This window comes from Cyclopterus lumpus, chromosome 14 (assembly GCF_009769545.1).
Source record: "Cyclopterus lumpus isolate fCycLum1 chromosome 14, fCycLum1.pri, whole genome shotgun sequence".
Taxonomy (NCBI): domain Eukaryota; kingdom Metazoa; phylum Chordata; class Actinopteri; order Perciformes; family Cyclopteridae; genus Cyclopterus; species Cyclopterus lumpus.
Genome location: NC_046979.1, coordinates 5,958,816 through 6,030,622, shown reverse-complemented (window position 1 = coordinate 6,030,622; position 71,807 = coordinate 5,958,816). Strand labels below are relative to the sequence as shown.

Here is a 71,807-nt window from a genome sequence, read left to right as displayed (position 1 = left end):
GGTAACAGGGCTTTAGGAAACTGGACCATTTTTCTTCTTCTCTTTCTATCCCAAGTCTGTTGTGATGGTTCTCGTCCCGTCAAAGGGTCCTAATTACATTACAACACCGGCTTTTTCTTCATTGGCTAATTGTGCTGTCAGATTGAAGGTTATAGTAGAAGGTGAATCATTTGTTCCCTCTCTCCTAATAAATTCCAGAGTCCACTTTATGCCACCTGCGCATGCACCAGTGCACTTTGGCAGCGGTTCAAAGTGTCTGGAATTCATTCGGAGTCCTGGGGAAAAAAAAGAAGCCCAACAACTAACGATGCAGCGCATCATTTCAGATGCGAGCGGACAGATCACCGCCTGCAGTTGTTTTTGTCTGCGTGATTCTGATGAAAACAGAAGCGGAGAGCAGAGACGACAAAGGAGAGGAGAGGAGTTATCAGGAGAGGAGAGGAGAGGAGGTATCAGGAGAGGAGAGGAGAGGAGGTATCAGGAGAGGAGAGGAGAGGAGGTATCAGGAGAGGAGAGGAGAGGAGTTATCAGGAGAGGAGAGGAGAGGAGGTATCAGGAGAGGAGAGAAGGTATCAGGAGAGGAGAGGAGTTACCATGAGAGGAGAGGAGGTACCAGGAGAGGAGAGGAGTTATCAGGAGAGGAGAGGAGGTATCAGGAGAGGAGAGGAGTTATCAGGAGAGGAGAGGAGGTACCAGGAGAGGAGAGGAGGTATCAGGAGAGGAGAGGAGTTATCAGGAGAGAAGAGGAGGTACCAGGAGAGGAGAGGAGGTATCAGGAGAGGAGAGGAGTTATCAGGAGAGAAGAGGAGGTACCAGGAGAGGAGAGGAGGTATCAGGAGAGGAGAGGAGTTATCAGGAGAGGAGAGGAGAGGAGGTATCAGGAGAGGAGAGGAGTTATCAGGAGAGGAGAGGAGGTATCAGGAGAGGAGAGGAGAGGAGGTATCAGGAGAGGAGAGGAGTTATCAGGAGAGGAGAGGAGGTATCAGGAGAGGAGAGGAGTTATCAGGAGAGGAGAAGAGTTATCAGGAGAGGAGAGGAGAGGAGGTATCAGGAGAGGAGAGGAGTTATCAGGAGAGGAGAAGAGAGGAGGTATCAGGAGAGGAGAGGAGTTATCAGGAGAGGAGGTATCTTCCAAAACGACGCCAGCTGGTATTTTCTAAAACAAATATATCCCCAGGGTTATATTTAAGAGTTATTTAGTTGACACCCTCACAGAGGCACTGTCCGTAATATTATTTTAGGGTTTTCAATTTTGAAAGAAAATCTGGGAAATATATCTTGCATATCAAAAAAGTGAAAAATGACGTTAACAAATATAAAATCGTCCCAAAACGTCATCACTGATTGATGATCATGTCTTGTTCTTAGAGGAGATCTGAGGAGACATCGGCAGCACACGTCTTCCCGAGTATAACCTAACAATATCACCATTAATCTAAGTCGGCTGTTGATGCTGTTAATTCTTAAACTTATTTGACCCCCGTCCCCTCTCAGTGACAAGAGAGTACCAGTTTGTCATGTGAGTGAAAAAGTGATGAAATGATTATTTAAATAATTAATAGAGAGTTCAAACCTTGCTTACTTTCTTAACTCCACACACACTCGGCCAGCCACGAACCTGAAGTGGGCGTGAATATCGGAAAGTTATTGTTCAAATTGTGGAGGATGCAGTTCCCCAATACATTGGCTCATGCTTATTGTTTCTTGCTTTGTTGACGGGAATAAGTGCAACTTCCTGTTTTCCATGAATAGAAGTTTCTCCAACGTCCATTTGAGAAAAATACACATAAATCCACTCAAAAGTTCATCCAATTTCCACCTTTTTCGTGTGTGGATTCAAAAATGAATCCCGTTCACCTGTCTGCACATCCATGGTAACGCTGCAAATGGGAACAGCCGCCGACAAAAAGGTGTGTTTTCATGGTTTATTTATATCTCATGTGGCAGCTCAGACATGGAGTGACTTTACTGTGAGCCTGTAAGCAATGGGAGTGATGGCCAAGGAAACAGCCAACCCGGGGAGACGAAAAAAAAAGCTCTTTCCACTTTATCTTCTACCTTTCCCGCAGTTTACATGAAATGTTATCAATGTCATGCACCTCTCTGCCCCCCCCCCCCCCCCCATCCCTGCTGTAAACATGTAAGCCCGTCTGTTGCTCTTTGTGGATCAGATTTAGTTTTCTTCTCCTTCGTAAGAATGTGCAGGGAAACACTGCGAGGTGCCAACCTTTCTGCACCGTTGCCTCCGAGGCATATTCCTGCACATTTATCATACTTGCCGGATAAAGTGACTCGGATTTAGATCTCCCTCTCTCCCCCCCCCCCCCCCCCCCCCAACCCACTTTCCTCTTTCCTCCTCTGAGCTTTTCGCACAGAAATGGCTTATTCTCATCTGCCCCAAAAGTGATGCATTTATCTCGAGGTGGCCAAGCTTTCTGCTCGACGCGTTGCTTCTCGTCAGCTGTTTCCTCTTTGCCCACGCCGACTCCATCTGACCTGCTTATCCAGCACAATGCATAGACGCTGCAGCCCGTGAGAAAAAACTGCTCCTGGCCTGAAATCCATCACGCCGCCTGGGCTCCTTATCACGTGGAGAGGAGGATAGAAAAGAAACGCGGGGGGGGGGGGGGGGGGGGGGACTGTTTTGTTGATATTCTTCTCAAGGTTTCCTGCCATTTTACTTTCCTAATGCATTTATTTTGTACGTGCCATTTTTACGGCCTGTTCACACAGAGACACAGCACTCAGGAGAAATGATTTTGAAGCTCCAATGTTTTATACATTTACTTTTTTTTTAAGTTATTTGCAATGCGAGGTGGGCGAAAGGTCAAATATTTAAACTTTTCGGGACACACACTGTAGATCAGCTAGTGAGTAGAGAAGAGCTCCAAGATCGGTATTCCACATCCACGTTTTTCCTGGGGGCGAGTCACAAGTCAAGTTCATTCTGTTTATGAATCTCAAATGACAGATTTGCTCCAAGGGAATTCACACGTGCAGCATACCACTCGCTCTATCCTCAGACCTTCAATACGGATTAGGATAACACACACACACACACACATATATATATATATATATATATATATATATATATGTAACGTTATGAACACACAGGTGTTAAAATAAAGGTGTATGTTGGTTACACGTCTGCACTGTAAAAAGAAAACGGAAACCCTCAGACACACAAGTGATTTCCTTTATGTGCCTACTTTCTGTCTCATTTAGTCTCAAACGTGTGTGTGTGCGTGTGCGTGTGAGTGTGTGTGTGTGCGTGGGTGTGTGCGTGGGTGTGTGCGTGCGTGTTTGTGCGTGGGTGTGTGCGCAGTAGGATTCTGTGGTGTTCATCTCTTTGCATGACTCGTCTCATAAATCACACACAGCAGGACACGATATTTTGCCCAGCTACACTCACACACACACACACACACACACACACTCATACTTACACTAACCTCTATATGTGAGGACTGTCAATGGCATAATGTATCACCCAACATTCACCCTAAAACACATTTTTGAAGGCCCTATTACACGCACAATAACAAGAGCGATGCACTCCAGGTCTTGGCTCGCATGAACTGTGTGGGCGTCTCCAGTCGATGTGTGTGCGCCAGTGTGTTTTTTGTAAGTGTGTGTGTGTGCACAGGAATATAGATCAGAGGTTGTGGTGATTAATAATTGCAGCTCAACAAACTAAAGACCATCTTGCGATGGGATCACGCTAACCGCAGCAGGGTGTGTGTGTGTGTGTGTGTCTGTGTGTGTGTGTGTGTGTGTGTGTGTGCGTGTCTCTGTGTGTGCGTGCCGGAGACACCTACTGTGGCAGGAAATACCACAGAAGCAGTTTTTATTGCGCCGCCAGGTGTTTATACGTCTCTCTGTGGACAGATATATCTTCGACGTGACAGCATTACCATTGTGAAAAGTACACAGGCATCGAAGCTTTACGGCCCTGTAGATCAAAATGAAGGCTGCGCCCAAATTTGCCGTCACGGCCAACAGACTTGTCAACGAACAATTTCTCGGCGTCAACAATATGGCGCAGGGTGGGTTCGTTGAGTTAGTTGAAAGCCCGCTGAAGTGGGCTTCCATGCACGGGCACTGACCAAGCGGCGGTATCAGGGCAAGTGGGCGGTCTCTCGTTAAAAAAAAAAAGTCCTTGTGTTTCAAAATGTCCAAAATATGCCCGAAAGAGTTTTGCTGTTTTTTTTGTTAGTTTTTTTCATATCCTGAGAGGAATGTATTCAGCTGTATTTAGATGATTAAAATGATAAATAAACCTCTCGCTAACTCAAAGGCTTTAAAACACAAAGATAATAGGACAACATACACACACACACACACACAGCATGGATAATGAGTCTGTTGATGGACATGCACTAATAACAGATGCTTGTAGACACAAACAAATAGATGCTCGCTCCGTGTGCTTGGCTGCACTACTTTCTCTCCTTCTTTATCTCGTTCTTTTTTTTAAACACACACACACACACACACACACACACAGACACACACAAACACATGGATTCCTGCCTATTCTCTCTCACAGTCATGTAGGGTCCTAGCAGCCCAGATCAGATTTCAGAGTCAGCCGAGTGTGATGATACAGGCGAGCTGTGTGTGTGTGTGTGTGCGTGTGTGTGCGTGTGTGTGTGTGGCAATATGGCGGCAGAACACGTATCTCCACCTGGGATGGGAAGCATTAGCTGTTTAACGGACTCTAACTACTCAGTTTGAGTCCAAGAAGGTTTATTTTTTTACAAAGAGTGAAAACATATCCTCCATGTCATGTTTTACATGGAACAGAAAGAATGTTCTTGATTGAAATGATGACGAGAACACATCCTGTGTTGCGAGAGCAGCCAGATACCGATGAAAGAATGAGATATGTTCTTCTTTGAAAGGAAATCACGGCATTTTTGTTTTTTTTACGAAATTATCACGGCTGACTTCAGGGAGGAGGTCGGGTCAAATAAACACCGACTTTCACACGATAGGGTGGAGCTAAGTACAACCAAATGCTGAATGAGACGTGCCAAAAATGTTACGATTAATGAGCTGAAAACACACTGTGAAAGGGTTTGAGTAGCGACCTGTCAATGGCCAAATTAGCCCCGCCCTAAAGCATACCTTGATTTATGATCTATGTGACTCTAAATGGGACTATAATTGACTAAATGAATATCATGCTGAATTGAAGAAGACTTGAATCTAGAGATTGAGACCATAAACTCGTGTTTAATAATAGTGAGAGGTAGAGTCATTTTCTCATGGACTTCTATACAACCTGACTTGTTTTTGCAGTCAGAGGAGTTGCCTCTTAGTTTAAAAGACACTAAGAGGCAACTTTTTTATAAATTGAGTGTTTTTTTTTTATCAATTACATTTTAGATCACTGCCCTCTAAAAATGTTCCACCGAGACAAAAGGACACATGTCACTCATCTTTTCTTCTCTGGCTTTTAAAGACAAAGCCCAGTAGTCGTTTCAGAGTGTGCGCTTTTTTTTGTGGCGGAAAATGACAGCTGTCAAATGTCGCCATTAGAGCCGAGCGGGTGCTCGTCGGGCACACCGAGACACGGCTCAAGGTCTCGGGGACGAAACTAGGGTTTCAGCTCCGAGTTTCATTGACAGATGACTCCATTTACTTTCAATCCATATAGATTCAACTGAGCTTGTTCACATCCTGTTGCAGATGTTCATCCGAGTGGGTGCTCTTTTTTTTTGTGGAATAGCTAGCTCTTTGACTGCAAACATGTGTGGAAGTGGAGAGGATGATACACCTAATTGAAATGCTCTGTAAAATTACTACAGGCTGCAACCTTTTTTACTTTAGCCTGTTAATAGTTGATCAAGTTCAGATTTGAGGAATACAAACCAAACCACCGTGTCCACTATTTGGTTCTGTAGCAATAATCAGATAGCATGTGTATTAGTAAGTATTTGTTTTCAGTTAGATTTAGATTTCTCCCCAATAAAAGTCTATGCAGGTGAAGACTGAGTCTGTAACCATAACTTTCCAAAAGCGTGATTCAAGAGGCCCTGTAACGTGATTTTCTTTCAATAAATTTGTCTCCAAAAGACATTGAAGACAAATGTGAGCAAAACGATGCTCCGATTTGATCTAAAAGCCCTTACTCTAGAAAAGGTTTGTAGAGCATCTTGTGTTCTTTAAAATATGATCTACCATAGTACCCTCTCTCTCTCTCTCTCTCTCTCTCCCTGCACAGGCTGCTAATCACCAGCGGCAGACGATGATCTCAGAGGTCGACTCCCACCATAAACCTAATGTGCACGAGAGCAATCAGTGCAGAATGCACATTAATGATTACATAACAAGTACACAAACCCACATGCTCAGAATGAATGGCATGGTGTAGTGGCGGTCTCCTGCCACCAAGTGTCGTGTTAGAGTCAAACAGTGAGATAATATTCAGAGAGAGGAAGAGACAGAGAGAACTGGATTTACTGAGGCTGACACACAAATACAGACACAGTGTAAGAGGTGTTTTACATACATGTCAATTCCCAATAATATATATATATATATATGTAATGTTTTTCTTGTGTTGCAAATGAGCTACGACTGCATTTTGTCGTGCAAAATGACAACAAATTATGCCTGAATCCTGAAAGTGAAAGAGGGCTGAAAACCTCTGATAGACCCGCATTGTCGAAACAAATGGCTTTTATCTCCGCTTTTGGTCTCCTCCAACTCTACTGCTAAATGCTGCGCTCTGTTCACCAGCCGAGCAGACAACTCGTTCTTTGTAAACAGCTGCCGGCTGTGGCCAGAAAACAGCACGACGGCAGCGCAGAGAGTGAACCAAAAAAAAAACGGAAAAAGTTACAATAAAACATAAAAAGCCGGATAAACAATGAGCTAAAAGTCACTGTGAAGCTGCAGCGTGGTGTTAATTCTTCGCGTTCATCACTACGAGCGACCCCTTTCACGCTGTTTTTTATCGATTGTCGTTTTCCTACATTCTTCCCAAAGATATCGTTTCAGCCGGAGTGTCACGCTTGTCAGGTGTAGCTTTGTTAAACGACGAAATGCTCACCAACATGATGAGATTTATTTTAAAAATCCTCTCTCTCTCTCTCTCTCTCTCTCTCTCTCTCTCCTCATACAGTGGGGTTTTGTTCGTCACAATATTGATTCTTTAATGTTTAGTTGATGGAGTGCTTTGTGTTCCGTCAGCATTTTCACCAACTGCTGACGGTGTGCTGCCAGTTATTTCCACCTGCTTCGGGGCTGCACACTCGGGTGTTTTTCTGCAACATATCTCTCTCTCTCTCTCTCTCTTTCTCTCTCTCTCTCGGAAGATTCGTCCCAAGTCAGAAGTCAGAAAAGTTTAACAAAAAGGTCGCAGGAGCCGCAGGACGGAGAGAGAGTGGCTGCATTCGAAGTTGACAATGAATGACACGGTGAAATGAGTTTTGACATTCTTTTCTGAGAAGTAGGACATGATGTGAAGTTCCCTCAACGGCCTAATGGCCACGACTGGTTATCTCGATGTATATTTCCATAGCACTGGAAACCATGAACAGACTGAACACTGCAGCCTTTTCCCTTTCAGATACAAAATGATCTGTTTTTTTTGCAAAAATGTATGAAATCTGCCATTACAAGCCTCCTGGAATAGTATTTTTTATCAGGGGATGTTTACTGTAATTAGGCCCGAGAGTGTTTACAGTAATTATACACCACCATCAGCCTATATTCTTCCAGAAAGCATAATTAGCTGCTTCTGACACATTTGGGCAATCATCAAAACACTGCATGCCTTTCATACAGAAGGCAAGAAATGAAAGGCAAAGTTTAACGTTTTTCATAGCAGGTGTATAATGAAAACATCCATCTAATATTTACATTTGTCTCCAGTTAACTAGTATTTAACTGTGTTAAAAGGGAATTATGACATACCAATTAGTAAACAAGTACTCATTATCATTAGTTTCCTGCATCATATATGGCGAAGAGGTCCTATGCACATATTGTCAATGGAATAATTCAATTAACCATAAGTGCATAGAGCATATCATCTGTAAAGTAATACATTGATATAAGAAATCATTTGGAGCTGTATTGATAAAACCAGACAAAGGCTAACTGAGGTACAGCTGATGCTGATTCGTGTTTTTTTATGTATGTAGTCATAAACCAAAGTATTGCAAATGTAAAAAATTAACCTGATGATGGGGCTGGATGACAAGTCAGCAGTTTGGTTTAAGAAGTTATTCAAATTGTTCCTGTTGGAGATATAAATGTCTGGACCCAATTTCATGGTAATTTATCCAAGAGTTTTAGAAATTTAAGCAGCAGGATGTCAACAAAACGTCCCCCAAACTAAAAGAAAAAAAGTAATGATCTGCCATAATCCTGTTGTGGTTTGGTTAGCTTTAGGCAACAGAACTACTTGGATGAGAATCAGGAAAAGGTTGAAGGATATTAAAAAGAAACTTACTTCGACAGTCGGCAGAAAACAACCAACGCGGTCGTTTTTTTTCACGTCTCACACAGGTAGGAACCTCATGGCAACTGAATCGCGTCATACTTTAAAAAAAAAAAAATGTTGGCTTGTTTAATCAAAAATATTGTAGCGACGTAAACTGGGGGAGAGTCGGTCACAGTTCCTGTGAACACAGTAACACTCGAGACCTGAACCGCGGTATGTCCGATCACCGGGTGAGCGTTTACCTTTGTGTCAGTCCTCGTTGGTTTAGCCTCTAAAAGAACATCCGCTGTGAACAAGGCTTGAGAACATAGAGAGAGACAGAGCTGCATGGTCAGGGGTTCATTTCTCCGTCTGCGAAAGAACAGAATGACATGATCTAATAGGACAATATGTTGGAGAGATGCCCGGTTGCAGTTAGCTTAATGTGTTGGTTATTAGGCCGCGTACAGTACACGTGGGCTTACGCCCTTAGCAGAGAGATCCCCCTGCTGTCTAGAACGTTTCTTTCGTTCTGTATGTACATCCACAGGACACACTATATGCACCACGGACACACATAGAGAACAACACAAAACTAGGTCTAAGACCACATCTGAGAGCCTTTATCAGGTTTGGGCTGAAAGCAACCCACTTTTATACACACACACACACACACACACACACACACTCAGCTCTCGGAGCACGACTTCTTCACTTTTTGCTCTGAAGGGTTTGTCTGCCGCTCTAATCATTTGGTTCCACTGAGTTTCTTTTAACGCAGCGTTAGCCTACATACAGTATGTCTAATTCTTCAGCCTTTAGCACATTGGCCTCATTTCACTGTGGGTTGAAAATTGATTTTTGTGGCAAAAAAAATGTAGCTCAACAGTTCATGCTTTCAAACCTGTTATTATTTTTTTTTAAACGCATGAAGTAGGACAGTAAACACTGCCGGCTGCTCCAATAAAACATGTTGTTGGTGGTAGTAGTGGTAGTAGTAGTGGTGGTAGTAGTGGTGGTAGTGGTGGTAGTAGTGGTAGTAGTAGTGGTGGTAGTAGTGGTGGTAGTGGTAGTAGTGGTGGTAGTGGTGGTAGTGGTGGTGGTAGTGGTGGTAGTAGTGGTAGTAGTAGTGGTGGTAGTAGTGGTGGTAGTGGTAGTAGTAGTGGTGGTAGTAGTGGTGGTAGTGGTAGTGGCGGTAGTAGTAGTAGTGGTGGTTGTGGTCGTGGTGGTAGTAGTGGTAGTAGTGGTAGTAGTAGTGGTGGTAGTAGTGGTAGTGGTGGTAGTAGTGGTGGTAGTAGTGGTAGTAGTGGTGGTAGTAGTGGTGGTAGTAGTGGTGGTAGTGGTAGTAGTGGTGGTAGTAGTGGTGGTAGTGGTTGTGGTCGTGGTGGTAGTAGTGGTGGTAGTAGTGGTGGTAGTAGTGGTGGTAGTAGTGGTAGTAGTGGTGGTAGTAGTGGTGGTAGTAGTGGTAGTAGTGGTGGTAGTAGTGGTGGTAGTGGTGGTAGTAGTAGTAGTGGTGGTAGTGGTTGTGGTGGTAGTAGTAGTGGTGGTAGTAGTGGTAGTAGTGGTAGTAGTGGTGGTAGTAGTAGTGGTAGTAGTAGTGGTGGTAGTGGTAGTAGTGGTGGTAGTAGTAGTGGTCGTGGTGGTAGTAGTGGTGGTAGTAGTGGTAGTAGTGGTGGTGGTAGTGGTAGTAGTGGTGGTAGTAGTAGTGGTCGTGGTGGTAGTAGTGGTGGTAGTGGTGGTAGTAGTGGTGGTAGTAGTGGTAGTGGTGGTTGTGGTGGTAGTAGTAGTGGTGGTAGTGGTAGTAGTGGTGGTAGTAGTGGTAGTAGTGGTGGTAGTAGTGGTGGTAGTAGTGGTGGTAGTGGTAGTAGTGGTGGTAGTAGTGGTGGTAGTGGTTGTGGTCGTGGTGGTAGTAGTGGTGGTAGTAGTGGTGGTAGTAGTGGTGGTAGTAGTGGTAGTAGTGGTGGTAGTAGTGGTGGTAGTAGTGGTAGTAGTAGTGGTCGTGGTGGTAGTAGTGGTGGTAGTAGTGGTAGTAGTGGTAGTAGTGGTGGTGGTAGTAGTGGTGGTAGTAGTGGTAGTAGTGGTGGTGGTAGTGGTGGTAGTAGTGGTAGTAGTGGTGGTAGTAGTGGTGGTATTAGTGGTAGTAGTGGTGGTAGTAGTGGTGGTAGTAATAGTGGTGGTAGTGGTAGTAGTGGTGGTGGTAGTAGTGGTGGTAGTAGTGGTAGTAGTGGTCGTGGTAGTAATCGTGGTAGTAGTGGTGGTAGTAATAGTGGTGGTAGTGGTAGTAGTGGTGGTGGTAGTAGTGGTGGTAGTAGTGGTAGTAGTAGTGGTAGTAGTGGTAGTAGTGGTAGTAGTGGTAGTAGTAGTGGTAGTAGTAGTGGTAGTAGTGGTAGTAGTGGTGGTAGTGGTGGTAGTGGTGGTAGTAGTGGTGGTGGTAGTAGTGGTGGTCGTAGTGGTGGTAGTAGTGGTGGTAGTGGTGGTAGTAGTGGTGGTAGTAGTAGTGGTGGTAGTGGTCGTGGTGGTAGTGGTGGTAGTAGTGGTGGTAGTAGTAGTGGTGGTAGTAGTGGTAGTAGTGGTGGTGGTGGTAGTAGTGGTGGTAGTAGTAGTGGTGGTAGTGGTCGTGGTGGTAGTAGTGGTGGTAGTGGTGGTAGTAGTGGTGGTAGTAGTAGTGGTGGTAGTAGTGGTAGTAGTGGTGGTAGTGGTGGTAGTAGTGGTGGTAGTGGTCGTGGTGGTAGTAGTGGTGGTAGTGGTGGTAGTAGTGGTGGTAGTAGTAGTGGTGGTAGTAGTGGTAGTAGTGGTGGTAGTGGTGGTAGTAGTGGTGGTAGTAGTAGTGGTGGTAGTAGTGGTAGTAGTGGTGGTAGTGGTGGTAGTAGTGGTGGTAGTAGTGGTGGTGGTAGTAGTGGTAGTAGTGGTGGTAGTAGTAGTGGTGGTAGTAGTGGTAGTAGTGGTAGTAGTGGTGGTAGTAGTGGTAGTGGTAGTAGTAGTAGTAGTGGTAGTAGTGGTGGTGGTAGTGGTAGTAGTGGTGGTGGTAGTAGTGGTAGTAGTGGTGGTGGTGGTAGTGGTAGTAGTGGTGGTGGTAGTGGTAGTAGTGGTGGTAGTAGTAGTGGTAGTAGTAGTAGTAGTAGTAGTGGTAGTAGTGGTAGTAGTGGTGGTGGTAGTGGTAGTAGTGGTGGTAGTAGTAGTGGTAGTAGTAGTAGTAGTAGTAGTGGTAGTAGTGGTGGTGGTGGTGGTAGTAGTGGTGGTGGTAGTAGTGGTGGTAGTAGTAGTGGTGGTAGTAGTGGTAGTAGTAGTGGTAGTAGTGGTAGTAGTGGTGGTGGTAGTGGTAGTGGTAGTAGTAGTGGTAGTAGTGGTAGTAGTGGTGGTAGTAGTGGTAGTAGTAGTGGTAGTAGTGGTGGTCGTAGTGGTGGTAGTAGTGGTGGTAGTGGTGGTAGTAGTGGTGGTAGTAGTAGTGGTAGTAGTGGTGGTGGTAGTAGTGGTGTGTTGTAGTGTGGCATCAATAGACAAGCCACAATATGAACATGTTGCTTGCAGACTGATGGGTGTCAGTAATCCTTAAAAAATCTGGAAAGGGTCAATATTCTTTATTATGTTACTTGTAAAGATTTTTGAATTCTGGCCTTTTATCTGAAGTTGAGCAATTGTAAAACCAAAAAAGCTCTCTATCTCCAACTCCTATTGCCTCTAAATGTATCACTTGTAGTAGATCAGCACATTTGATGGAGTCGATGTAGTCGATGGACAATTATGGTACATAATTATAATGTAATGTTATATAACTAAAGGGTAATAGACAAGTTGTGTCTTGCTTTAACTTATCATTATGCAGTATGTTGATTGCACAATGTCACGGCTATAGAATAACGAGACAATCAGCATTTAGTTCAGTTATAAGCTATGAACAAAGTTGAGGAGGGAAAAACTTTGTAAACTCTACCCCATCAAAGAAAAGGAAGCAAAAAAGGGGGAAAGAGGGAGAGTTATAAAAGAATGAACCTTATACAGGCATTCACTCCATGGAGAGAGGACTTTGGGATGGTTGATAGGTAAAATATCTGACTACCTTTTTTCCCTTTTTAGGTTTCTGTCTGTTCTTAATGTCAACTACCTGCTCTTCAGTGTGTCTCCTTGTCCTCTTTTCTTCCTCTTATCCTCTCGTACTCTCTCTCCTGCTCTAGTTCTTTCTATTATCAACCCTCCATCCGTCCATCTTTGCCACCACAGCCTCATCTGTTCTTCCTCGCTGCCGCTCTCTTACGGCCTCTCGGCTCATACCTTTAATGTCATGATCTTTAGCAGCCAATGATTTTCAATAGCGAAAGGTGGCCTGACCTTTTCGTCGAAGCCTTCTTTCCGAACCCCTCCTAATACAAGGAGGCAGGTTGTTGAGAGAATCAGGCGCCTGGCCACGGTCTCCGGTGATGGCAGGATGTGAACTGTATACAAAATGTTTTGGGGAAATGGCTCATATATAAAGTAGACTTTATGAAGGGGAAAAGCCAAATGCCAGTACAGACCCGTAATCGATTTTTAATCTTGTGAGTCCGCTCAGTCAGAAAGGGTAATTCAAATTTAGAGTTTGTTCAATAAACATCGGTGTTCAGCAAAGGAGCTCTTGCATGCCCACTGTACTGTACGCTACCTTCCCAGCACCAAACAGTCAAAGAAGGTGAAGACAGTGGAACATCAAGCAGCTAAATATCCGCTATTCATCCTCAGGAGTTGGTCCAGAAGGAGTTTATGAATATTGGACTGGACTATCAGACAGCAAGGGGGACTCAACAGCACCAATTCTTCAAATAACGCAGCTTGGTCAGTGGCACTAGCTCAATTTCCACTTGTTAAATTCATACGGTCTTATCAAAATACAACTTAGTTAGGTTTATGAAACCAAACTTTATGAAACCAAAGTACACCAAACTGTGGAAGTGCCGTTACTAAAGTATGCAGGTTACTCGACAAATAGCAACAAAAGCAATGATGAGTCAGACGTGTTTGTTTCTCCTTGTCCAGTGTTTCTGCCCCCAAATGGATTCAAAATCAATTTAGGCAGCTTTAAAAAACAATATGTGTCCCAGAATGTTCAAAATCTTCCACCAACGTTATTGGTTGGAACCATGAAAACTGACAGGTATCAGGAGACCATGTTTAGGTACATCATTTAAATTTTCTTTTTTTTAATTATCGTATTGTATAAATATGAGATTACGTTCCCTTTTCCAGCCGAGAATTTTCTCCCATTTCAACTTTTTGGATCATCTGTGATAACTGTAATTCTTGTCAGTTTGACAGGTGATTCGATCTGCGGTGTGTTTCTGCAGTAAAATCGTCTGAAGAAGATTTTTTAAATTGTTTTCGAGGCGTCGGGAATGCATTTTCCTTCCGAAGCAGAAACATCAACATAATGGCCACGAACATCCCACAATGCAACAGTCTCGTTAGGAACCGGCGTTGCACCGGTAATCAATTCATCTAACATCATTTCCAGAGCTATCATCTGATAGCCGCTCACCACAGTACTGCACACACACATTTAAAGGACATAAACGACCTGATCCTGTAGAAATCGATGTCAAAGATGCATCGTTGTACTTGAAAGCCCATTTAGGCCCCGAACAGCTTGTGTGTAGCTAGCAGCTAAAGCTGCATGTCCACAAGACGTATTGTAATATTGTAACTCGGGCACGTATATGACAATTAAATTGAGGGACAATATCTCGCTCTCTAGATCTCTCTAAGAAACCAAAGGGACTCTGTGAACAATAAACCTTGTTTACATCTGACCGAGCCACAACAACAACGTCAAGCTCCTCCTGCTGCAATAACGTTTCACATGAGTGGATGACTCCAATAATGTAAATGTATAATTTAGTAAGGTTAGGGCATTCATTATTAGATCTAGGTAATGAATAACTCATATGTGCACACTAATTATCCAAACTTACCCTTGATACCTGCTGAGCTCTGAATGATTGTGACATATTTAAATAGTGTTTCTGACCTCCACAGTGGTGGTTAATGTAGTTAATGAAATAATGACTTCACTGCCATTTCTATGCTGTAGATGGGATTGAAAAAGATGGAAAACTAACACACACACACACACACAGCAGAGAGAAAATAGCTGGTAGCAGGAAAGAAGAGAGAGTTTACAGATTAGTCACCATGTCGGCTGCCTTCTGGCTGAACTGATTATCATTAATGGACCTGTGGTTATAATGTCGGTGCACCGCGGATTCACAGTGTCAGAATCACTTCTACCTCCATCCAATAAGGTCAGTAAATGGACTTGAGTGAGCTGTTACGGTTTAACAATTTTGATTAAAGAAAAAAGGAATATGAAATAAGTAAAATCTCAATAGACAAATCGTTTGACTGTGAGAACAGAGATGTGTGGGTGGTTCAAAGTCGACAGATGAAGGTAGTCTGTAAATGTGGGAGTTATATGATCTCAAATGATTAGTCTGAAATGAATTATGACACAGCCTTTCGGAGAAAAGAACATTAATGCTTGCTTTCAATCGGCCCTGTGCATTCACATATTGGTATTTAAGTGTGCGCAATCAAAACGTGAGGATTTAATGCAGATTTATAAAAGTGAGATCTATTTTTATGGAGCAGAGGCTTTTAATTTGGGTTTTCTGTTCTTTTTTTCCTCCTTTTATTCTTTCCTTTATTTGTGGCACAGCTAATAACAGCACTGGACAGAAACTTTGTCTCGCCGTCTGTTTTAAACTGGACATTTTCTCTCTTCTCATATCTCTTTGGCTTTAGAAGGACACTTTTTAACATCTAACTCAATGCCAAACTTTTCCCTTTTTATTTCTGTCACAGTCCATTCTGTTACATTGTTTTCATATTGTTTCGGGAAAAAAATCTAAACTTTCTGGCCTCGTAATGCCGCTTCTGACATTGCTAAATGTGTCATATTGAACTTTCATGCAAGCCGGACTTGAAGTGTGGATTTTTATTTCTTTTACTCTTTTTTTTATGTTAAAGGTTCAAACACAAGTGTCCTCCGCAGCTGTTAGCAGTCCCATCATATGTCTAGATCTGTGGAAATGTAAATCAGACTATATTTCACCACTAAACGATGTTTATGTTTAAAGGTATTATCACGTACCTTTAAGGGTTTTGAACTTTTTAAAGGTCTGCTATTTGCAAACTGCATTGATCCATTAGCAGTGTGCGAGGGTCCGTATTATTAAGTTTGGCATTCAAGGCAAATGTCAAAGGGATTAAGGCCCCCAAAGCTCAGGTACTGACTCACCGTGGCAATTAAGATAAAAATGAATGTATTTTTACTGTTCCGCCGTGCTGCTGTTGCCCGGTTGGCCCGGTCTCATCAGTCTCACTGCGCCTCGTTATGTTCACCGTGATTCATAGAGATGGACGACCGCACGAAACGACACCGCACGGTACAGCATGTGCCGAGTAAGAGAGCTACACTTGGATTATACAAGCATTGAACAAACAGGTTTTTAGTCCTCAGAAGACGAGTGTTTGAAAGTCACAGAGAGGATTTTATGAACAAGAAGAAAGGGAGGAAGAGGTGGAAAGAGGGAGAGAGAGAGAGAGACGCGGGGAACGAAAATAGAGAGAGACCGATGAATAAGACACAGACGGTGATACTGGGTGAAGGAGACGGATTGAGAGAAAAAACAGAAGGAAAAAAACCAACAAAAAACCCAAGGAGAGACTATACAGAGATAGATGAAAAGAGAGATTGAGTGTGAAAGAGTTATCCACACGCTCAATATCCAGGTCACCTCAAAGTGCTAAGAAAACCCAAAAGCAAAGTCCAGGGCAAATGGCCAAGTCTGACCCGCCCCCCCTCCGCTCCTTCCATTAACGCTCAAAGAAAAGAAACCTGCAGATTTAGTGCAACTGCAGAAAAGTGTATATTAAACATTGGCAGCTTAAAAAACTCCCCATTAACACCACGGAAGTGGATTATGAATCACCAATAACGAAGCGGCCTAATTTATTTTCTCCTTGTTCTCGCGTTATCAGTCATTGTCTCCATCGGAGGTTTATAGGATGGGGACAGCGTGGGAGAAGTCGGGCCCCACCACCAGAGTAATTGGAAATTGGGAGTTGAATGTGAAGTGGGATTAAGTTTTTTTGGAAACAGCGTGAGTAATAAGATAGTGAGAGGAAACAAAAGGAAAGAAAGTAGGAAAGAAAGAAGCCCCTGTTCCAGAAATGCTCGTCTGTGTGTGTGTGTGTGTGTGTGTGTGTGTGTGTGTGTGTGTGTGACTTTCATGTTGTCGCTTCAACCGGAAGAGCGAGATCTAGTTGCTCCAGCTCGGGAGAAAATAATTAATTTCATTTGTTGGATCATCCATAATTAACGTGTGCAGCATTCATTCATCTTTTGTTACAAAGATATTTTTTAACAATCAACTTCTGCCTGAAAGACTTTTTTTCGTGAGCAAAATGAACTTAACCGTGGGGGGATTTGGCATAAATAAATCTATCTTGTCTTATTTTAGCCCACAACGTTGAATGAACAGTAAAAAAAAATGGTAACATGACATTGACTTCATGATGTGTGAAACATAAGTCACCTAAAAGTAGTACAATATAATGTGTACAACATTATAATACTGGAATTAACACTATATTCTACCCGCCAACTGCTTTTAAAACAATAATGTCAATGTTTTTGTTTGTTATTTTTTCACATTACATTTTATTAAAGCAATTAACATCCCCAAGAAAACAAATCTTTTTTCAGCCTTTCATTAAAGACGTATTTGACCTCACAGTCAACTGGCTTTTCTCGAGTTAGTATTAAGTAATTTAGTGTCTCGACAGGGAGTGTTTCCTCTGATACAGAGTGAGTTTTAGCCAGGCAGTTGATGAAGTATTTGTTTAGTCACTGGTATTGATCCTGCAAACCCTATCAACCCTGTGCAGAGGGGGGTGTTGTGCTGCCGCGCAGCAACATCGGCCTCATTGCAAATCCTTTTAAAGCAAACCAGAATGAGGTTGAATTAAGAAAGTCAACAGACTGACAGACAGACAAGACAGACAAGACAGAACGACAGACAGACAGACAGACAGGCACGGAGAGAGCGTTTAGCCTTTTTTTCTCGATGTCCACACTGTCACTCAAAGGTTAACAGAGCTCCTCCCTCCACCCAAGTTCATCACTTGAAAGGGAGCTTGTAAAAAAAAAACAAAAAAACAATTGCAGCGACGCATTAACAAATTCAATAAGAAAAATGTCCTTCCAAAAACATAATAACACACCTAGCACGCATGTAATGAAATGGACACGGCGAGTCACAACATAGCAAAACAAATACGGGACTTGAAACTACAATTTAAAGCCGCACTATATTTGGTTGGCCCACATGTTTTCTCCCAGATTATGGTACATTTTAAACAGCGTTGCAACAAAACAATTGGTTATGTTGAGGCTTTGTTAAGTTTAGTAAAACCTCATGGAATGCCTAAGAATAAATGTTTCTTAGGTTATTTAATTACAAACATTAAATAACAATATTTGAACGTGACACACTTTCAAATACTTCGATTAGAAAGTTATTTGTGAAACAAAGCAACTAATGACATAATTTTTAAGGCGACTGGCTTATGTGCCTGAAGCTTTGTGCTTCTGTGGTTACTGACCTCTGTTTTTCAAGATTAATTTATTTCCATTTAACCTTTATTTTACCATCATCATTCCCATTGAGATTAAAAATCTCTTTTTCTAAGGGAGACCTGGCCAAGACTGCAGCATTAAACGTTCCACATATAGACATCTTCATATTTGATATTCTCTCATCACATTTTAAGGAAACCAATCAGCTACCATAAATGGAAATGAGACGCCCAGATGGGCTTCCATTTTCTTCTCAGTGTAAAGACTTCCCGAGTGATTAGTTTTGGTACGACGCGCATTCACAAACACTATAAATACACTCAACAAATATATTGGACACACTCAGAGGGGAGGGGGGGGGAATCCCAGAGGTCAGCCATCTTGGCTCTGCTGATGTGATGATGGTGGGGTTTTCCGTTCTGAGGAAACACCGTGAACAACCAGCAACCTCAATGCCAGTAAGTGGTAACTGGACGGATGATGGAAATTTCCAAATTCATGTAACATGATGCGTTATATAATACATTTTACATTTTTAAAAAATGCGGTTTTAGCAACAAATCATATGCTTAATTGCTTATTTAATCTGTTGTTGGACATAGTTGAGGGTGTTGATGGACCAGTGAAGGTGGTACACCTGGTGTTGGCGTAGGATGTCCTCACAGGAACACACAGACCTCTGATAGTGATTTCAATAACAAACTTCAGTTCATATAGAGTGCCAATGCGCTTTCGCATACACTGAAAAGTTAGCAGACGATATCCATAATCGTATATCTTCCCGAAGCAAATCTAAATCCTTCAGTTTGGATATATTTTATTGGTAAAGATTCCAAGTAATCAGCCAGTTCTGTCATCACACAACTGACAACATGTCTATTGATATTATAGATGTAACAAATAACATTGACAGTATGTGTCACTCATGATGTTAATGACTCCACAGGGATGAATACTTAGACTAGTAGTATGCTCAGGTCTGCCGTGTGTGTGGGGGCTCTGGTGTGAACGCAGTGTGTATTAATACAAATGTCTCTTGTTTTCGAATGCAAGAAATACCATGAATCTGCAAGAAATGAAAACAAAAAAACGTAAACTACGGTTTTGCAAAATGTAAATTACATTTTAAGAAACTATGAGCGATTTTGGATATTTTATTTTGAATTATCAATCGTTTTAATTTTCTCGAGGTCGTTTTTTTTTCAAGAACAGAAATGAGCCACAACAATAATCCATTTAATTTATATAGTGCTTTTTAAGATACTCAAAGACACTTTACATTATACACCGTAGACACAGCTACGTGGAGCAACACAGGGTTAAGTGTCTTGCTCAAGGACACATCGACTAGGGCGGGGATTGAACTGCCAACCCCGTGATTGAAAGACGGACATGCTAACCACTGACCCACAGTCACTTCGCAATAGCGCCGGGTTTTGCGCCTTTCTTTTTTTTCGCCTCATCAGTGTCCACACTCGGACTCAGAGGTGGATGTCGAAACGCCGCGCCGGTTGCAGGCCAACTGTCACACTCGGTGTTGAGAGGCATTTTGGAACAATGATGGCCCTGAAAGCCGGGTAATAACATCTCTGAACACGGTGCCAGGGGGCTCTGCTGACCCTTGGCAATGTCCCCGGGTTTCCATCCACTGCCCGGAACCAAAACCACAGAGAACGCTTTATTTATAGTCGCTGTCAACAAGTACAGTCGGGAGGGTCAGCTTCGGGGCTTCCCCGTGAATCAGCAGGATGAGGCGCCTGTCGAACTGTGCAAGCGACGCTAACAGGCTGCTTATATTCTAATCATACTTTAATAAATTGCTTTGTACATAGCTCATTCCCCATGTCCTATATTTAATCTTTATATCTATTTTAACCACTACATAATGGTTAAACAAAAGAATGTGGACACCCGAATATTACACCCTTATGTGGGCTCTCAACTTTAAAACAGCGTATAGAGCAATTAAAAAAAAATCCCTGTTGTGTCGATCTTATCTTTAACACATTAGATTATCTTCCTTTCACTTAATTTCCTTTTAATCTTAAATGATCTGAGGAAATTTGCTCAGAAACCGCCGCGGACATTTGCATCTAGCCCAGTGCCTCTCCCGCAGCTGGCTATTCATCAAAAAAGAAAACATAGCTGACAGTATGGTAATATGCAGGTTTTGGCATGGAAATAAGGATGAACTCTGGAAGGAAGATAACAAGATGGCAAGTAGAAAGCAATCCATCAAGTAAATCCCCAAACAGACATTTCTGCTTGTTATATCCACAACATTGGAGATGGAGCTGAATGGGCATTTGGAAGCAAACGGCTCTCATCTATCAGTTGAGTGAACCGGTTGGTGCTTTAAACTTCACTCCAACTTTCTCACATTGTTGTTCTCAAAATGTGGAATGCCTAATTTGATATGTACGACAGTTGTTGTATGTACTTAAGGCCTTTTCTTCCATAAGTGGCATTGTTGCACATGGCCCAAAATGCAAACGATGCCCCGAATTAGAAAACCTAGCGTTACCTCGTACAGCCAGAAACGCCCCTTTGGACATGCGGACGGGAGGAGCCGAGGGATCAAATGACGATCCCCCTCTTACCCCGTGACCCAAAGCTGCGTACCGACTTTTCGTAAAAAATAGTTTTGCGGAGTTTTTTTTTTAGACGTTTGATATTTTCTGTCTTTCGTTTGGCCTCATTTGAAGTGTCTTTACTTTTGATATGCTCACGTCCAGTATTTCCTGCCGTGTTACACACCGACCCCCTGACGTGACGAATTTCCCTCCTTCGCGGGCGTCTATGACTCATTGCCCTTCGCACTGTTGAGTTGCGTGGACCAGAACATTGATGTGAATGCGGATGAAAGCTGAAAGGAGCTCCAGGCTGCCGCACATTACGGGTGGTGGGAGGCATTTCATTGAGAGGGGATATCAAAAGCATCGCTCGTCGGAGCTTTGAGATGCGCTTGCGACTGATATCGTGGGTCACTTGAGGTGACCTTTAGGTCTTTCTCAAAATGTTTTATGTTTGCAAAAGAAAAAGAAAAGGAAATAGATGATATCATGTTGGCACCTTCACTCACACAAAAACAGGGAAAAAAAGAGACCAGATACTGCAACAGCAGCCATAACCTCTGCTTTTGAAACAGTTTAAAGGATATCGCCTTTTTGTATTCACTTGAATGGCCGGACCATTGAGTCCATTACAAAGTTTGTTGAAAGAGTTTTTTTTTTTTAAATGTTATACTTCTTCCAGATCTCGTCGGTCCGTCACCCTTTTGGGCAAGTGTGAACTTGAATAGACAACATTGTTGGGTTTCTTACCGCAGCAGTACCGGTTGTACTCGGGACACTTTCCAAATGAACTATGTGCAGACGACCCCATTACTTCACACTCTCAGATCATTATAAAAAGCTAATAAAGAGCAGCTTTAATCAGACCCCCCAGTTAATTGATCGCGAAGACCATGAGGCCGCTTGAGTCATCTGCAGCAGTGAATGTTCACTTCCACAACGAAGAAACCAGGATTTAGGCATTTAATCAAGACCTTCAGCCTTGATTGATGACTGTAAAAATGCATTGTGTTCCTTCAATTACACAGAGTGTAAATTAAGTCACGTATACTTGTTTATGGTTAAAAACAGTAGTACAAATGCATGTCAAGCTGGCAGCCACATAATTCACGGAGATGTGCATATTAACACCACGTCTACTCGACTGAAGGCCAAACACTTGGTGATATGTTCACTACACTGTTTGAAATAAATCTGCACTGACGTAGACTTTAGGTGGAATTGCAAAAAAATTAAGATTTAAAAAAAAAAAAAAAAGAGCACACAGCTTTCACGGATATATCCCTCTTCTTTTGCATTCACACCAACTTGTAACAGTAGAACAATTCGATGTAATTGGTTTCACGGTTTGCATTATTAAGGTAAAACAAATAAAACATATATAAAAGGTTACCTTGTTTAATGCACCATTGGGCCAAATCAAACACGCTCACAAGACCGGTGCACACGTTAAATGATCAAAATAATTAAAAGCCTGAGATAATTTCTCCAGCTGGACCTTTTTACCTTCAGTCGGGAGGGTGAGATCTTTCTGCTGTTTGTGGCCTTTCGGCTCAACATGTAGGAACACTTTTAGGGGTGCAGTGGGACCCGCAGAGGCTGAGCAGGCCGGTTAGAAGCCGAGTGGGACCAGAAAGGGCCGGGTGGACTCGAGGCTCACACAAAGCCATTCATACAGGCGAGTACAACAACAGCAGTCATCGGGACGGGCCCATCCCTCCAGGGGAGCGTGTCAACAAGGCAGCGTATGCGTGTGTGAGTTTAGAACACATATTCAATTCATACAGCTCCACCTTGATTTTTATTCTGCTGTCAATTAAAGGACTATTTACTTTCTGTAGCCTAATTGCACCCACTGAGGTGTCCATCGCCTTTTATGTGGAGTAGTTTTCTCTTTCCTGGGCTTTACTAGCGAGGTCACACACAGGAAGGCGGTTGTTTTGATGATCTATCGGATGCGCTGTCAAAGTGGTATCCATCAGAATACTGTTGGTTCGCACATCAGGGTTCTGTTGTTCGACGTGTGTACGTTGACTTGTGAATTCCCTGTATTTTATTTCATATTAGTTTAAACACGTTCTTTACTTTTATCTCCTTATTATATAATATGTTGATTTTTCTTTACCATCCTTTCACTTTTACATTTTACATTATAATTTGATCAAAGTAAATTTTTACACAACTAGTTTTACTTGTACTTGAATATCCTTCCATATATATATATATATATATATATATATATATATATATATATATATGTCCAAAAGCCCAAAACAAAGAATGGGTTCCTTTACGTGATGAATGACTTTGTTTTACTTGTTTTGATGGTTAAATATTTATTGCCCAGACTGTAATCTACGTATGTACAGTAAATATACACAGAAACTGTCTCACTCACACACACGCAGACACACACACGCAGACACACACTGATGATGTAATAGGTTCTTTAGAATGTGGGCTGCGGTTTTCAAAAGGAGGGACACAGTTCAAGAGAGAAGGCCGCTTCCTGTCCTGCTACATCGGAAATACCAGCCTCGAAGCCTCAGAGGCTGGATTCAGATTGGACTACACACGCACACACACACACACACACACACACATACACACACACGTTCACAAGCACAAAGTAAACTCAAACACGTACACACCACAGAGCGCGCACACACACAAGGCTAAAGCTTGTGAGAGTAAACACAACACATCAACATCCTTGCATACTGTAACTGCTCCCCTCAAACACAACACACACATGTACGCACACATGCACGTACCACATATAAACACTGCACACACACACACACACGCACAGAAACTCCCATCCGCTGGGAGTATTGTTGGATTCTTCCTCCTCTGACGCCCGTGAGGCTCTTGCTTGAGAAAAGGAAATGCAGTCTTGTGTAACCTTTGTACACGGCAGAGAGACACCCGCATACAGTGAGAGAGAGAGAAAGAGAGAGAGCGAGAGAGAGAGAGAGAGAGGCTTTCTGTTAGCACAGCCAGAGGTCAGGCCCTGAGCTCTGCTTTAATCCTGATTTCTAGTCAACATCTTGTTGGCTCCAGAGACGGCGGGCCTCTCTTTCCCCTCTGTGACTTTGATACGAGCTCGCAAATGAATAAATACATGAATAACTCAAAGTGCAGTAAAATAGGTTGGAATACAAATGCTACTTATCGGTGGTGAGTTATCGAAAGGCTTCTTTGAAAAAAAATTAAATTTATGCTTCTTTTACTTCAGAAGCGCAGAGAGGACATCATGGAAAAGTACATTAAAGCTGCACTAATAAAGGTCATTAGTTGGGCATTAGGAATGCATATATATATATATATATATACCAGTTTAGAGTTGGGGGGATTCGACGGTGACCCCGGCCGGCCAAAATGTGATCCTGACACTGTTGTAGTCTAACGTGAGAAATACCTGAAATGTGTTGTCTCTATACCGCCGTGTGCCCATTGTGATGAAAATAAACGTTCACTATTTACGTCTCTACAAAAAGGCCCAGACAAAATTCCTTTGGTCTATCCAAAATGTTAAAGTGCCTGTCTCGAAACCTTTGTATCGTCTATATTTCCCGACCAACAACCAGATGTTTTCCGATCTTTTTCAACCCATAAACTAACTTTTCAGGGCTCTGAAATCTTCTCCGAAATTTTGCCAGAGTAGGAGAAAAGTTTCCTCTTTTTCTCTCTCTCTCTCTCTCTCTTTCTGCTCGTCCTCCTCTCGCTGTATGCCTCTCGACAGACTGTGAAAGAGTCCATTAGTTGTTTACATACTCCCACTTTCTCCCCCGCCACTTGTGACCTAATGTAGCGAATCGTGCAGATCGCTCTCCTCGCTTCTCCTCCGAGGGAGTTATTCACATTTAAAATCCCATAATCAAACACCTACGTGTTAAATGGAAGGCCATTAACGCTAATGGTATACCTTGGACTGAGCCAAGATGAAACCTTGAAGAACTACAGGCTATTAGGCCATGGCAAGGACTTTTTTTTTTTCCTCCTCATCGTGTTAAAGCGTTTGTCTGTATTTTATTTCGTCTGAAGTGGCTTTTCCTCTGAGCCCCCCCACACCCCTCCCCGGACCCCCCGCCAACAATAACTGCTATGAGAAGGTCAGAGATCCGAAAACGGGGGCGAAATCTTCAATCTCGGGAAGGAGAACATCTTGTTAATTTCCTCGCTACTTTCTTTTTTTTTTTTTTTGTAATTTCGTCATCCGAGGGTTGTGATGCAGGGCCTGAGAAAGGAGAATAGTTCTAGTTTTTCACTGCAGACCTCATTTGAGGCAAAGTGGAACTCCTCCCTCCTCTGAATTGCCTATTTTTAAATCAAAGTATTTTATTTATTTATTTTAATTGCCAGCCTCAAAGCCAACTCCTGTCCTGTGGAAAGCTGCAGTCACTCCTGTACCAGGCGGGCAGACGGCTCACTGTGGGATCCTTCATTTCCTTCCAGGGAGGGTCACCATGTACAGATTGGATCTCCCTAATTTCACTTGCCTATCCTTCTCCCACTTCTATACGGTCACAGAAACTCAAAGTAATCCCAGTTTGTGTGTCTGAACCTCATGTGTCTGAAGTGTTTACTTCTGGTTATTTTTAGGACGCCCTCCCCCCACCCCCTCCCCTGGCGTTCAGATGGTCCGGTCCGGGCCAGAGGAAGGGGAGTGGTAGGGGAAATCTTCAACAATGACTTCATTAACATGATGCCCAACATGACCAGTCCAACTGGAATTTACTGCTTTGCTGCAACATTGGATATATGAATTTTCCCTCTGGACTTAATTCTTTAAATATCTTGATGTGTCTGATTCTACTACATCCATTCTCAGGTGTAACATGGAAGTTTGTTAAACTTCCCTCCATCCAAGAAGAAGCATGTTGATCACAAGTGAGTATGTGTGCAGTTCATCTGGTGCGTTGTTTGACAGGCAGGGAGAGAATCACTCACTTCTGCCTGTTTTCTTTTTGATGACAATGGACAATTGCCGCTTGATGACACTCATTAATGAGATAATTGGTTAATTAGATTAAAGTGTGGTATTTAATGAGGATCTGATTGAGCCGCAATTAGACCGACTTTGGCTCCTGGGCTACTTCTAAAAGTCTCTTATGGTAGTTTGTTTAATTAATGGAAGACAGACTTGACATCATGAGGTGAATAAGAGGCAGGAGTGATGCTTGGCCACTAGGTTTCAACAGATTTGTGTGTAAATATGTATCAGAAACTTTAGTCAAAGTGTAACAGGGTTGTTCTTGATTCATGGGCCAGGAAAGGAATTTGAGGCGCTCCAGAGTCCTCTGAGAGCTCTTTATTGTTTGAAGGCCGTGGGCCCGACAACATCACGAGCTCAGTTTTGAACTCCAGAAGAATAAAAGCTTTTTTTTCTCTGGCAAAAGTGGCGTAGGACTCACTCTGAATGTGTGTGGGTGACTATTTTGAATATTAAAATGTGATCTGTTGTGGAGAAATGATCACCCTGCCAAAGAAAAGTTTGCGAATATATGCAAACTTTCGATATGAATTTGACTCTAAAAACTTAAATACATGTATGTCTTTGTAGTAATGCAATCACATTTAAATCATTCGACAATGGTTGTTTTTATTCTGATGTCTGTGACCTGATCTGCAGTTTTCGTTTTATTTTTCTTTCTGCAGTTGACCTCACATTGTTGTTGTGTGTCAGTGAATGTGTGAAGCAGCTGGTTGTGCAATCATGTTTTAATTGTGCTACGATAAGAACATTGTAATGCTTACATTTTGAGATGTATAAATTGACAGTGAGCTAAAGTGATGGAGTCGGTCGCAGCAGTTTCAATAGTTCAAACTATTTAAGCATAATACATCAATATTTTTAAGCTGCTGAAATACTAGCATATCCAACAAATCCAATGCTATTCCTTAACCTCATATTAGCCTAAAACTTGTAAAATCCCTTTTCCAGCTGAACCGCCTGCTGAATTATCCAGTACAAATGTGGGAGAAAAAACAACCTTGAGAGGAATACTCCCCCCCCCCCCCCCCCCCCCATACACCAATTACTCACCCCGCGTTACCGTGAACTCTTTGGTTGTAAAAGGAGAATTATGAATTTATGAATTGAAGTAAATTGGGGGCGGAGATGAACCGTTCACAAACTCTCACACAACTCGTGCGGTATAATCCAAGTCTCGTACACTCACTACTTCCCAATCTAAAACGCTTCGGCATAAAGTCTCCTGCTCCGGACACTTTTCCTCCCTCATTAAAGGTTTCCTCAACGTTTTGTGGTTTCATCCCACGACTCCATGACGATCTGTCGACACTTCATCCCAAACTGAGACCGAAGGCCGTTGGCTGCGATGTGGGAATGTGATAGTCTTGATGGGCAGGTGGTAGCCATGCAAGGTGACATCATTGTATGAATGTGTGTGTGCATGTGTGTGTGTGTGTGTGTGAATGGGTGAACGACACGTTGTGCTTATAGCTTTGAGAGGTCGGAACACTATTTACCATTTGACCAAAAAGTGAACATACCAGAAGGTGATGTCGAGCGAAACCAGATTCTGCAAATGCGTGTTTCATTTCCTCAGATGAAGTCATTAAATCAGCTTAGTTTGATAATCTAGTGGAAGTTCTTCATTCTTCCAGCATAGCTGCCGTAGACGGATGCCAAAGCCAGTGAGAGTCTCGCTACCACTCAGGTTTAGGGCAGTTTTATTATGCTCAGTCATCTGCTGTAGGGCCTGAATGAAATCATGGTTAATGGCTTCCCAATTGCCTGCAAAGCAACTTTGGCAATTTCTGACATCGGCCAAAAAACACATCATTTAATGTGACAAGTAAAAACAACTTATTGTCAGGTTGAATTCTTCGCGGGCCATTGGAGGGTGAACTGAAAAGCGCATTTGGGACGGAGAACACAGCAGGCGGAGGAGGAGGTGCTCTAAGATTTCAGAAAATATAGAAATAAATATAAAAACGAATCCCTCCTTGTGGATTAGTTTGGCTTGTCGACAGCTGGTTTTCTGCCCGGTGACACACTGCCGCGCTTTGTCACGTCTGCTTTTTTTTTTTTTTTTTACAAAATACCCGTGTAGTTCCTCCAATTTGCCTCTCGGTAACCTGAGAGTGTTTATCCAAACTTAGTAGAGCCATCTTTCCACTGGCGCGGAGTCTCAGGACAGACAGTGTTGTTAGCAACGACGGGCAACAGCATGCAGGAATGATTATACTGCAGGATTATGCCTCTCTATGTACAGTATGTACTAATGCAGCTACACCTGCCAGCTGAGGATGAGCCAAGTCACGTTCAGTGTGTGTGTGTGTGTGTGTGTGTGGACATTTCATGAAAAGTCTTAAATTATATTACAGTATTAGCATATTTAAAAAATACAATATAATGCTGTATAGCATGGTATCATGAAAAGAGTCACCCCAAAGAGTCCCCATGAACTAGAAAATGACAAGCCAGAAATGCGCCTATCTATTTATACAAACGTATTATTTTTAATACCCTAAATTGCCTAAACCGATACCACAACCTTAAACCATAGACAGACATAGAAGAACTCTAGATTTCCTGGCATTATAAATATGTGTTTTTGTAAAATAAAATGTGTAATATAACTGTCAGCATGTGTGGGTGTTTGCAAAATAGCCAATTAAATCAGGAGACTTGAAGTAACGCTAATATCAAGTGATTCCACGTGGTGACCTTGTGATGTTTGTGGTTGTCTTTGTTGTTTGTTCTTGTATTTTATTTAATATAATCTCGTGTCGCTCGTTGCTCTATGCACTTTAACGTGTAGACATATCTGACACTTTCTGTCAGCATCCGTGATGGACAACATTGATTTTCTCAAATGTCAGGGATTTTAAAAAGACGAGGATGTCACGGAGACTTCTGAACGACGTATTGGACACTGAGTACGAGAGATGGGTGACGGCCCGTTCCTCTGAGAGGAGCCAACCCGTTCAGCTATTTCACCCGATTCATTTGAATCTTTAAAAGAATCTGGTGATTCACGAGAGAAAAAAACAGAAGTCTGATCAATTAAGATAATTTGGTGTCTTGGCTCTCCTTCCCCGTTAATCAACTTGGGACCCTTTTTAGATTTGACCTGCATGATGGTGATAATCCGTCCACCACGTTGACCGTTGGCTGATTTCTCTCAGCAGCTGACGATAGGCAGGCATCAGACAACTTTCCCTTCAACACACTAATTACAACTTTTAAGGACAAAGGAATTAAAAAGAGGTTCGTTATTGTGACGAGAATATAGTCAAAAATGGCTACATTTGCTATTTCTTGAGATCTATCCCTGTGAACAGGTATGATGTCGGGATGATGGATTGATTTTTACTTCACTGCAAATCTCTAAACCAAATTTCCTCTGGCTCATCAAAATCAATTCTGTCATGCGAGCAGGATTATTACAATATACCAAGATATCACAGAGTTTCGCTGATCATTGCCGACATCCGCAGGGACAGAGACACAGCAATACTTCTGATGAGGATTGGATTTGAAAAATATATTTGTTAATGTTAAAGTTTTAACGCAGCTTTAACGCATGGAAGGCCGGGGGCAATTTGTCACCTCCTGGTTCCTTGCTGAGCTGACTTGACTGTCAGGGGAATACCATCAGAGAAACCAATAGGGAGAGGGGAACATTGTTTCCCTGTGAGACACACTCGAGACACACTCGAGGTCCTGTGGCACACATTCAAGCGTCTCCCTGAGCTGCAAAAGGGACCGCTTCCCCCCCCACCCACACCCCCGCCTTGACTCTCATTTACTTCCCACTCAAAGAGAGAGGGTTGACATTTGGGGGAATTACGCTTATTTTGCGGATGTATTATTCTGTTGTGGTTAATGTATAAGAAATAAGGTCAATTTGAATATTACATTGAGCTGTCTTTTCCTCTGAAGTAATGTGTAGGTTTCTCTCTGACACTGTAAACACAAACGCAAACGGTCCGCTGAGCACGTCTCAGCATCCAGACACACGCTGTCCGGCTTCCTGGCGCTAGCAGGGCGCAGCCGCGCTAATCGCACATCCAAATCTCTTATCGCGGCCCAGAGGGGGCCAAATCACAACTTCCTCAGAGGCTGAGTCATTTGGAAAAGGAAGAGAGGCCGTTTGCCTGCTGTGGTCACGCTGGAGCCCAGGAGACCTGCATCACTCACGTAGACGCTGAGCTGAGCGGAGAGAGGGGCCCCCTGAAGGTGTCCCTCGCTGGACTCATAATGCATGTGGTAGTCAGGCCAGCTGTGTGTGTGTGTGTGTGTGTGTGTGTGTATGATGCTTTTTATTCATTCTAAGAACCAGAGTCACATTCATTAATTGTTCAAAGTGAAAAACAATGTCTGTACTCGCATCCAACATCATGGAGTTTTAAACCATATTTCAAAAACGCATTATGGTGCTAAAAGTCTAGTGGACACCTACACGCGTGCACGTTCACCTCAATATATCTTTTTGAACTGTTGTTTGTGTCGTGAATACTTTCCAGCAGATTGTGTGATATTAAGCAGCCAGAAAGATGTCACAATTTTATTTGGAACACCGCAGTTTAAGGCATCAGCCAATCGATATCATTGATTTGACCGCCAGGCTCTGTTAGCTAGCATACACACGTAGCATAAGCTGAGCAAGTATTTTGAGATACTATGATAACATTATACTGTTCATATGATGATTTTCAACATTTAAATATGCCTTGGCAATATGTACAGTGTAACGTCATACCAATAAAGCCATTTGAATTGAAGATAAAATTGTAGACAGTATAATATTTAGGCCTACCTGTATCAACCGCTCAAAAGGTTGTTATCATTGCTAAACCAAATGAATTAACCAAACAGGGAGTCTGCGTTTCATCAACAGAGGACACATTTTCTAGGGAACGCAGATGTCGCTACCATGTCGCTGAACTATAGTTCCCATCTGTTGTAGGAAAGGATTTGTCACGGGCTCGGGGGCCGAGAGCCCAAACAAGGAGGAGAAGTAAGAACGTGTCCTTTAACGTCAGAAGCAAAAACTTTGGACACTTTTCTACCCACATGGAAGAGGTGAATCACATCTGAAGTCTGAATCTCCTGCCCAGAAGTGAGCGAGAGAACAGTGGAACCCCACGACGTTGCCATCTTCTTCCTCTCCTCTCCCCCTCTTTGGTGTGAAGGGTGTTCCTCAGGCAGGCGGAGGGCTTGTTAAGACACACACACACACACACACACACACACCGAGTGCAGCTCGCCTGTCTGGCCTTCCTGTTTGTCTGCGTTTTCATGTTGTGAAGATGCCTCGCGTTGCTCTAACGTCCAAACACCTTGTGAGGAATGAAAGAAAACAAGCATTTTTTTTCTTTTTTTCTTCTGATTCCTTCTTTTGACTTCAACACATTCATATCTCAGTTCTACCTCCAATGCAGCTCCAATCCATATCCCAATCCGCAAACTGCCCCGGAGTCTTTTTGTGCTTGAATGCTTCACACGAGGACTTCCAAGAACAATTCTACAAATGATAACCATTCACCCCCCACCCCCACACACACACTAGGATTTCCCCTGCAAACCTGAGGACTCTAACCTCTCTAAAGGTTTGAGGCCTTAAAGCAGAACATGAGACCAATTTAAAGTAGAAAACTGGTTTAAACGTCAAGAGCTTTTAATTTCGTGACCCTCCACGGTGATGCCGGAGAATGGGCTCCGCCCATTTTAATGTCGATCTTTCTGTATTTTACCGCGCGGGTGTTTCTTGGCCGCTAGTCACGTGAAGTCAGTTTACGTCTGTCTGTCTGTCTGTCTCCCCCCCCCCCCCCCCCCCCCCCCCCCCCCCCCCCCACACACACACACACACACACACACACACACACACACACACAAGTGTTTACGTGTCTGGGCCATCTGCTTTGTGTCGCGCTGTTCTCCGGATCCTCGGGGTGTCTGGGGAAGCGACGAGACCATCACTTCAAACGCCAAGTTTCCATCCTGCTGTCAAGGGAATTTTGGAAAAAAATAACTTTTCAAAAGTCCCCCCAAAAAAAATCAAATGTAAATTGGGTGTCTTTTTCCTTCAAGTCGCACTGAAGTGAATAAGAAGGCAGTAAAAAATAAAATAAAAAACACACACACACGACCAGCAGACATGAAGTGTTTGAAGACCCAATCGGTCACGGGCAAACCGCTGCTGTTGTTCTTTAGTGGAGACTAATGTCGGCCATATTTCATGCTGTGTGAATATGAAAACAAGAATTGCCCTCGGTAGTATTTTAGCCGCGACGGGCCTGTTGTGCACGGAGAGAGAGAGAGAGCAGGTTTTACATTTCACGGAGGGACAAATATATTGAGACCACTCCATAAAATCCAAATCCTCTTCTTGTGTGCGACAGAATGATTTCTGTCGCTCCTTGTCGTAAACATCCTGGATCAACAAATCATATTCATGCTTAACGCCAGAATGTTTTCTTTTCCACTCAAGTCTTTTTTAATAATACTTCGCTTCAGTCTCTCTCACAAGAAAAAAAATAAATACTTGACAGCAGAGGAGGTTAAATAGATAATATTTCTGTTTATAATCGTGTTTCTTCTCATCATCAACACGTTTCACACACCAGTGAAAATACTTTGAATTTTATTAACTTTATTTAGAGGAAAGAAGATGGTCTAGTCTTCCAACCACGCAGAGCGCTTTAACACCGCATGCCATTCATCCATTCATATCAGGGGCTTCCATGCAAGGTGCCACCTGCTCAGGACTATCTAACATTCATATAAGGACACATCGACATGGCCGTGGGAACAATGGACGGGGATATTATACACATATTGTGCATCATTTTAATTCCTAAATTCCTAAGTGCACAAGTCAGGATTATTTCAGTTCTACTTTAAAAGATGAGAACAAGAGGAGAAGAAACTAAATCAGCAGAGTATTGCAACGGTCCTTCAAAAGAAAAAGCATAAAGCCGACTCCCTGCATGCTCTCTGCCCGTCTGAGTAGCATCCTTCAGTCTTTCTTTCTCTTGGGTCTCATGTCTGTTGGTTCTTTCTCTTCATTTGAAGGAATGCAGATAGCGCTTCAGAAATCACAGTCAAAGCAAGAAGAAAAGGACCAAAATGTGCCTTCTTTTTTTTTTGCATTGAGGTGTGATGTTTGGGCTTCTAGGTTTCTTACATCACGATAAAAAAAACATCGGCACCGAGATTCTCAACATTTGATGCTCGTGAGAAAATTGGAACTATGTTTGACAAAACACACACCTTTTGAAAATGAATCCTTTTTCATGGGTTTCACCAGCAACTGAGTGGCATGTGAGAACTGTGCACATTGATGGCAACGACCTCTGTACAGAAGATCTAGAGGAGAGAAACATAAAAACAATCTCTTTTCTTTCTCTCTCAGAAGACCCCATCTCCACACACAGTCAATTAGCAGTAATTAAAATGGCCTCTCTTCCAAGAGTCACAGATAATTAATTGCCTGTATGTGCTTCCAGTTTGTCCCTGTCAATGATTTTTCTTTTTCTTTTTTTTCTTTACCCAAATGCAAATGTCATTTAACTTCATAAACACAACACGACTGATTCAGGGCAAATATTTGCCCTCTCAAAGCGGCTGGAGCGTGAAATGTTTTTAATTGAATATAAAGCTGTTTTTTCTTCTCTCTGTTTGCAGAGATTGAAGCCAAGGAGGCCTGCGATTGGCTGCAAGCGGCCGGCTTCCCTCAGTATGTGCAATTATTCAAAGGTAAATATAAGGGCGTTAATGTAATCCCCGCAGCCCCCAGAGCCATCGACAAGATGATACAAACAGAGTCTCAGGCAGAGTGTGTGTGTGTGTGTGTGTGTGTGTGTGTGTGTGTGTGTGTGTGTGTGTGTGTGTGTGTGTGTGTGTGTGTGTGTGTGTGTGTCAGACTGCAGGGTTCCCATTGACATTGAGTGGGCGAAGCGTGACCACCACTTCCTGGATAAGGACGCCCTCGATTCACTCTGCAGGTAACACAGGTGCACATATATATATATATATATATATATATATATATATATATATATATATATAAATAAGAAGTGTGGATTTGAAATTGTGAACATGCTTATTCTCTTGAGTATTACTTTACCTGTACTTCACCATGGGTGGACCTATTTAGTTTAGTCTCACTCTTTTCTCTGCTTCACAATCACTTCCTACAACAGCATTCTGATCTGTATTTAATAAGATGCTCCAGTGGAGCAGTTAGAGGTTTAGTGCCTTGCTCAAGGGCACCGCAGTGGTGGTCATGAGGGACGGGCAAGCGCTGCATTTATCCCGTTAGAGCAGGGATTAAAACTGGCTGCCTTCTGGTCACAAGTGTTGTTGTTTTTCTTTCGATTCCTTTCTAAAAAACAAAGTGTTCTGGTGGTAACTTTTGCCTTCTGAAACATCAGCTCTTGCTTATATGTTGGCAACCGTACAAGAAATGAATTGGCGGAATGTAAAGAGTGTGTACAGCAGGTCACCGTTATTATGTGACCGCTGCCCGTGTAACCACCATCCACTTTCATCTCTCCTCCCTCCTTCAGGAGATTGAGCACTTTAAACAAAAGTGTGGAAATGAGGCTGGAGCCACGCAGATCAAAACGCAGGGTGAGTGTTGAGAGCCGAGAAAATGGAACTCAGCAGGACTCTATCGTATGGAGGCGGCCCGAGTCGTGGGTGGGTGGGGGGGGGTCACACCGTGAAATCTCCCCATTAAGCATCTCTTGATTCTGACAGATATGAAGTGATCAGTCCTCCTCTTTCTAGGAGAAAGTGAAGTGTAGGAAAACAGAAGCTGGAGTTATAAAAAACAATGTTGGGGTATTTATATGTTATGTTAGTAAATTACAACTGGATTAACAAAACAACTTTGGCATTGATTCTATCATCCAGTACATTCTTCATTATTCCGTCTTGTTTTAAAAAATCAAACTCAGATTTCTTGAACTTTTTTTAGACGCACACCGCCGTAAGATGATCTTGATGCGTAAAAAATGTGTCCCCTACAAGTCGTGCGCTTTTGCTAAATCCAAAATAAACACTCGATCAATCAAACAACATTTTTAAAGTACAATATGTCAGATGTTTAGATGCTCTGTTTGCATGAATGCATAATGATATTCATGCTTGTATAAATTATTGAAAGCATATTTTGTGTTTGCGTACATTTCAGGCCTCTGTGTTTGTCTGCGTATTCTTGTTTGCACATTGTCGTGGACGCCGACGTGCATATGTTAGTGTCGGTGCATATTCTGTTGTTCTGTCATGTTATTCGTGGGTAATATTTGATTGTAGCGCGCTCTTGTCTCTGCGTTTGAAACCCCTCCTTCCTCTTCCAGGGAGACGACTTTGACGATGAAGACTTCTGTGCCATCAGCCCCCACTGGGCCTACGACAGGCGGATCCGACGATGGCGGCGCCTCGACTCGGCGGTGGACGCCGTTTGCTCGTCCGAGAGCGCCACCGGACGCCAGCATGCATCTCCGTGTGACGTCGGCGACCGCCATGATGTCTGCTCCATCCACAGCTCCAGCAGCACCGAGAGCGAGGGCCACAACGGACACCGCAAGGGTCACAGAGACGCCGCCAACGCCACGACACCCGCAGACGACCAGGAGACCAGCAGGAGCTTCTCTCGCTGCTCCTCCGCCAACAAGATGCTATTTGTGGACCCCTCGTTTAGTGGACCCTCCTCCCCCGATGGACGTGTTGGAGGATCATCCACCATGACTCTGGATGACGAAGGCTGCTTCCCAGACAAACCGCCCAGGAAGAAGGGCACCAGTCTGCTGAGGAAGATGGAGAAGCTGAGGCTCAGGGGAAGGACTGGCCTCCTCCCTCCTGCTCACAGTAGCGGTTGTAACAGCGAGAGTCGGGCCCGGCACGTTACCGCCGGGCCGGTTCGGGTCCAGGAGGAGGAGAGCATAGAGAGGCTGCACGGCCCATCAAGGTGAGGATTGTGGATTGCAATCTTTTAAAGAACCCGGAAGGGTTTTTTTTCACAACAAGCTATTTCCAGAATGATCAAATACTTATTTCAACCAGACAAAAATGTACGGACAACAAAAGAAGCAGGGAGATAAGAAAAACAATAAGAAAGATCTTTTATCTTGTGGAGGGAATGTTCTTTTGAGCCAGAAATGTAACTACATTTGCAGCTCTAACCCACCTGAATGTCTCCAGGATGCAGGGTCGACCCGACAGCCGTGCGTCCTCCTCGCCCTCGTCCCCTCACACCATCAGCAGCAGCAGCAGCAACACCCACTCCGGAAGCAGCAGCACCGTCAGCACGCCCAGCCCGGTCACCCGGGTCAGGAGTAACTGCAAACGCTCCAACAGCGGCGTCGGGGTCGTCGGGGGAACGACCTGGAACAACCAGAACCACACGGGAGCAGAGGTCAGTCCAAAGAATGACTTTATGAGCACATTGCATCCCATCAACCTGATTCAGTGCAACATTGTGTCTGAAAAGAGCTTTGAAGGAAACAAACGTGAGGTCTTGTTATTATTTGCTGTATTCTGCTAAATGTCCAATGCAAAATTACAGTACATGGCTCATTATTATGCAGAATGACATCATCGGAGCTCAGTCTTATTATTACCAATTACCAATCTCACTTCACAAGCCTGAACCTGGGTCATTACATTGCCATAGTAACGTGTTTATGAAGGCCAAGGCCTTAGGGATGTCACATAAAAGGCTGTTTTTGTTTAACAAAGACATGCATGTGATTTTTCACAACGCCACTGTGGCTGCAGGTCATTCATTTATTCATGTTCTACTCGTATGTTGAATGAAATGGAAACGGCTCGTGTCCAATTTTGAACCCATTCATTTGATGCTAAGCATCTTATGCAGTTTAGGTCATAATTTCCAATTTATTATCTGAATGTAGGCCTGAATGGATATTTTGAATAATTAAAAAATAAAATGCTAATAAAATGCTATATTATATGCTGTCCTTACCTTTGTTTATTTTTTAAAACCTTCACTCATCCACCTGTTCACCCTCTCAGGACTTCAGGAACCAGATCAACAACAACAACAACAGCAGCAGCAGCAGCAGCAGGAGCAGCCCCGAGAGTCTGATCTTCCAGATCCCCAACGGGCACAAACCGGGGACCTTCCCCACCTCTCTTGCACACAAACACCCCATCCTCCCCCCGGTCATCGACAACACCTCCGTCAACTGGAGGACCGGGAGTTTCCACGGCTACCGGGGCCGAGACAGTTCCCGCCGTGGCACGTCATCACTGGCCACCGGCGAGCAGGTACCGGGAGTCCCCAGTCCGCTCGCTGTGCTGGATCATCGGCTGAGTATCTACGACAACGTGCCTGACGACCAGCGGCTGTCTGAGAGCGGAGGTGGAGGAAGTGGCAGGGATGCAGAAAGGATGGGCGAGGAATCAGAGGTGGGTCCAAAGACTGTAACTCCAGTTACTTGTATTTATTTTCATACTTGGATACTTAGTTCATACATATATTTTGTTTCTGTTTGGAAGCATGGCAACAGAGTTTGAAACCCACTTTCCAACAGCAGAATTTGGGGGCACGCATCCGATAATTTTAGCAACTTCAAAACTCCAAAACAATCCAACACTTCACGCAGCTGTGTGGAAGTATACAGGATTAGAACTTCTCTCTTTTTAACTACCTCCAGCACTTTTCATGCGATAACAACCGCATAAATATCTAGAGGAGAGACACATTAAAGGCACATTTTCCTATGAATACAACTTAGTTAATCAAAGCAGCAAAAGATGTGATGCCAGTCTTTCATTTATTGTTTCATTCTCCATGTTGTGAAGCAAAAATAATCAAAGTAAATGGGAATATTTGAGGCGAGTCATCCGAGGATATGTGTGCGATATTCATATAAGAAGGCAACAAACTGATTACATTGCTGGGAGCAAAGCTCCTTTGTGGAGAGTGGAGCTGTCCAGGTGCTGAACAGGTGACCTCGCTGTGTTTAAAGGCACCTGTCCATGGTGCTGAACAGGTGACCTCACTGTGTTTAGAGGCACCTGTCCATGGTGCTGAACAGGTGACCTCACTGTGTTTAGAGGCACCTGTCCATGGTGCTGAACAGGTGACCTCACTGTGTTTAGAGGCACCTGTCCATGGTGCTGAACCCCCTGACACTACACACTAATATGTACTACAGTGGATGATGTGTGGGTTCAAGTCAAGTTACTCATTTCATCTCATAGGTATAGTGTCTTGTCAACTAGTTTGGGTAAGAAATGTAAATGTATGTAAGTTTCTTTTGGGGGATTTCTTTTGATCCTGCCCAAATTGTTTTTCCTCTCTCAGGTGAGTCGATTGTTGGCAGACGAAGATGTTTTCTCCGCTCTGGATAGCGTTCTGGAGAGGATCGGCAACCTGCAACAACTGGTGTCAACGTGGTCTGAAAATCTATCCGAGGACGACTGTCAAAGAGGTTCCTCCTCCTCTTCTCCCTCCTTGTCCTCGTCTTCCTCCCAGGACTCACCTGGTCGCGGCTCATCGGCCGCCTCCCTGTGCCCGTCTTCCCCCAGCCACGTCCACCTGGAGGCTCAGCCTCCAGAGGAGACGGAGGAAGAGCAGGAGGTGAAGAGCCATGCGCAGGTACCTGTGAATGGAGAGGAGCCAAAGACCAGATCACTGCAATCCAGATGCAGGTGAGAAAGCGTGGAGTGTAATGCATTTATCGAGCATATCGTATTTCAAAAGCAACATAACTCAAATTGAGTCACAGGTCTGTGTCATTAAAAAGACAGTTGAACAGGAGTGGCGTTTACGTTCCCGAAGCTAAAAGCTCATTTGTTTGCCAAATATTGACCAGCATCAAAATTCAGTTCAAAGAAATACAAGCAACACTTTAAGTTGCCCGGGATTTTTTTGTAAATGGAAGCCTCTGTGTCCATGAGGGCCCTGATGAATACAGTTATGGGGATTTATTCCCCCAGACATCCACCAAAGTACGAGTGGAGTAAATTCTAAATGGATAATTACATGTTTTTCTGATTGGTCTTTTTCACAAAAATGAGACATGAGACAATCAGGAGAAAGACATCTTTAGTTGATCTTTTCTGTGACAAGATGGAAGTACAAAACACGTTTGTGCTACTACTTGTCTACTTATCAGCTCTCGCTGCTGTGTGTCCAGCAGAGTGAGCCAGCAGCTGCACTGGTCCAGCGAGCAGAACCTGCCCTCCCTGCCCACCAGTCCGGGAGTGGAGAGCCAGTCCGTGTCCCAGTTCCTCCTGCTGCAGAAACTCTCCCTCCTCAAGCTCACCGCTCTGATGGACAAATACTCCCCGTCCAGTAAGCAGGGATGGAACTGGTAAGAAGTGTGTGAAGACAGAGGTTTCTTTGGGTGGTATCATGACTTGAAAAAACTGAGGTTGTAGGGAAGCAGAGAAACAACGCTCTGCATTCCTGGATTATTTTATTGTTGTTGTCATTCACACCTGCATGGAGAAACTTTTTCAAGGGAACAACGGTGGAAACGAGGGCAGGTGGGCGGGCGGTGGGTGCATATTTCACGCAGCCTATTCAGAAAATTCATATATTATTCGTGGCTTACGTAAAGAAGAAGAAGAGAGGGAAAAAAAACAGCAGCATGCTTCAAGAGCAATAAACTCCTTTTCCAGAAATACAAAAAAACTCGGAAAGGACTGCGGGTGCTTCACCTCGTGTCTGAGTTCCTGGGGAGAAGTTTAGTTGGGTTAACTGCTGAGGCATTGTGGGTTATTTTGGACTGTTTCTATGTTCTCTTGTCTCCCTGATTCAATCTTTATTTTTTACATCCCCTTCTCACACAGTGTCTCATATATAAATTATGATGTGCAGAAGGTCTGTGTTTGTTCTTAAAGAAGTGGCGATGCTACGGCAACCCCTTAGGGACAAAGGAGGTAACAACAAGAATTGGGACACCGATCAAGGCCTCTTAAAAATGCTTTTATTGTTTTAGATATGGAATGATTTCACTGCACTTGACATGGATTTAATGAGATCACCGTTTTGCCTCCTACACTACGTTTTGGGAATAAGCTTTCGTGCAAAATCGAGACAAATTCATTTTTAAGAATAGAGAAGGGGGGCTGTTATGCTCAGTGAGATAAAGATGAATGAGCGTTGAATTAAAAAAACATCCTGAAATGACTTTCATTTTCGGGATCAAACGGGTTCGGTGGGGGATTGGGGAATAACTGTTGCTCATTGGCTGCGGGGTTGAAAAGCATCAGCGAGGCTTCCTGTAGTTCAGGTGTGCTGTGTGTGTTTTAGTGCTTCCTTTTTTTTTTACAGAGATTAAACTTTTGATAAATCACATGAAACGGGAGCAAAATTGAGGAGGAATCACGTCAGAATTGACCTCTACGAGAAAAAAGGGGAAAAAGTAAAAAGATAAAGTTAACGTTTTGTTCAACAAAGCAGGAGTTTAAAAGTGTAAATGACTTGTTCTTGCACAAATCAAACTTAATGTTCCTTTGCCTGAAACTGGATTGTGTGATAGATAATATTACATCTCAGACACGCCGTGCTTTATTCTATTCATACCCGACAAAATATGGGAAGTTCAGGCGAGTCATATTCATTTGTTTGGAGTTCTGGTCGTTGTTTAGGATGGTTTGGGGCCTTCTCATTGGTTACACATTGAAAGGTCACCGACAGACAAAGTCAAAGTCGGACTGATGGTTCTGGTTAGATAGAAGTTATGAGGAGTGATGGAACCTGAGTGGTAGCACTTGAATTAATTTAGCTCCCTTTTCATGTGATTTAAGTGTAATCTCTGTAAAAAAAAAAAAAAGCAAATAACCGTATTTCCCAAGATTTTTGAGAAACTTGGTGAACACACATTTGGGCAGAGACGCCGCTCAAACTAAACTATAACTAAAACTCAACAGTAACGTTTTGTATTTTCAAAATCAGACACATGCGCACACAGTGATTAAAAACCTCACCGCTTCAACAATTAGTTTTAAGTCTCGTCATTTTAATGATTTAATCACCGATGCCAAAGGCAGCGCGAGATGACTCAAAATACAGCAATTATCTGCTGATTGGGACGGCTGATACTCCGAGGCACTTTTTCCTCAAAAAATTGCCAGTTTGTTTCAGAGATTTCTTTCAGAGATGTGGAAAGAAAAAAGAAGAAAAAAGCAGCGTGATGAAAAGTGAGCTGAAAAAGCCTTCAGAGTGAATGTGTGATATCATTGTTGTCTTTGTGACAGTCTGTACTGCGGCAACTTCCAGAGGAAACACATCCAATTGCAGCCAAGTTGTGAATTGTTGTTGTTGTTGTTTTTTTTTGCACTTGGCTGCTTGAAACAAATTCCCAGGATATTTGCAAAACTATTTTTTGCTAAATTTTCAACGTAACATACCTCTCCCCTCGGCACCCGTCCATGTTGTTTGAGTGCTTTCCTTGAAATGGAAGGCGTCCAGAATCTAATGGGCATCCTTGACCCCCCCCCCCCCCCCCCCGCAGGACGGTTCCTAAACCACCGAGGAAGACGAAGGTGACGGACATGAAAGGCCGGAGGGTTTTCGAGGTTCCTCTGCTCCTCAGCGTCCAGCAGACAGGAGAACCGCTTCCACCCAGCATCCTCCGAGCGCTGGTCTACCTGAGGGCCGAGTGTCTGGACCAGGTGAGGAGCCCAAAAAAAAACACAAGCCGCCTGCATTGATTTAATAATTAAAGAATACCACTAGGGGGCGCTGTTGGACATGAGAGTGAATGGGAGAAATTATTTCAACGATTTAATGAATTCTTGGCAAGAAAGTCGGAGAAAACAAAGACCTTTTTTTTTTATTATTATAATTTCAAACAGTTTTATCACAATTTGCTTTTTTGGTGATAATTCAAAAACATACATTATAACGAGAGTAAAAAAATAAATAAAAACATAGGCCTAACACAATTCAACACTTTTGCTGAAATGTGTGTCCTCTCTCAGGTGGGTCTTTTCCGTAAGTCGGGGGCCAAGTCTCGTATCCAGTACCTGCGCGAGCTGGTGGAGTCGGACCCAGACGGCGTTTCATACGACGGCCAGTCGGCCTTCGACGTGGCCGACATGGTGAAGCAGTACTTCAGAGACCTGCCTGAACCCATCTTCACCAGCAAGCTCTGCGAATCCTTCCTCCACATTTACCAATGTGAGCAGTCATCGCTGTTGTCATGCCAACGCACGTTCACAATCTGACGTACTCGGCATCGGCAAAGTAAAAATGACGACGCTGTGCATGAAAATCAATGCTGAATTTTAGTCAATAACACACGTTATTATAATAGTTGACACATTGACACGCTAACGTCGACCATACCACTGGTTTTACCCATTTGAACATCATCACGCTGTCCACCATTAGTTTTAAAATCAGTTTAATGATATATGATACAAATGTATAATTAATGAAGATCATATTCAGATGGATCTTGGATCAGTGAATGGTGAATAACAATAAGATGAGCGTATAGAGAGGTGAGTCTTGCAGGAGAAAGATACTCCACTAGTGTGAACATGGCGAGGGCTTTATTTTCTTTCGAGCTCCAAGTTCAAAATCACGTCCTATGAAAATATTCAACAGGGTTACCTTTCTACTTGCAGATTTCCCCAAGGATCAGCAGCTGGTCGCGGCTCAGGCGGCCATCTTGCTGCTTCCCGACGAGAACCGGATGGCGCTGCGAGCGCTGCTGTTCTTCCTGCGGGACGTGGTGGCGTGCGTGGACGAGAACCAAATGACTCCGACCAACATCGCGGTTTGCCTGGCGCCGTCGCTTTTCCACCTCAACACGCTGAAGAAAGACGCCAACGCAGCCAGGTGAGCCGAGCCCCCCCCCACCCCCCCCCCCCACCCCCAGGGACACACTGTCAGAACAACAGGATGACCTGTTGACCCCGGGGACCCGTTCACTTCCACTCAAAGCTGTCTATCTCAAGAACATTTTCACACGCCATCCCAGAGAAGAAAAAAATGGAACGAGTCTGAATCACATTGTCACAGTTACAAGCACATTGCACCTCTGCTGTTAGGTGGGAATTGGTGTTAATATGATATTTCATCTGGAGTTTATTTTCTGATAATGTCGGACCGAATCTTGGACTGTTTCGACAAAAGAAAGAAGAAAAATAATAATAATTCCCAGTGCTTACTGTTTCAGATCAATGATCATAAGCAAGCTTCAAATATCTCCAGATAGTTTTTTGGGATACTGATCTAAAAAGAATATAGTAGAATGTTATATAATGGAAATATTACAGACGTAGTTATCAAATTAAAACACGCAAAAAAAACACCAAGATATTAGCTGGGGGTGCTAAACTATTTAGTTTTTAAAGTTGTGGTAGTTTTGTAGTCATTCGTATCACTTGTAATATTTGACTCACCAAGTAAATTGCAGAGAGGATATGATTGATAAACTGTAGTATACTTAGATTTTGCTTCAGGCTGTGACTTTATCGTAGTTCACTGTTAAATCTCAGCCTCTATTTCGGCTTCAGCTTTCGGGTAGTGTGTGTGTGTGTGTGTGTGTGTGTGTGTGTGTGCGTGCGTGCGTGCGTGCGTGCGTGCGTGCGTGCGTGCGTGCGTGCGTGCGTGCGTGCGTGCGTGCGTGCGTGCGTGCGTGCGTGCGTGCGTGCGTGCGTGCGTGCGTGCGTGCGTGCGTGCGTGCGTGCGTGCGTGCGTGTGCGTGTCTTTGCCATAGAAACCTGTTTTTTCGTCCTCCCTTTGTGGCTTCATTTCATGTTTCCAGGGTTCTGAGTTCTCACAGATGACATCACGGATCAGATCCAGCTGTTGCACTCGCACTTCTCTTTTTCTTCCCTGTGATGAAAAGCTGTCGGCACAGTTTACACAGAGACACATACACACGTTACATAACCTCCAACAATTTCCATCTGGCCTCAACTTCACTCCCAAATACGAGAGATTTTTTGCGATCTGCATTTTTTGGCCGAGAATTCCGGCTGGGCAGGGAGAGAGAGGGAGGGAGGGAGAGAGAGAGAGAGAGAGAGAGAGGGAGGGAGAGGGAGGGAGGGAGGGAGGGAGAGAGAGGGAGGGAGGGAGGAAGAGAGAGAGGGAGTGAGGGAGGGAGGGAGAGAGAAAGGGGGGGAGAGAGAGGGAGGGAGGGAGAGAGAGAGAGGGAGGGAGGGAGAGAGAGGGAGGGAGGGAGGGAGAGAGAGAGGGGGTGAGGGAGGGAGGGAGAGAGAGAGGGGGGGAGGGAGAGAGAGAGAGAGAGAGAGAGAGGGGGGGGAGGGAGAGAGAGGGAGGGAGGGAGGGAGAGAGAGAGAGAGGGAGTGAGGGAGGGAGAGAGAGGGAGGGAGAGAGAGGGAGGGAGAGGGAGGGAGAGAGAGGGAGAGAGAGAGAGGGAGAGGGAGAGAGAGGGAGGGAGGGAGGGAGGGAGAGAGAGGGAGGGAGGGAGGGAGGGAGGGAGGGAGGGAGGCAGAGAGAGAGAGGGAGGGAGGGAGGGAGAGAGAGAGAGAGAGAGGGAGGGAGGTAGAGAGAGAGAGGGAGGGAGGGAGAGAGAGGGAGGGAGGGAGGGAGGAAGAGAGAGAGGGAGTGAGGGAGGGAGAGAGAGAGAGGGAGGGAGGGAGAGAGAAAGGGGGGAGAGAGAGGGAGGGAGGGAGAGAGAGAGAGGGAGGGAGGGAGAGAGAGGGAGGGAGGGAGAGAGAGAGGGAGTGAGGGAGGGAGGGAGGGAGGGAGAGAGGGGGGGGGAAGGGAGAGAGAGGGAGGGAGGGAGAGAGAGATGATGAGACTGTTGAGAATGATAATGGCGATGCGGTTGTTGATTCATCGCTGTCTGCAGACTGCTCATCCGAGTTTGTACTGCAAAAAGTGTGCTCGCTGTATTTATTTATGCATGAATGAATTATTTGACATTATTGAAAGCACATATTTGAGATAGACACAAGGATTAGGCTTGCGTTATGCATTTCCTTACTCCCCTTATCTTCATAAGCTCCAAAATGATGACGCGATTGCTTGTAAACATGTAAAGAGAGACAGGTTTTGCATTGTAATTTATGCACTAAAGTGTGTATGATTTGAGATGTCGCCCTTGACGTATAGTGAAGGTTTTATGGTTACATTTTTTTTTCTCAAGCTCATATTTGTTCTATTGTGATGTCTGCGTCTTGATGCAGCCATTAGCATTCCTCCAAGACAATGTTCTCCCATGGGAGACAATACAGTAATCATATCTTTATTGTCAGACAATGCGTTGGTCCGTTTCCCCTTTTCTCTCTGACTTCCTGTCTGTGGCCCTCAGCTCTCCAAGCACATTTGTTTCCTACTGAAGATGTAAAACTTTAAAAGCAGCTCATCAAACATCTAGTTTCATGTAAGGCTCAGTCATTTCCTAAAACAGCTGATCGCTGTAACAAACAGGAGGAAGTTGCATTTGTTGGGGTCGTTTTTTTTCAGCTGCCGATTTAATCCACATTTGGTGCTCCATTAAATATTTGGGGCAACAGGACGACAGTGGAGCTCTACGGCACAGAGGAAGGAGATGAATCAGGCTTTATTAAACACACAATAGCTGCTCGTTGATACATTCATTATTAGTCCACCCTCATCTTCTCCTCTTCTCCATCCACCCTGATATCGTCTCTTTGGTCGCCGTCTTCCTTCCACCGACTTTATACCTCACATCCACGTTGTTTCCTCCTCCCATTCCTGAAATCACTCTCCCTAACTCCTCTTCTTTCCTCCCTTCCATTCATCTCCAGCTTTTCCTTTTTTTCCACTCTGGCTCCTTGCCTCCCTTTGAGGCTGACGGGACAGGAGATGGAAAGGACAAAACGACACAATCGGCATTTTGTGCCTCCCCGTTTCCTGGAAGCCAAAGTCCCGGGCTGTCAGAAACCGTGTCGCACTTTGCGGTGGGAACAATAACTCGGGAAATTGTCTGCCGCTCCCACTGATCTATTAAATCTCATCATCTCGATCTCTTTCTTCATATTTCTGCTTGACAGAACTCGCCACTCCTACTGGGCTATGCACTTTTTAACGGCCTAACTTCCTGTCCGACCTGCTCGGTTTGTTGTGGTTTTGTCTAATTGCTCCGTTTTGCAGCGCAAAAGGAAATCAACAGAGGCGGTTCCTTACTGCTGCTGTTTAAAAGGTGGCGTACCTCGTCCTCGCCCAAATCCAAACCAGGATCATTGTAACCTCACCCAAAAAAACAAAACGTGTGAACCTGTATTGAACAATAACGTTGACCTTGACCTTGTTCCTGTCTGAAGGTCGAGTCATAGGAAGTACAGCCTGGGCCGCCCAGATCAGAGGGACCTGAGTGAGAATCTGGCTGCCACCCAGGGACTGGCCAACATGATCACCGAGGCTCAGAGACTCTTCCAGGTATCCAGATTATACTATGACATGTTATATTGTATGGCACACTTGGTTATGACTTTTCTTTGTTGTTTTTTTTAATGCAATGTTACTAAACATTTTAATGTGACGTACTGTATTGTGATTGTTTCACTACACACCATAACTATTACACCGTTACCCTTTTTATGGAATTATTTATCACAGAAATGTATTAAAAAGTAATTGTATGGTGTGTTAAGAAAAAGTAAGTCCTAAAAAGTATAATTATAGAATGTCCAAAATGTCATCAAAAGGTAATAGTACAGTATGAAATTAAGATGCTTTAGTGGTCCAAGTTATTATCACAAACTAAAACTAAGTTTAGTTTTGCAATCTTTAAATCAATGTGTCGTTAAAGTAAATCAAAGTGTGTAACAACTTGAAGTGACAATGTGGTCCTAAAAGGTGTTAAAATTAAGTCCAGGATTAAAGTTTATGAGAATGAACAAAACAATAACAGATTTTTAAAAATCCTCTTTGCAGCTTCCAGATTTTTGGCCCGGTCAGCATTCGGGTGCTGCAGGCTCCAGTGAGGACTCCTTCTCGGAGGGAGGAGGAGGAGGAGGAGGCCCGGTGTCCCCCAGTCAGAGTGCAGCTGAGGAGGAGCAGGAGAAGAGGAGGAGCCACCTGCAGCTGAGCACCAAGCACCTCCTGAAGGAGGCCAGGGAGAAGAGCCGAGGCTGGGAGAGCCATCAAGGCCCAGAACATGTGGATCTGGCCTTCAAGAAGGTACGTGGGAGAAGTTAGACGTCATAGCGGAATGGGGAAATTACACGGAAGAAGTTAATATAGTAATTAATAAGCTCATATTAAATCATAAAATGGTACGTCATGCAGATATCATGGAAAAAAGCAATATCATAGTATAAAAGTAATAAAGTCACAATATAGTACGGTGGCTCCGATGAGTCCTAATTTTCCGTCTCCGCCCGTCTGCAGATGGACGACGGCGGCCTGCTGTGGATGTGGCGCGGCTCCGTGGAGGTGGAAGCCCCCGAGAAGGAGCTGCTCCATCGGCTGCTGAGGGAGCAGGAGCTGTGGGAGGGGGGCCTGCGCCAGGCGGCCACCATCCAGACCTTGTCCGAGGACTCCGAAGTCTACCGCTACCTCCTCGAGGGCCAAGGCCACGCCCTGGGCTCCCGGCTCCCACAGGAGCACCTGCTGCTCAGGTAACGAGGCGAGCCCCGGGCTCCCCGGGCACCCGGGGGCTCAACGTGCTGAGTAGGACTGAAGAGTCGAAGCCAAAACCTTCAAAGTGTCAGCTTCACATTTATTATCTCTTCTCATCTCTCAGGACATGGCAGGCGGACCCGTCCTCCGGCCCACTTAACCTGGCCTCTGTATCCACGGAGCACCCTGAGGTGCTGCCGGAGGGGGTCAGGGCCCTCGTCCACTCCTGCCTCTACCTGCTGGAGCCCACAGGGGCCCGGAGGACCCGACTGACGCACCTCTGTCGCACAGATACAAGGTGAGGATGGATGCAGGGGGAACTCTGTGTTATTTAATCATCGGGGGGGGGGCATGAAAACATGATTAAAGGCCCAATCTGAAATGCTTCAAAAAAGAGTGTAATGGCGTTACAATTAAAATATATATAATATGTTATAATCATGTTGGTTTAAGGGGAGTTCTGAAAAAAAAAACAATTGTAAAGCTTACAATTTTAGAATTAGATACTCTATGGCAGTGGTTCTCAAATGGGGGTACGTGAAGGCACTCCAGGGGGGTACGTGAGATTTAATTGAAATATATTTAAAATTAGCACCCATTCAAAAATCCTTTAAAAATAGTTATTTAATACACATTCAATAAATATATAAGTGTAAGTTCAGAAACAGATTTTTACATATTCTATATTAAATGGCACAGCGCTGTGTATTACATCTTTTTTTCAACCAAAAATGCTTTCCGCTAGTTATGGGGTACATCACTGAAAGAAGTTTGAGAACCACTGCTCTACATTATAACCTATACAGATTAATCAATAATTATGTAATTACTAGTTTTGAAAACACACAGAAGACACGCTTAGCTATATTTATTTTTGCGTTAGTTCCTTCTTAAATAGCAAAACATGTTTGACCTCAGTCATGTGTCGACAGAATAATTAGTTGGCATTAAAAATGTCAGAATTGCCCGAGACAGAATGTACAAGCAAGGGCAAAAGGGTCGCCGCGAGAAGTCTATTAAAAGAAGTATCTGGAGACGGCGCTCGGTTCATCTCCTCCGTCTTAATTGAGCCCGTGTTCCTGACCTCTGCCAACGTCTATCTGCGGCGCCATCGCGACATAGGTGAGCGCGCGAGGAGGACGAGCGGCCCTCCTCCTCGTGATTCACGCCCTTTGAAACGAAGCGGAGGCAGATTTTTTTTTATTTTTATGCCGCTCACATGATCCGGTTGAGTCCCGGCGGAGCCCCGCGGCTCCATTTGTCTCAGTTGATTACATGAAATGGAGCTCTGTGCGACACAGAACAGGTGGCGGGCTCATAGCATCTATGTCATTAAACTGGGCTATTGTTGTTGTTGTTGTTGTTGTTTTTCTTAAGAGCCCGGGCTGCAGGAAAAGGCAAATGCAGTCACTTCAGTTATAAGCACAGTTTTCCTTTGCACGGATTCAATATAGCAGAGAACACAGAGAGCCAGAGGGGCGGAAGATGAGAAGCTGATAACGGACTACTTAATGTGGAGGTTCGCCAACAATTCTAACTTAAACTCACTTTGTGCAATATGCAACATTTGTGCTTTAAAAACAACATTTTCCAACAATACATTGTTATAGTACTGATCATCTACGGAGCCGTGCTGCTGGCATGTATCACAACTCGTTCCTAGGAGTAGCTCCTCCCATCAGTGTGCGAATGGGTGTGAATGTTAGTTACTGATGTGCAGGTGGAACCTTAGCTCCTCCCATCAGTGTGCGAATGGGTGTGAATGGGTGAATGATGTCATGTAGCGCTACACAAGTACAGGTCCATTTACCATTTGATTAACTCATAATCGTGAATCTGTATCATCATTTTGATCATTTTTATATACTCAGTAAGTCAAACTCGCTGCCATAACTTTGATTTACGCATCGTAAATCTACGAGGTCAGTCATCACTTGATTGAATAACTTTTCGTCCATTGTTTTACTGAGAAACAGATTTTTTTTTTTTTTTTATGAAGCTTAGCCGAAGACAGATCTGATCTATAGCCGAGTGATTATCTCAGCAGGCTTTTAGTCGCCCGTTACAGTCGGTGTGTGTGTGTGTGTGTGTGTAAACGTCTAGACTGTTTCTGGCCAACCGCAGCATCAAGGTCAACGGGGCTCTTTACGAGTTAGAGGCCCGTTTTGAAACTGCAGTAAAAAGTTAAAGCAAGAGACGCGTACACAAATATCACTTAGGTGATATATTGCAAGAGTCACTTGTAAAAAAAACAAAAAAACAGTTAGCAACATTTAGCACAGAGAGAACGAGTAAAACACAACCGTTACCGATTTGTGTACACTGGGGATGTATTGTAGTATTACTATGAACGACAGCAAGGTCCTTTTTAATAAGGCACTTATAAGACGCATAATAAAATGACATGTTAAGACGATACGAGTGTGAACAATAGCATCATATAAACAATCTTTTAAGGAGATGTTTGTCAGAACTTGTTGCCACCTGGCCCGACTGTTCCTGTATGAATGATTACACAGTCCTGATGGGCAGCCGGCACCGTGTGGGTACCGGTGCTGGTGAATGTGTGTGAGTGAATGACAACATGAAGACTAGAAAAGAGCTGCATTTCTGTGTCAAATTGTCTCTCATGAAAAAAGAGGAAATATTATTAAATAAGTCAGCTCAAAAATATTTAAAAAAAAAGAAAAACCTACATGAAGTAGTGCGAGTAGATGTCGTTTAAACTAGCAGCAGAAAACACGTGTGAAGAACTTCATGCTGACAGTTTAGCGCTCAACGTAAAGTGTTTTTAAAAAATGTTTCCAGGACATGTTTATTCATGACTGGGATATGAAGATGTATTTCAGTTGATTCCAAAGAGCCTTTAGCCATTGTGATCTGGTGATCTTTGTCGGATGCTTCCCTTAATGTCTTTTTACAAGATACACGAATCCTCAATTACTGTATGGAAAACATCGTCCTCAACAAACCGTAGAAAACGGAGTGTTTTTTCTTTACAGTATCGAGTCCCTTTTAAAAGCTACTTTGTTTGTCTCGTCAGCGACCTTTTGTTTTCTTTTCCTTTCACTGAAAGTGTTGGTTTCATCTTCCCAGGGGCCGGTCGCACGAGTGGCACAGCAAAGTCAGCGGGCATCTTCTGGCCGCCGGTCTCCTGGCCATCAGGGACTCCTTCAGAGAGACCAAGATATGAGCCCATGCAGACGTGAGCCGGCTGAGGACGACCCGGTGGATGTCGAGCACTCACCTCCGAAACTTGCAGTCTTGGTTGAACTGCATCACTTCCTTTCGGGGGCCGGAGGCTGGAAACAAGGAGACGACGACTGGCGATATTCTCACAAGACTTTCTCTTGAGTTTTCAAAGTAAAAAAAAAAAAAAAAAAAAAAAAAGAACTTGTGGCCCCAGAGCGCAGCGAGAGGGGGAAAGGTGACCTGTGAGGGCTTCCCTGAAACATTTGATCCACGTTCTCTTTCAACTTGCTGCATGCGTTCCCTTTTCTTTTCTTTTTTTTTTTGTTGTTGTTGTCAGTGACCTTGCAGTCTTGCCAGCAGCACACACCCAAAATAGAAATGCAAAAACCGTGGCGAGCTTTGACAGAGGACGCGTTGACGGGAAATACGAGAAGCCGAGGCCCGATTTGGCTTCTAACTGAGGAACGAGGACGAGATGGTGACATTTGAATTTCTTCTTGGCTCGTTGCCTCAAACAAAGAAAAAGAGAATCACAAATTGAGTTATTGTTCTCCGTCGTATTCTTTCCTGGACACACAGAGAGAGACGAGGGGGAGGGGGGGGGCACACGGCCGCCGCCTGGACGAACACAGGAAATAAGGACAGAGGAGATGAGGAAACAGACTTTTCAGCCACCAGACGTTTGGCTTCAGTTGAAAGGAGAGAAGGGAAAGGAACGAAGCCACGTGGCGGAGAGAAGCGAGACACAGCGGCCCTGGAAAAACCGCTGAGGTGACTCGATGGAGGGGGGGGGGGGGGACAAAAAAAACACCAATCCTCCATAGTCCAACGTCGTGATGAACCGAACCATCAAGGAGAAATCAAATCCCACAGACACACATTTCTCTTTTTTTAGCATGCCGCTAAAAGAAGAACACAAACTGCCACCCGCGTGCGACCCTTCATCCCATTCGAGTGACTGTTCCAACTCTTTAAATTCGTACCTGTCAATTTCGACCCATTCAATAAAAGTGTGTGTGTGTGTGTGTGTGTGTGTGTGTGTGTGTGTGACAGTTCAAAGACGAGCGATTATCTACCTCTCCACAGGACGACGCCGCAGTCACGTGGCTTTTAAGTTTGACGGAGGCCTCGGTAAGGAGGGGGGGAGGGGCATTTTGTGTGTTTTCATCCCGCCACTGTGACGGATATCCAACCAGACAACGTTCCCCCTCTGCGCTTCCCGAATATTTTAACATTTGTATTTATTCTTAAGAGCCTGATAGCTTGTACAGTCTTACTTCACGTTGGCACTCGAGCGTCAAGCTCGTCCTATGTATTTCAAAGTGTGTGTGTATGTGTGCGTAAAATCAAAAAATGCATTCAAGCGCCATCTTTCAGATTATTTAACTTAACGTATACCTTAAACGTCTCACGTCGACGTACAAATCTCTTATTTAATTGCGAGGAGTGTTCCCCCGTTTGCATGCGTGTGAAATCTCGACTTATCCGTGCCAAACACTTAATTAAAAATGTTTATTTCTCCCCCATCCTGTTTCCTGATGTTTTTTCTCCTCTGTGCCAAACAGATTACTGACTGTAATTTCAGGGGAAGGAGGGTGAGGAGGAGGGGGGGGGCAGGCAGAGTGAAGACGAGGTACCACACTGCGCCACTGAAGCGCAGGAGATTAATAAGCCCGGCGGTGTGGTCGCGCCGCTGCCTTCCAAAGGAAGACTCTCACCTCCTCCCTCGCGCTCACAACACCCACTTGTATCCAATCACGCTTATTCACATATCTTATTGATTCATCTCCGAGATCAGATAGCCGATTAGCCCTCGGAGCGGGAGACGGTGATGCCGAGCAAAACAAAATGTGATGTGAAAAATACTTTTTTTTTCGTGGCCCCGGTCTAAACAGGAATTTAAGGAAGAGGGATAATGTATGCAAATTACAAATAACAGAAGCGCAGAAGTGCCGACAGGCAGCTTTTAATTTCTGCACGAGTCTGTTCCTTCCATATGGTGTTAAAATACCTACGAGGTGAACTTGGGATGAACTCGAGGTCAAAGGTTAAAGGCAAACAAAGTGGTTAGTCGGTGCCCCAGAGGTCACATTCAATACGTTTGCATCATCGTAACCTTAAATCAAATCCTTCTGAAGTGAAAGGAGTAGAGCGGAAATCACAAACCAGAGCTTCAAGAGGAGGAAATGTCGGGCTCACGTTCATCAGGTGGGACCGCTCCAAGCGAAGCTCCGACTGGACGATGCGGTTACTGCACAGCTGCTGGATGTGGAACTGTAGCCGTGACGACAAAGAAAGTGTGGTAGAGGTGAGACATTCTGCTCCCAAGGGGGCCAACAATGAATGGAACTTGAAAGCAGAAGAATGCACAATTAAAAGTAAAAACACAACTATTTCATTTATGAAACGTTCAGTTTTTTTTTTGTCCTGCAAAAGTATTGCGTCGTGGTTTAACAATACTCACTACTCTTTTTTTTTTTTTCAAACTCTGGTTTGGTCTCCTCCATTTAAAGCTAGTTAACAGGCGCGTCGGTGGGTTTCCTCAGAGCGGTTTCACTGGAAACAACAGCTGCTGCTGCTGGTTTTCATAAGAGCAGCGACACACGTGACATGAAACAAAACCTAGAAGCTGAAAGAGGCTGAAGAGCTCTGCAGCTTTAAATACTAGAACACAAAAGAGTGTACACGGTATTCAAGTAAGCATCCATATTTACTGCACATCGCAGCTGCCCCACCAGGATCTCTCCTCCTGGAGCGACTGTCAAAACACCTTTAACACGGTCCTTCAGTAGCAGCTTGAAAAAAAACAGAAAAAAAAAACAGAGGCATGACTCTTTGAAAGCTAAATTAATCTTTCATGAAGCTGGGAATTATTGCCGGAGAAGGTACTGAGACGAGCCATAAAGTCCTGGGACGTACGGAACAACGAGAAAGAGTGAAGATGTTTCATATGTTTCGAAAGCACTCTACTAACAAGTATCGTATGATTTGTGGCAATTTCCAGGGTTGCGCGGTTTTTGTATCTATGGAAACCGCACAACTTCCTGGTGGGTGCAAACTGACCGAACGTTTACCGGCTTCCAGGTCGGCCTCGGAGTGCGTGTGATGTAGAATTAGCTTCATCAAAACGGAGTTCGTTTGCCTCGGACTTCCAACGTTTTCTGCAAACAACTCGCTGGCACAAGTTACGGAAAAGGCAAAAAAAAGGCTGTAATTGTCGTTATCCGAGAAGCAGCTCAGGTCTAATGCGACTTTCTATATGTCAAAGGGTGCCGAGTGGAGAGGCGGACGCACGGAAAGCAATTAGAGGTGAACGCTTTCAGCTTGAATGTGTGTGTGTGTGTGTGCGACGCAAGCGGCTTACGAACTCGCTCCGGCGGCTGAAGTTGGAAATGAGAGTGTGTGTGTGTGTGTTTTGTATTCATTCTAAAAAAATTTTTTTAAAAAGGCCGAAAACCTTTGGATACCTACCAGAAACCAACACGCATTAATTCAGTGTTTACAGTGAAAAAAAAAACAATGTCTATACTCACATCCAACATCATGGAGTTTAAATAATAATTTAAAAAAAATGCATTATGGGGCTAAAGGTTTCAGTCGACACCTCTAAAACAGCCGGAGCATGAAAATTAACCTTGAAAAAGCAGTTGGACATCCAAAGCCATTAATTAACGCTAAAAATACAATTAATCAATTTACAACAAAACAAAAAGACAACAATTTTATTCCCGTATTTGCTGCATTTCACTTGAGAGCGCTACATTTCGACTGCATGATTGAGCGGCCTTAAGAATAACTGTATGGAATCAGCCGACCTCGCTGATGGTCACATTCACTTACGTCGGTCGTGAAGAGGCGTATTAAATTGAGACATTTTCATAACCAGTTATGACGAAGAAAATAACAGCACTTTAACTGCCTTAAGATGTTCACGACCTTCGTGACCGCTTCTTCAGAGAGGAATTATGAATGCTTTATCTTTCTTCTTTTTTTCTACCGATTCATCCATTCCAGAGAGCTATAAAGCCTCTTGGCTCCGGTACCCTCTAACAGGAAGGAGTGTGCACAACATCTATAATTCCTAGACGTTAATGCAGTGATGAGGAGGAAGCCCTCTGAAAGAGGAAAAGGCAGGAGGAAGTGACTTGGACCGATTCTCCCGTTTGTAGCGTACGTTTCTGATAATCAAAAGTATTTCTCGAGTGTCTTTTGTTTACAGAGAAAATAATTGACAACAGACTGGGTGATTTGTTTGGGCTTCGGTTCTTTAATAATAATTTTTTAAAAAAGAAAAGAAACTTCACATGAATTGTTAATTATTGAACTGAACATAAGTGATTTCTCCTCCTGGATGCAATAACTTTGTTGAAATTCATTCATAAAGTTCTGTGAGCCTATTTTTTGGGGCTGCGACGCGAGTAAAAGAGACCGTTAACTGTGTGGTCACGTCTCCCTCCCGTTTCCGTGACATCACATCCTCCCGTGACATCACATCCTGCCGACGGGATTGATGCCCAGGATGTCAAAGCATTTGGCCATGATGGCCGCCGTGGCTTCACAGAGCAGCATCCTCCACATGTTGACCTTCACCACCTCACCTGGAGAGAGAGAGACAGGTCAATACTACAGCCATCCGACGGATACAGTATGGTTATGACTTAAAATCAGTTTATTAAAAAAATGCACCATTGAGAGTTGAAACCAGTGATTTCAAACCCTCTCGTTTCATCCGCCCGCGAGTCGTTTCAATAAACAAAATAAAAGGGTCAATTCGAGAAAGGAAATCAACTTTTGCTTCTCTCCCGCCCTTTAAATCCTCTCACGACTCCTCCGATCTATCTGGTCATCTTTCATTATGACACGCAACACGGGGCAAAAATCAACATCAAATTTTCGTATTCAGTTATCGGGCCGACATTGTGAGATGGAATTTGGCGTATTCGATAAATATTAAAAATAGAAAGATGTGTTAGGGGGATGAGAAAAAATAAATTAAATAAAAAAGACACACGAGAGATGAAGAGAAGCGATGAATAATTGGGACACGCTGGGAAGCCAGAGACAGAGTGGAGAGACGGAGAGAGAGAGAGTCAGAGAGGTGAAGCAACAAAAACGATAAACAACAACACAGGAAAAAAGAGGTTAGAAGGCACGTTTAATGATGCTGCGGAGGCATCAAATGGAAATCAATGACCCCGGGACATCTGCATCCACACACGCAACATCCGTGAGCGTCCATCCCATCGAGGCCCGAAAAAATGAACAAGCAGAGGTGAAATTAAACATCGATGATCAGACAGGCGTCCATGTGTGTGTAGAGACGATGACAGCGTGCTGCTGAAGGGAAGCCCGATGAGAACGACGCTCCGTAACATAAAAGCGACGCCGGAGCAGACGTTTCTATTCGAAACTTGTTCCTGCGTTTTTTTTTTGGAAACACATTAGTTTATAGCTGCTATTAAATAGAATAATTATAAAATAATTGTTATCTCATTCACACAACGATCTTTTTTCCTTCCTTTTAAGTTTTCAGTCCAGGGGCCGTATTCAGGTTTAAAGTAGTTGCCAAGAGTCCTTTGTAAGTAAGTTAAAACTGCTTTTGTTCCCTTTGTTTTCACATTTCCAAATGAAACCCTTTGAGAGATGACTTAACGTACAGTATCGTGTTGTGTGACAAAAAAAAAGCTCCAAACCTCTGACAAAGCGAAATGGTGCCAAAAAATAATAACCTCCAGCTGGAGGGTTACTGCCACAGATGGAGAACAATGAGACGCGGCATAATCAAAGCAGCCCTGAACTTGAAGTTGTAGCACCAGGGGGATGATGACGTTCGAACAGGAACAAGAGGACTAACAACTGGAGGACCGCTTTTAGTGAACTCCCCCCCCCTCGGAGCGAAAACCCCCGTTAATTTGACCCGACTCCCAGGGCGCCGGGCGCTCCTCGTGGCACATACCCGTCTGTCGGTCCTTCTCCACGCAGTAGCAGTTGTCGTAGAACTCCGTGAAGGTGGTGGCGAGCTCGTACAGGTAGTCGCTGAGCGTGTGCAGCAGCAGGTCGTCCAGGATCTTCTGCAGGATCTCGGGGAAACGGAGGATGCACTTGCCCAGCTTCCACTCCTTCTCGTGGTCCAGGAGGACCTCAGAGGTCTCCGCGGCTTTCCTCAGTGTGGCCTTGCCAATGTTGGCCAGGCGAGCGATGGACCTACGGGAAAAAAATTAAATAAAAATACACCGCGCATTAATAAATCTCGCGAGATCAGGGTTGAGCAACACGTTGGAGGTTCTTTTTCTTCATTTTAATATCTCGATAATAACACAGACGACATCTTTGCGATGCGTTTTATGGAGGTACGAAAAGGTTGTTTAAATATCACGCGAGCAACCACAGAATTGGAACTAAAATCATATTGGAAATCAAATTCTTTTGTGATTTTCTTGAGAGCATGCTGGTATTACTCAAGTCATGTTACCAACTAATACTGTGGAAAGATTACCTTGATATTCCTATTGTTACGTTGCAATAAAGCGCAGTAATGTTGGGATGTACCAGAATGTCTCGTCATGGGCAGGAGACCATTGTTAAAAGTAGAAAACAAACCAAAGAGAAAGAAAAAACCCGGTGGTGCCACAGCAGAAAGATCAAGGAACAACATCTTTCCAGTAATTACCAACAGAGACCGACACAGCTGCCTTTCAAGCCAGCAGCTGTGTAAAAGCAACGTTTCCAGATCAAAAGAAACTCGCTTGTATTAAGAACAAAACAAAAAAACATGACTTTTTAGCTCTTAAAAGCAGCTCAGTACACAACGCAGTAATAAACGCCTCGAGTTCGAGCTGATTTAATGAACTTCTTTGACAAATCGTTGCTTCTCAAATGTGAGTAATTGCTTCTTTTCGCCGTTTTATAATCAATGTATTATACAAATCAAATGTCTTTGGGGTTTGAACCGTTTTGTCAAACAAAAGAAGTCGTTTGCAGACGTCGTTTTGGAAACCAAAAAAATCAAATAATGTAAAAAGATATTTTAAAGAGACATTTTGAGTTTCTTTCTGCAATCTGCTAAAATGAAAGAATATAGTTAATGTAGATTTATTTGTGATGGAGAAAAGGATTCGTTCATATTTACTTTTTATACATTTAGAATTGTAAGGAAACTATTGTAAAAAAAAAAAAAAACAGCTTTTAAACTCAATATCAAGGTAATCTTTTCTCAGTAAATAAAATAATCTAACATAGTTTAGAATATTTTCTCAATTTTCACAAAAATCTGCATCAAATTCCATGCATAGCTTACATAGTTATTCTTTCATTATTTCCTTGTAATGGGGAAAGAATATAGTCATAGTGTCTTTTTCTTGTCTTCTGACACTTGTGGGTGGGGGAGAGGAGGGTGGGTGGGGGAGAGGAGGGTGGGGGGGTGGGGGGCAGCTGCCACCAGTGAGTGCTCTATTGACTAAATGAAGGAACATCAAGTCCTCAGGCGCAACTGCCTATCCCCCACCCTCCCCTCCCCCCGCGTTGACACCCCAAGTCTAACACCTCGGGGGAAGCTGGAGGGGGGGGGGGGGGGGGGGGGGGAGAGATCAACGCAGCACTCGATGCGGGGGATAAGGGGCCGAGGGGAAATTGGGTCTCGCTGACTGGAAAGGACCCCAAAGACTAATCCCTTGGCGCGAGCTCCCACGAGTAATGAAAGTACAGGAGGAGGTTCTTCGACAGGGAAGAGGGGAGGAGAGGACACCAGAGAGAGAGAGAGAGAGAGAGAGAGAGAGAGAGACACACACACACACACGTTTCAGAGGAACTCAATTTACCTTTGGAGACACTTTCCTGTCAGAGTCGGACGGGCTGAACCCGTGTGTGAACTAATCAAAGTTGCATATCAGAGTTTTAACCACATATATATGCGAATCCGTCGTGTTTAGATGAAACAAAGTCACGGGCTCTGTAAAGATACCCCCGAACAGGTAATGTCACGTTATGCTGCTGCCGTGATTAATGCCGAGGCCGGAATTCAAAAACCCCAGGAAGGCTGGCGAGCATTGGAGCGAGGCGTCACCTGATGCGAGTGAAGGCGTAGAGCAGGTACGCCGCCGTGTTGCCGCGGTCGTCCAGCATCTTGTCAAACGAGAAGACGTAGTCGTTGATGCGATTGTGGGAGAGGTCGGCGTACTTGATGCAGCCAAAGGCGACGGAGCGCTGGGCTTTGGTCAGCTCCTCTGGGGTCAGGACCTGTTTCAGCAAAGCAAAGATATATTTAATAAAACGGGGGCGACTTAATCACACTCCAATAATCCTAAAAAGGCTTTAAATATTCAGATAACTCGCTTTTATCAGCTCGTAATTACTGCAGGCAGTACGCCGCCTTATGTTTCTAACAGTAAAAACCATCGAGTTGAATTTTATCCAAATGATTAATCTTTTTTAGTAGCCCGAGGGCAAAGATTAAATTGACTTATTAAGTCATCGCCTTCCCTCGAATCCGTGAGTGACGTGTCCGACACCACAGGGAAGGAACGGGGGTGAGCAGGAAGTTATGCACAAACTTCCATAACGGGGGACTCGACTGGAAAACAGAAACTTTCTGTCGAGCCGAGCACAAGAGACGACGAGCTATAGAAGGACATTTTATTATTATTGTTATTATTATTATATTAAAGAACGGGAACAAACGGGACAGTTAAGGAGAGGACGAGACACAACAGCAGAAGACATGTTAATATGACGACATGAAAGAACGGGATGAGACACAAATTTATGATGTCATTTTTAACAATATTCAAACGGGAGGAAATAGTGCTTTATTTGGGGACTATTTTTCAGCTGCAGATAAAACAGTTTAGTTTGGGACTTTTGGGGTTGAAATAATATACATATATGTTTCACTGTATTCTATTAACGAGAAAATATATAGTCAGGAAAAATTTGCTTTTAGTTTCAAAAGTCAGGACTTATTATGGTTTTCATTTATCGCATAGGTTTATTCTAGTTGTACAAATTAAACTAAACTACGATTAGTAGATGTCGGGGAACAGTTAGCGGACAGGGCGAAGCAGGACAAGACGGGGAAAGCACAGAACAGGATACAAAAGTATTTAACAAAAAGAAGAAGAAGAAGAAGAAAGTAAATGGGACACGAGTAAACTATGAAACAGAAGAACAGAGTATTACGCAACACAAAGCAGAGAAAACAACTGTTCGCAGCAGCGTGAGCGGCGCGGGCCGAGGTTCGTGGAGGCCGGGGTCGGTTTTAATGAGGCCGGGTTGGCAGATGGGACCCAGACAGACAGCGGAGCAGCCGGCCAGAAGAGCCTGCAGGGAAACTTTGCTGGCACCGGTTTCCCACAACCGACCAGCATTCAAAAACATCCACTGTTTACACTGCACCAAGTATTTCACTTAATACTTAACCAGGGCCTCTTTTTTTTTTTGTTTAGTTTTTTTCCTAATCCCTCAACATCGGTATTTACGGACAAACAGTCGAATTAACAGAGACGCGAGGCTTCGTAAAGGGAAAACAATCGCTAACGATAGCCTCGGGATGAAGGAAAGGAACCCATCGTCTCTGGGTTGAATCCAGAGACCAGCTGGAACAATCTGAAAAGGTCAGACGGCCAACGGGAAAAAGGAACGCTTCCTATTCCTACACTACCAAACACAGGCTTTGGTTCGGACTTCATTCTGGACAGAACACGTTGTGAAATGTGGTATTAGGGTCCATGACGTTGGGTTTAGGACAACGCGGGACGCTTGAAGACGTCGTCTTGAAGTTTGGGAACTTGTGACTTTTCCAACAATTAAGCACGCGATCGTTTAAAACTAACTGACAAGATTAATCAAAAATAATAGCTGTGGAACTTTCATGTTTCCTCTACTTACTAAATCTCCAGAACATCTAAAAAGGACTACTGGTACTTTCCTCCTGCCACGACGTAGCATCAGGACAAAATCTTAAATGTGTTTTTTCTGCTCGTAAAAAAGCAGAATGGCATTATGATGAAGATGTATGTAATACGTTATGATTCGGCATCACTGGCTAATCCGGTGGCGATCACTCCGATCAGGATTATTCCATTTTAAGTTGTTTTTTTCCCCCCTCTTGAACTAAAAACACACAAAACTCAGTGAGGCTGCAGACGTGAGGAGGTTCCAGCTCACGAGGAGCCAGGTGAGAATAAAAGAGAGACGGCACGCAGTCGAGTCGTCCTCAGAGCTCAGCAGATGAGAAGGGCGAAAAAGAGAAGAAAAAAAAAAAAAAAAAAACTGGTGGTTTCATAGATTTGAGACGCGGCCGTCTCTCCGAATGTGATCAGAAAGATTCGGCTCGGTTCGTGCAGGATGAAGGCGAGAATAATTATTTGGTCTACTGTAGAGACGGTAAAAAAGCCTCGTCACTCAGGGCGAATCAAAAGCCGGGCGATAAGCGGAACATAACGAGCGGCTGACTGGGAGGCATCCCCTTTTTCTTTTTTTTTACTAAAACGGCTGCTTGTCAAAGATTAAACATGGCGGAAAGAAAACATGGGACACAAACTGATTGTAACACAAGCTAATGCGTTGTATTCCGACAGTAACCGTTTATTCTGAGGAGAAATAAGACAAACAAGGCAGACTTTGTGGAGGTGATTAAATATGAAACAGACGGCCAGAAACTAAAACACCTCGGAGTCAGATATTCCCAATTACACCGACGCAGCTCCTAAGGTGCTGCAGGCGGATTTGTCTTTGTTAATTTGTCTTCCAACTTTCTTTAGGAAAAGAAAAGAAAAAAAACATTAAGTTTAATTTTTCCTGCTATTTAAATCTTTTCAGTTTCAGTGTGTAGTTGAGGGAATGTCATCCCTCACTCCTCATTACACTGACTGTGTGTGCTTTTTAAAAATGCATTACATTTCCTTTATTTTTGTTTTCTTATTCATCCTTTTGGTGGTGCATGGAGGAAAAGTGAGAGGAACACCAACGTCGGTAGTATTGATCCTCCTGGGAACACCAACGTCTGAAGATATTTGACTACTTTTGTCCAGAAAAGACAGGAAACAATGAACTGTAACAGCTGGAAAGTGGCCTCTTGCTTTTTCTATGAACATGTATGTAGATCCACCTTAAGGCTACTGCTACCCTCAACTTAATACCACCTTTACTGTGTTCTTTAACCGACCTGATGTCTTTTAACCTTTTGTTGCCGTCTGCACATTGCTACAAAAAATAGCCTAAATGCTCAAAAGGGGTCTACGATGGGTTGAGTTATGATCAATCTGCCAAACTACAAGCCCCCCACCCCCTTCCACACCCCAAGGTCAAGAATTAACTATAAACAAAGAACTCCTGGAAAGAAGTGTTGATTTTAATGCCGTTGAAATTCTGCGGGCATCACAAATTGTTATCATCCTCGTCATTGTTTCGGGGTGGAGGCAGAAATGTCAAGACACTAATATATCTTTACAATCCTGGAAGAATAAAAACCAAAAGCTGTCTGGATGGCTAGACACCAATAGGAGGTAAGAACATTAAATATAATGTCTTTGCCCTTTATTAATGTCACCGTTCTCATTCGGATTAGGAGACAGCAAATGTATCCTACAGCAGAGAGACACTTTTTTTTTTTTAATGAAGTTTAAAAGTAAACGCTCGTGTGTACGGTTTGAGTTTCATATCCTCACAAAAATTATATAAAAAAATTAAATTCTGCCAAACAATCCACTCACTCCTTGTAAATCATTTGTGAGACACATTCTAGGTGAAAGGTCTCTCTCTCTCCTCCTCCTCACCTTTCTTCATCAGTCTCTACAGACACGATGGGAGTTCTCACCTTGTCTCGCTCCTTCTCCTTCAGTTTGTCCATGGACCTCTTAAGCCCCTCCTCCAGCAGGTCCATCAGCCTCACCGTTTCTCCGGACCGCGTCTTAAACTTCTTCCTGAGCGAGAAAGACGGGAATTAAAAAGGAGGAGGAAAAAAAAAAAGATCAGCCGAGTCACCGGGAGAAGTCTTGAAGTGGAGACGCCACGCAGACCTCAAAAACATACAATCTGGGAGACAAAAATCAAAAAAGACGATGAGTTTCCAGGTACTGAGGTTTTGACTTTCTGTCGCCCAACAGCCGTCATGACAACAAGCTGCCAGCTCTGCTCGCCGACACCCCGGGGCGTTACATTTCGTACGATCGTCCAAATTAGATGAGCTTTACAAGCAGAACGTGAGGCCAAAAAAAAAAAGTAATAAACCCACTTTATTTATTTTTTGCCTCTGTTTACTTGCAGCTATTACAGCTATTACAGCTCCAGCCTCCCACCCTCCTCCGCGGCTGCTTTAAACCCTTATTGTCTGGATGAGCAATTATGAAAACAGCATGATAAATTTCTAATGGAGTTTGGAGTGGCGCAGACATTGCAGGGCCAATTTACGCCCCCTCGGGTTACTGCGGGGCGTTTAGCAGCACTTAGTTATGGCCTCTGCGAAGCGGAACGCCAACCTCCCCGTCCGGGCTCGGCACTTCTTCTCTGGGCGATTGATTGGGAAAAAACAACTTCTCGACAGATAGTGTTCAAATTAAAAGAGCGCGCTCGCCCCCGTCAGCCACACGGTAATCACTGCTTACTATAAAAAGGGAATGGGTTGTACACACTGGGGGCGTACAGTATGTACAGCACACAGAGTACAAAATGATCGGGACAACGGATCTGGGAAGTGGAGCGAATCAGGAGCGGGAGAAGGGGGGGGGGGGGGGGGGATGAGGAGGACAAGAACGAGTAGGAGGACAAGAAGGAGAAGGAGGACAAGAAGGAGAAGGTAAAGAGGGAAGACAGAGCCAAAGCCAAAGTAGAATTTCACTGCGCTCTGGTCTGTCGTTTTTTAAAGGATACTTCCGGTTTATAACACCCTTTGTCTCACTAGTTTTGTCCATCATTTCTATCCATTATAAGTGGTGACCGTATACCGAGTTGATCCCGGACCGCCCCGACTCCCCAACCGGGTCACCAAAACGTTCTGGTGTTGCCGTGACGCAGGTAAGAGCGCCGGTGCCGGCTGAATAAGAGTTGCCGTACAGCCCATGAAACAAAGGCGAGGTAGAGGAGAGATCGAGCCAGTTCTGGTCTCATTTGTGGTCTGATGAGGCGCCATTTTCTTCAAGCTCAGTGCTCCATTTCGCTACTTTCCAATGCTGCTGTAGCTTTCATATTTGACTCTCCTTATACGGAGGTGGGCTCGGTTTCATCTAAAGCATGTTGGGGAAAATGGTTCAGTCAAAACACACACACATCTGATTGAGATAAAGTGACACAATTGTTGATCTCATGTTGTCGTTGTCCATCTTTTAACTACTGTTGTCTACCGACTGCAGGACTTCCCTGTTCCCTCCTACACGCCGAGTAACGGCGGCTTTGCGTCCTTGCGTTTGAACCGTCAGTTTTATTTTTCCCGACGCGGTCGGATTCTCCCTTTTTATTATTTGGATAATAAATGCAATAAAAACACGACGCTGCGGAGATAAAGAAACAGTGAAGGACATCAGATGGTTATAGAGCGGCGGCTCCGGCTCCAGAGGAGATGCTCGTCTGGTTTGCCGCTCTGATGGCAGCAATTTATATTCCCGTTGAACTGTTATTGGTCCGTGTGCAGCGGCAACACGGTGCCCTTTAACGCTCTGAGAGCGCCTTCACATGTAACCCTTTAACATCCACTAGTTATTATACTTTTCTTTTTACTGAATATCGGCCAGTAGATTGTCAGTAAAACTTTATTTCACACCGTTATCGTTAAACTGTGAAATTAATTCAGGGGGGGGGGGAGGTTCGTGAAAATATTGTTTTTACACGAAACCGGTCCGTGGTGAAAAAAAAAAAAAAAGGTTACGCCACTAACTAACGCTGCGTTTGTTCGTGTCATCGAATATAAAACTCACTTGTCTTCCCCCAGCACCACTCCAAAGCCTGCGTGCTCCACCCGGGTCACCTGGGGGTTGTACCAGCCGATCATCCGAGCTGCAGCAAACACCACCTGGAAGTGTGTGGCCTGAAAGGAGAACGAACACACACACACACACACACACACACACACACACACACACACACACACACACACACACACACACACACACACACACACACACACACACACACACACACACACACACACACACACACACACACGTTGTACTTCCCAGACAATTGATGTGTACAAAAATAGGTGCACTCTATAGCATAAACGTTGTATTTCTCAGGATAAGTGGAAGCTTGAAGTCAGTCATCCTTTTCTGTCCTTTTGAAACTTCCTGAAATTATTGTTATTAAGTCATTAATGACATCATCACGGCGGCCCTACTCTTGTGTCCGTCTTCATAACCCACATTTTAAAGCCCAACGTGCATCAAATGAGGATTTTTAAGAGAGATTTAGTGAAATGATAATTAGTAGCCTGTTAAAACTAACAGGTACAAACAAAGTTGTTCTTGTCTGTGCTTGAATAGATTTTAGGACACAGTTCATTCAAAAAACACTGTACTTGGGTGTTAAACAACACATGTGTCTTTCATACCATGCCGCCACTGTGAAGACAAAAAGAAACTGAATTTACAGTACACATTCTCCTCCTTCGGCCCTGAAGAACAAGTAGTGCAGTAAAACCTTCAGGTCAGAACTAACAGCAGTGACATTGCTGTCAAACTAAAATGTCCCTCTGCTCCCCATTAGATATTTTATAGTGTGACTTTTGGTATTTCCATTCCCCTTTGTTTACCTTCCAGGTTTCTTTTTCTTTTCTACACTGTAAACCTTCTTCTGCCTGAACTCCCTCTCCTCTCCCTCTCTCGCCCCCCTCCATCTCCACCCACCTGTCCGCTGTCCGTGACGTAGATTATCATGTCGGCCTTCTCCACGAAGATGCGCTGATGCAGGGCCGCGAGGTCCGACGTGTCGTAGGTGTACCCGCCGTCCGACTTGACGATGGTGAGGGGGATGGGCTGGCCAGGGACGAAGACGATCTTACGGCCCTCGTCCAGCTCCGACAAGCCTGAGGAAAGAAAACAAACAATATAGGGATGATGGATGGAGAGGTGAGAAGGGTACACAGAGAGAGGGAGAGATAGAGAGACGGAGAGAGAGACACACACACAAAGAGATAGAAACACACAGAGAGAGGGAAAGAGAGAGAGAGAAATTATGAAAAAGAGAAAGATAATGAGTGAAATGGGGGAAAGTGGACAATCCCAAAACAAAGAGTAACAATAGAAAGTGTAAGACGTGCGAGTCAATACTGCCCCCTGGTGGTCACACCACCAACAGCAGGCTATCATGTCAGAGAACATCATCACATTGAAAGCTGAGGAATTTAGTATTATTGGATAACTCGGGTACGTAAAAAGTCACAACTTGAACACTGGAAAGGCACCGGGGCTCAAACTGAGGCCCACAATCTGCCCGCTGACCGGCTGCACACTGACCTCTCTCGTCGAACTCCTTCACCACCTTCGTCATCATGTCCTGGTAATACGACTCTCCTCTCTCGACGATCTTGATGTCCAGGCAGTCGTAAACCTTCTGAAACTCTAAAAAAACACACACAAAAAAAACACACATATTATATTTATTATAAAAATAAACAAAATCAAGCTACAATAAAAGTAATGATTTCACACATTGCTTAAGTGCTATGTCAAAACAGCTCATTAGATGCGTTGTGTGTTTTAGGGAGGATATTATTTCTTTAATATAATATAATAGCTATTGTAATAGGATTTCATATGCAGTCTCTACCTCTCCTGGAAACGTCACAGATGAGGTTCCAGGCTTTGATGAAGTTGGGCTCTTTGCTCTGCAATCTGACGACACACTGATAGGCTCGCTTCTTAAAGTCCTCCTCCTCGTCAAAGCGCTTCTTCGACTCCTTATTGAGGGAAGAGGAGGAGCAGGAGGAGGAAGGAAAGGACAGAAAAGAGCAGGGAGGAGGGTGTAGAAAGTAAATGAGGTGTGAAGAGCAGAAAGAACAGACGATATTCTGCGTTTATACCTAATGTATTCACACAATATACACACACATGTGCAAAGAAGGGAGCACAAAGTACTGCACTGCAGGCACACTCTTGCATTAACTTTCACTCTTTGTAATTGACCTTCATTTTCAAAAATAAATAAAATGTTCATTATTAATTAAACCATTTCCCCTCCTGTGAACTTCGGCTTCAGACCGTCAGATAATCATAAGCTGCATATAAGAAGTGGGCGTGGTCACCGAGACGTCACCAGCTGGTTCGTGGACTACGGTTTTGAAGCGATGCTTTGGCGTTAAAGACATTGATTAAGGCGCGCGTCCTTTTCAGATACTTTGCCACCATTTAGTCTCTGAGGATTCGGATGGGGAACCGCAGCAGGAAACAGAGGGACGGAAACACGTGGAGTTAGAACTGACTTTGTAGAAGGCCTGAAGGTCACTAATGGGCGGGGAACTCGTCAGGTAGTCGGGGAATTTATCCTGCAGGTGGGCGATCAGCATCCCGAACTGGGTCCCCCAGTCTCCCACGTGGTTCAACCTGGGAAGGGACATAAAGTAGGTGAGCACCTCTAGGATCCATTGTTTGTTTACATTCATCTTTTGACGCAATACATAAAAACATGCAGAAACGTACAGTATCATGCTAAAATTAGAAACTTTTGTAGATTGAATAGGTTATTTATCTGCAGCGCAAAACGGCATTGCACTTGGGGAAGTTTTGCTTCATGACATTGGACGCACGTCTCGACTTGGGACTCGAGTGCGAAGACTTTAAACTGACTTGCAAAACAATGACACGGCCCCGCCTCTAATATGCTGACATAAGCATTTAAATGAAAGCAGCTAACCCCCTTACCCGAATAGACGATTGATTGAGGTAACACTTCAGGACAAAACTTAACTTTTTTAAAGAGAAAATAAGTCTCTATTTAATTAAATGAAGATTGCAGCTTCACTGGAATATTAATGTGGAAGAAGACGTTTAATCCTTAGTGAGACAAGTAGACCATTTTTTATATTTTAGGGACAGTGAGCTTTGCAGTGTGTGTGTGTGTGTTTCGTGAACGGCGACTGAACTGACCTGACAACGTCGTAGCCCAGAAACTCAAACAGCCGACTCATGCTTTCCCCGATGATGGTGGAGCGCAGGTGGCCCACGTGCATCTCTTTGGCGATGTTGGGAGAAGAGAAATCCACCACTACCTGAGACACGCACAAATAAAACAAATGGTAAAGATGAGACATAAAACCTGATCAAACTTAAATTTGGAATTTAACGTTTTCAAATTTTAAACTACAATGTTTGTAGGGTAGATAGATAGATACTTTATTAATCCCGGGAGGGGAAATGTCTTCTTTTTTTTTTTTTAGAATGACCTGCGACTTAAATGTCTTGCATGTTTTCTCTCCCATGGCCATGATCTTTTTCCCACAGATGAAAAGAAATAAAGTTTGTCGGGCTGATTTGTTTTTGCCAATGTTTTCTAAACGTGCTTTATTGTAATACTCTTTTTAACCACAAGAGGCTAAAGTGACACACCACAGCCAATGACTCCACTTCTCGTGATGTGGAGCCAATTTAAAAAAATAAAAAATAAAAAAACTGATCAGTGTCTGGCTTCATGCTACAAGGGGGAGTGTCAGGTACCCGCTTCCTGGAGTCCAGTGGGGGGGGCTGCACGCCGTTGATCAGCAGTTTGCTCAACAGTTTGGACACAAACGGCCTCTTCAGTTGGATGTTGATGAACCCTGAAGACACAAAACACATCAGAGACTAAAACTAGAGTGTAAGCCGGAATCAGGAACTCCAGTGTTTCACTATAACTATTAATTAATTAACTATTGCAGTTCCACTAATGAGCTTGTGTGCTCAGAATACCTGGAGGTTTAAGCTGAAAAGCTGTCAAGTTGTGCATTTCTGCTCGGCTGTTTGAATTTCAACCATTTCTTAAAATAATTTCCTGTTTGTGATATGTTATTATCTACAAAATTGATTGGTAAATTTATAGCATTTGCAAAATGTTTTATTCATTCACAAACTTAAATTTATAATACAATCTATTTAGACCACGGAAAAATTGAATAAATGAGTGACGATGATCAACTCGTATACACCATTTTGTTATATTTTTGTTTAGTAAAGTTCGTTGTTTAATAAAAACGGCGGGGAAATAGCTCTCTGATGTCCAAAAAGTTTACCCCAACATCAAAGAAAAGTCATCAAGAAGAATCACAGCCAGGTGTTTTAGTACCTGGTCCTGCGATTTCGGTTTTCTGGACGAGGTCGTTGTCCGCAAGATTCTGGATGATCTTCTCTGCTATTTCCCTCGGGTTGATTTTCACTCCCTGGGCCTTCAGCATCTGCAACGCGACAAAGTCAGAGGCTTCAAATGTGAACTGAGGAAGAGAGTACCAATATCCCACAAAAGAAACTTTCTCGTGAGGGATTTTCAATAATTCAAGACGGTTACACAGCTTGAGGATCGACAACACAGCTTTCATTTGGCCGCACTGAAAGAGTAACTTCCTGGCGGTCTGACCTGAGCCAAGGCCATGGCACTGTTGCACTGGTAGTCTCCAAACTTGGCCTGCTGGTTGGCCGCGACGGACACCGGCGGGTCGTCCAGCTCGGGGCACGCAGCCCGGATGGCCTCGCCGAAAACCTCCTGGAGCCGCTGGTTGATGTTGGTCATGGATTTGCAGCAGTCGGCCGTCCTCCCCCCCTGCAGGCTCTGCGGGACACACAGCACAGCGGCTTCACTAACGTTAACATCACGATGAGGAGGAGAAACACAGGATTTTGGATGATGTGCGACATAATCTTTTAAGTCGTATTTTTGGCGAGACGGTTCGGTCGCCTGTTTGAACAAGAGCGCTGGGCAGACGGACAGCTGATAAGTGAATTTGTGCTGCAGGAGCAGTTAGTAACAGCATTATTTTATTTATTACAGCTGCTTTGAGTCGTGTCAACAACAGTTTTTAATTTGTAATTCACTGAATAGTACGTAACAGACATTTGTACAAGGAACAAGTTAAATAAACCAATTTGTTTCAGAGGTTTAGGTTTTTTCAGAGTTTAAATGATCATAAATATTCAGTTACCCAGCGCCGACTTTTGGACAGCTGAACTAACAAACGGATGAAGAGGTAGATCAGCGAACAGCTCGGCCCTCTTTTCAGATGCTTTTTTGGGTCAGCAGTACAGTGTGGGGGGGGGGGGGGGGGGGGGGTCGTACCCATCGTTGGCGGCAGAGAGCGCCCCCTGCTGTATCGCCGCTGTGTCACTCACCCTCTTGAGGATGTTGAGGCGGTACTTCAGCTTGGTGTTTTCATCCCGCAGCTCATCCAGTCGTTGGGATGGACTCAGGCTCTGTGGGTTTTTCAGGCTCTCGATCTCGGCAGAGAGACTCCGGATCTCCTGCTCCTGTGAAACAAAACAAGAGATCAATGTTCACTTGTGGTGCAAGAGCTAGTTCCTGTAGAGAGAACAGGATCTACCCAGCTGAACTTCATATGCAGGCTCAAAGTCATATTTTAACACTGATATGACACATATTTTTGGGGAACTTGGTGTGACTTACACTTTCCAAATTATCATTATCCACCGTGAATAAACATGTACTTAGAAATGAAAGCAGTGTCAAAATAATCCACCGATGACAGTTAATCTGCATCTATACATTTAGCCACCAAGCTGGGTTTTAAATGTATTAAAACTGTCACCAGGAGGAACTCTGATAATAACTTGGGCCGTAAAGAGATGTATAGCACCTCAAATTGAGTGTCACAATGAAAGCAAAAGCTACCTCACTGTCAGGACACAAAGCGACAAACATTCAAATTACTCTAAAAAAACGTCCTGAAAGTCAAGTGAACGTTCCCACAAGCCGAAGAACAAATAGATTTTCTTAAAAAGCATTTAAAAAAAAAATGTTTTTATCAATTTTGCATTTTTAACAGAGAACACAGACACTGTGAAGAAAAGTTCACTCATGACTCAACAACAATTAGTCAAATAATCAATACACAGTGAATTCAACTATTCTGATAATCGATTTATTGAACGAATTGAGAGCATTCCCTGGTTTCAGAATCTCAAATGTGACGATTTGCAGGCTTTTTTCTTTGTCGTACTGAATAAGTAACTGAATTATCTTTGTTATTTTAGGCTGTTAAAATCTTGCAATTTGAATATGTCAACCTGGGCTCGAGGAAACTGTGTATTCTTTCCACTATTTACAGATATATTTTATTGAATAAACAATTAAATTAATAAAAACAAAAGTAGTAGGCCAGATAAATCAACAATGAAAATACTTAGATGCAGTCTTAGCTTAATATCGAATTAAAATAATATCTAAATGATGAATCCAGCTGTACCCTTCCATAGTCACCACCCAGGACCCCAAAAGAAATGTAGCTTTCCTTTCAGCTTTATTTGGATGAATAGCTTTAATTGCATAGGTACTCTGAGAGTAAGTACAAGACATATTTACTCACACAAGACTTAATTGAAATATCAGCTCATTTTAATGCTTTCATTATTCTCATAAGTCTCGAAACATCATCGTGTAAACTAAACGACACGCCGCCTTGTGACAATATAAATACGTTTTGAAACTCCTGCGCTGATGTGGCGTCTCTGAACGCACCACAAATAACTTGACAGGAAAAAACAAAAGTAAAAGTGTATTAGTATTTTTAAAATAAGCGGCAGTTGGTGAAATTAATGCGAGCCGAATGTGAGAGTGGTGACCGCCTACTCGGTAGAGAGTCTTTATTTTCTTCGGCCATGTAGTTTATTGGACTGATAAGCCGAACAACATTAAATCGATAGTTTTCTTAATGACGTGTGGCACAGTAGGCTTCCGTAGACACGCACACACACACAGTTAGCCTGCTAGCTAACTTGAGCTACGTTCCCCGCAGGCCGGTTACCTGTCGCAGTAGCCGGGCTGTGTACTCGGTTACGGGGTCTCCCATCTTTCTGAAACCCCAGAGAGAAACTCTTCCGTCGGCTTGATGTGGAATCTCGTGGCTGATGAAACGGAACGAGCTATGAGGAAGTTCACAAACTTTGAAATCTACTTCCGGTACAGGTAATTTCTGCTTCTTCTTCGTGTTTCCTGGCGGCTCGCTAAACATCGTAAAAGAAGGACAGCGCCACCTCACGTACGCTGTATGTGCAGCAACATAACGTTATGAGTCTATATATATATATATATATATATATATATATATATATATATATATATACATACATACACATATATATATACACACACACACATATACATATATATATATAACCTTCACAATATATATATTAATATGAATATACTGTAAATATACATATTATATATATATATATATGCATATATATAGTATGTATATATAACCATCACTATATATATATATATTAATATGTATATAATCTATATATATATATATATATACATATTATATATATACG

General features: G+C 43.6%; 2 protein-coding genes across 3 annotated transcripts; one reads left to right on the top strand and one right to left on the bottom strand.

The window, feature by feature from the left end:
* The first annotated feature begins 25,307 nt into the window (after positions 1-25,307).
* On the top strand, positions 25,308-51,142 carry si:dkeyp-23e4.3 (rho GTPase-activating protein 7). Of its 2 annotated transcripts, none has more exons than XM_034550952.1 (17): positions 25,308-25,513; positions 33,285-33,356; positions 33,523-33,604; positions 34,169-34,232; positions 34,964-35,574; positions 35,808-36,021; positions 36,642-37,037; positions 37,939-38,285; positions 38,774-38,950; positions 41,099-41,258; positions 41,568-41,766; positions 42,219-42,432; positions 45,855-45,969; positions 46,468-46,713; positions 46,924-47,153; positions 47,279-47,452; positions 50,251-51,142. In XM_034550952.1, the coding sequence occupies exons 1-17, from the start codon at positions 25,501-25,503 to the stop codon at positions 50,345-50,347; spliced, it is 3,411 nt and encodes a 1,136-aa protein (XP_034406843.1). In that variant the 5' UTR covers positions 25,308-25,500; the 3' UTR covers positions 50,348-51,142. The 2 variants fall into 2 exon arrangements, with proteins under 2 accessions (XP_034406843.1, XP_034406844.1); XM_034550953.1 differs by having other exon boundaries at positions 25,339-25,513; positions 38,777-38,950.
* Positions 51,143-54,590: 3,448 nt separating this feature from the next.
* Positions 54,591-71,434, bottom strand: rars1 (arginyl-tRNA synthetase 1). Its single transcript, XM_034550276.1, has 15 exons — positions 71,273-71,434; positions 69,624-69,758; positions 68,875-69,066; positions 68,587-68,695; positions 67,983-68,083; positions 67,416-67,537; positions 66,752-66,872; positions 66,100-66,229; positions 65,787-65,891; positions 65,178-65,356; positions 64,251-64,360; positions 62,159-62,264; positions 58,409-58,581; positions 56,303-56,550; positions 54,591-54,944 (listed from the first exon to the last, which is right to left on the bottom strand). Exons 1-15 carry the CDS (start codon positions 71,315-71,317, stop codon positions 54,835-54,837), a joined length of 1,986 nt encoding a protein of 661 aa, XP_034406167.1. The 5' UTR covers positions 71,318-71,434; the 3' UTR covers positions 54,591-54,834.
* Positions 71,435-71,807: the final 373 nt, after the last annotated feature.

Excerpts from the sequence above, each read along its gene's own strand:
- si:dkeyp-23e4.3 (XM_034550952.1), top strand. Across the intron at positions 36,022-36,641 it reads AGAACCACACGGGAGCAGAG|GACTTCAGGAACCAGATCAA; the intron begins GTCAGTCCAAAG and ends TCACCCTCTCAG. Across the intron at positions 38,286-38,773 it reads TCACTGCAATCCAGATGCAG|CAGAGTGAGCCAGCAGCTGC; the intron begins GTGAGAAAGCGT and ends CTGTGTGTCCAG.
- rars1 (XM_034550276.1), bottom strand. The coding sequence starts at position 71,317 with ATGGGAGACCCCGTAACCGAGTACACAGCCCGGCTACTGCGACAG. Across the intron at positions 69,067-69,623 it reads GCCTCAACATCCTCAAGAGG|AGCCTGCAGGGGGGGAGGAC; the intron begins GTGAGTGACACA and ends TGTGTCCCGCAG. Across the intron at positions 66,873-67,415 it reads CTGGGCTACGACGTTGTCAG|GTTGAACCACGTGGGAGACT; the intron begins GTCAGTTCAGTC and ends GTCCCTTCCCAG.